At 40.2% G+C, this 72,089-nt stretch overlaps 1 long non-coding RNA gene across 1 annotated transcript; it reads right to left on the bottom strand.

The window, feature by feature from the left end:
* Positions 1-36,143: 36,143 nt before the first annotated feature.
* Positions 36,144-54,338, bottom strand: LOC104650854 (uncharacterized). The gene is made up of 4 exons (XR_012513369.1): positions 54,313-54,338; positions 53,985-54,073; positions 36,489-36,593; positions 36,144-36,367 (listed from the first exon to the last, which is right to left on the bottom strand). It is a non-coding gene; the product is annotated as an uncharacterized LOC104650854 (long non-coding RNA).
* Positions 54,339-72,089: the final 17,751 nt, after the last annotated feature.

The raw sequence follows: 72,089 nt of genomic DNA, 5'->3' as shown, positions 1-72,089 counted from the left end.
CTAGACGAAAACATAGGAAAAAAGCTCCATGACATTTGCCTAGGCGAGGACTTTTTGAATAAAACTTCAAACGCACAGGCAACCAAAGAAAATACAGACAAATGGCATTACATGCAACTGTGAGGCTTCTGCATGACAAGGGAAGTAATTAACGGAGCGAAGAGACAACCTACAGAGAGAGTTATATTTGCAAGTGATACTGCTGATAACAGGGCTAATCCCCAAAATACATAAAGAACTCAAACAACTCACAAACAACAGCAAGCCCAAAGACCTTGATTTACAAATGAGCCAAAGACTTGGATAAACATTTCTTAAAAGAAGGCATACAAATGGCCAACAAATATATGAGAAAATGCTCAATATCACTAATCATCAAAAAAGAAATGCACCAAAACAACACCAAAAGTCAGCTTTACAAAAGAAGACATACAGGAGGCCAACAAACATATGAAAAAATGCTCATCATCACTGGTCATCAGAGAAATGCAAATCAAAACCACATTGAGATACCATCTCACACCAGTTAGAATGGCGATCATTGAAAAATCGGGAAACAACAGATGCTGGAGAGGATGTGGAGAAATAGGAACACTTTTACACTGTTGGTGGGAATGTAAATTAATTCAACCATTGTGGAAGACAGTGTGGCGATTCCTCAAGGATCTAAAAATAGAAATCCCATTTGACCCAGCAATCCCATTACTGGGTATATATCCAAAGGATTATAAATCATTCTACTACAAGGTCACATGCACACGAATGTTCATTGCAGCACTGTTTACAATAGCAAAGACCTGGAACCAACCCAAATGCCCAACGATGATAGACTGGATAGGGAAAATGTGGTACATATACACCATGGAATATTACGCAGCCATCAAAAACGATGAGTTCACGTCATTTGTAGGGACATGGATGAACCTGGAAACCATCATTCTCAGCAAACTGACACAAGAGCAGAAAATCAAACACCGTATATTCTCACTCATAGGCGGGTGTTGAACAATGAGAACACATGGACACAGGGAGGGGAGCACTACACACTGGGGTCCGTTGGGGGGAAATGGGGGAGGGGCGGGGGGGTGGGGAGGTGGGAAGAGATAGCATGGGGAGAAATGACAGATACAGGTGAGGGGACGGAAGGCAGCAAACCACACTGCCCTGTGTGTACCTATGCAACAATCTTGCAAGTTCATCACATGTACCCCCAAACCTAAAATGCAATAAAAAAAAAAGAAATGCACAATAAGTCAGTAAACACATGTAAAAAAGCTCAACATTGCTAATCATAAAAAGAATAAAAATCAAAACCACAATGAGATACCATCTCATACCAGTCAGAATGGTAATTATTAAAAAGTCAAGAAACAACAGATGCTGTTGAGGCTGTGGAGAAATAGGAACACTTTTACACTATTGATGATAATGAAAATTAGTTCAACCACTGTGAAAGACAGGGGGACAATTCCTCAAAGATCTAGAAACAGAAATATTATTTGACCCAACAATTCCATCACTAGGTATATAACTAAGAAATATAAATCATTCTGCTATAAATATACATGCACAAGTATGTTCATTGCAGCACTACTGACAATAGCAAAGACATGTAATCAACCCAAATGCCCAGCAGTGAGAGACCGGCTAAGGAAAGGAAGGGGAAATGTGGTACATAAATACCATGGAATGCTTTGCAGCCATAAAAAGAAATAAGATCATGTCCTTTGCAGGGACATGGATGGAGCTGGAGGCCATTATGTTCAGCAAACTAATGCAGGAACAGAAAACCCAATACTGTGTATTTTCACTTACAAGTGGGAGCTGAATTATGAGAACACATGAAAGGACAGTAACACAAACTTGGGCATGTCAGAGGGTAGGGAGCCTGGAGGAGGGAGGGGACAGGAAAAATAGCTAATGGATGCTGGGCTTAATACATAGGTGATGGGAAGGTCTGTGTAGCAAACCAGCAAGGCACACATTTACCTATGTAGCAAACCTGCACGTCCTGCATATGTACCCTGGAACTTAAAATACAGTAAGATAAAATATCAAAAAAGGTGCATCAAATTGTTAACATTGATTTTTTAAGCAATATGTTTATGGGAGTTTTGAATTGTTTCAATTTAATACTCATCTCTGAATTGTTTAAATTTTGTACCATGGGAATGTATTATTTATCAAATCAGGAAAAATAATAAAAAGATTTCCATTTAAGGAAACAAAATGCACATCAAAACCACAATGAGGCAATGTGTCACTTCAGTCAGAATGTCTCCCCTCAAAAAATAAAAAGGTAACAAGTATTCATAAGAACATGGAGAAAAGGGAGCACCTATACACGGTTATAGAAAACAGTATAAAAGTTCCTCAAACAAATTTAAAAAGAACTGTCATATGATCCAGCAATCCCACTACTGGGTATATTAGCCAATAGAAATAAAATCAGTATGTCCAAGAGATATCCGCACTCCTATGTATATTATGTTATGTGAAATAAGCCAGGCAGAGAAAGAGAAGTACCACTTGATCCCACTCATATATGCAATTGATAAACTTGTTCACATGGAAGTAGAAAGTAGAATAGCGGTTGCCAGAGGATAGGGAGGGGAGGGCGCAGGGGGATGGAGACAGGTTGATTAACAGGTAAAAAAGTACAGCCTTCAGGTGATAGAGCTATGTGAATGTTTAAGCCTTGAAATACAGGGGAAGATGTGGACTCAATCATTTGCTATGAGTCTACATTTCCTGCGTCAAAGTGGAGCCCCAGTTTAGAAGACAACTCAGGTGAGCCTGTCTAGAGCCCGGTCAAAGACAGAATCTTCAATATGCTGTATATGGCATGTGGCGGACACACATACACACTTACGTGGTGGAGGCTGAGCTATGGAGATTCTGCAAAACTCAAGCCCCAGCTTACAGGAACGGATTTGGGTAGCTCACTCTTGAGACTCTGTGGTGTTGTTGATACTGGAAAACCTAAGAAAGGCTCTGCCCAACAATAGGACCATTGAATTTATCCCCTGGAATATACTGGTTGACCTTGAATGTCTTCTCTGCTCTAGTTACCTCACTCCCTCATGACCCATCACATTTATAGCTGCCTCCATGATATTTCCTCTGAATCTTCTATGTTACATTCTTTGGAGTGCTTTGTATTTCTATTCTGATGTCAAAAGTTTTCAGTCTTCTCCCAAACAACTATCATCCAGATGCACTCCTCTGCCATCTCTCTCTGCTGCAGTGAAGGTCACCCTGTAATGCAGGACACACTGTCCTCATCCTGACTCCCCTCTTCTATGCACTCAGAGGCATCAGCAAGCTCCATGGTTTCTGCCTGCATCACAGGTCCTGGGCCCAACCCCATCTCTCCATCTCTACCTCCACTGCTTCCCAGGGTCTAACTATCACCATCTTCAGCTTCAATCACTGTCACAGTCTTCTACCCGGTCTCCTTATTTTACCATATTTCTCACATGGCAGCCTCTGACCTTTTATATTAAAATTACACTCTATCATGGGCAATGGCTCCATGCATCATCAGACCCCTGGTGGCCTTCAGCCAACCCCCCGCCATATCCTCTCTGGCTATTTTTTTCACTGAGTTAGGCCACTCTGACCTCTGCCTAATCCTCACACTCACCATCCTCATGCCCATTAGCATTGAGATGGTATGCTTAATCCTTTTGTAGGTATCTATAAGGCCAATGCATCTGAAAAGACTTTGTCTACCCTGATAATCTCTAAAGATAACTTAACCTCTACATACTCCTTTTGGCAGTACTAAGCTTGTCATTGAATTGACATTTCTTCTGTATCTGTGAATCCAGTGTTTCCAGAAGCTGCTTTTTACGTCTTTCATAAAGTTGACTCCTAATGGACTGACCCACCAATAAGCCAATGAAAGATGGACACACCAGTGTCTTTTCCTGAAGATAGCAGAAGGAGAGTCGTGGACTCAGGTCAGGGGACAGCAGCTCCACCACCATTTTGCCCAGCTTCCCAAGGGTCAGCCCAGGGTGCAGCCCCTCAGAGGATGGCAGCCCCTCCATGGTACTACAGCCACCACAGGGCGCTGCCCAGTTAACAATGGACTCTGAAACCACAACAAACAGCAGAGAATGCCCCAACATTCTGCTTGGAACCCAACCAGGAACTGGCATCTTGGATTGGTCAGTTATATGCTTACTGACCGGGGGACATTTGTAAGTAAAAGATGCATCTGTTACTGTTTAATGATCATTCTTTACCTTTTTTGGGTTATTTCATATCATTATAAAATTATAGTAAGATCTGCATATGTAAAGTGTATGGCTTTACTGATTTTTAGAACACTGTATCGCTTAAAGTATCCAACAAGTTTTATCAATATTTAGATCATGTTCATTAACAAAATACTCCCTTGTAACTTTTCAACTAATATTCACCCACCCCATCTCATGCAGCCCGTTTTGATTTTTACTGACATACATCAGTTTTGCCAGCTCTTCAACTTCCTAGAAATTAGATAAATCATATTATCAAGCAAAAAGGGCTAACTGTCTGATACACTAGAAACCAATACTATGACACCAGATTTTTGAGAAAAGAAAAGCTTTATACTGCAAGTTCACGCCCAGAAGATGGTGTCAAGCTCAAGTTTGCCTCCTCATCCTGGCTTCAAGGCAGTGTTTTTTATTAGAAAAGATACAAAGGGTGTATTCTGAGATGAGTAGGTTACTGGTGGAGGGAAAGGGAGGTCTGGAAGTCCTTGGGCATGGGCAGTTATCTCTCTAGGCTGACTCATTGGTTGCATGTGGAAATTAGGGGAAGTTAATATAAAACATGCCACATAAATTTAGGCTGTAACAACATTAGTTTTCTAAATTATTTGGGCGATAAATTTAGACCCCTTGTTTTATGTACATTCTTCCATCATGAGGAATTAGGGACAATGTCCACTCTAGCTTCTTCCTGCTGAGTAGGGGTGCAGCTCTGAATATGAGGAAAGAAATGGTTTCATATTAAGTTGAAGATATTCTCTAACATCTGGTTCAATATTAGCATTTTGCGTTACTAGCGTATGCTTTTTAAAAACAGTTTTAACATGGCATTGGAAGCAGCATTATCAGATTACCAGATATACAATTAATATTAACAGTTGATAAAGTTTCAATTTTACTATGCCCTGCAACACAGATCAAATTCTGTGTGTGGGTCAAACAAAAACAAAGACAAAAACAAAATCAAAAACAAATGAGAACCAGTTGGTACCTCCTTCTTCTCTAACAATATGTTGTAACCAATAAGGTTGTCTTATTTTTTCTAAATGTCTTTTATCTTCAGAAAATGTATCGGTATAAAAACAACATGATGTGTTACCTATAATAACATACAAACTCCTCTCTGTTCCACCAATATGTGGTCTAAGGATAGTTTGTTATCCAGGACTACCCTGCCTAAAAAGTCTAAAGGTTTTTGGGTAGCTAAAGCTTCAGTTGCTTCATTCGCTAAGTTATCTAGAGTGATTGACAGATTTCTAACCATATGTTCCTAAGGGACTACTCCCCACCATGGTGAGAGAGATCTGCCAAACATAGGCCAAAGTCTGTCTTCTTGGGTTTCAGGTAGGGTTTGTCTAGTCCTGGAAAATAATTTTAAGAAACTAGTTCTGTGCTGAGTAACACTGGAGCTATAAATAGAAACGGGAGTAGCCAGATAACCTAATAGTCAAATATCTCTCATTCCCAAACCCATGGGTGGTTGAAATATTGATAAACAAATATATATGCAAGAGGTTCACATAAGCCCTTGGCACATTCTGAAAGTTACCTATTTGCTTTACTGTTAGCAGAGACAGGTGTATTATAGTTTTTCTTTTGAGATGTAATTTCTCTGTCTCCAATTCCCAATTTTTACCAAAGACAAATCATAGTACTGTAAATTTTTGTACGAAATAAGCTTCACACAAAAAGCTCATTTCTATTTTTCTAGTCCAATGGTATAATCTCCAAAGTTATCAGACTTGTGCTAAATTTAAAAGTACACCTTTTCATGAAAAGTAATTTGAATTATAGATGATTACCATTGTTTTGGGAGAAAAATTCAAAAGAGTAACTCTTATGGCAAAAACTTAGAATTAAAATCTAATGAAAGTTCTCGATTGGCAAGAAATTTAATATTTTCTATTATATGCAGCATTTGAAGGTAATAACAAGAATTTTGACTGACAGCATCACATCAGGATCAGCAGAATTTGTAAATTTTAAAAAATCCTTGGAATACTTAGACTAATAATATAACTATGCAACTGTAACTTTAGAAGAGATTTAACATGGGTAAAAGTATGACTAATATCACATTATGTTTTTATAAATTTTTATAATTTTCAGAAAATTTGTATCAATAATATATGCATAAATGTAACCAAAAGCAGATCAGTGTTATTTATGATTTGATAATGCCTTCCATACAGTTTTCCAAATGTCTTACTCAAAATGTCGAGGTTTCAAAACACTTGATCAAAACAGAATCACAGGTCATTGAAAAATAATAGCTATTTGCTTAGCTAAAGTGATAATCAAAAGACTTCAAAAGCAATATAGAAAGTTACACTGATATAAAAATCTTAACACTTTTAACGCTCACTTTTCCCAAGTAATCAGAAAAACCAATAAAGACAACAAAGTAATTATCTTCCTAAAAGGCAAAATCTTTGTTTTTAGGCCAGTCATCAAAAAGGTAAAGAAAAACCTCATGTAGTGTGATTGGTTCTTTTTATAGAATGTTTATTTAAATAACTTGGAAGTCAAACCTGATAAAAAGGGTACTTGCATTTAATTAGATGCAGGAAGAATGTGTCCAGGGTCATGTGAGAATGTTGTATTACACAGAAAGGTGAATAGGAAGACTAGTATCTTGAGCAGGGAAAAACATGATTTCTTTTTTTAAATTTATTATCTTTTTTGTTGCATTTCAGGTTTTGGGGTACATGTGAAGAACACGCAAGATTGTTGCATAGGTACACACATGGCAGTGTGATGTGCTGCCTTCCTACCTATTACCTATATCTGGCATTATTTCCCATGCTATCCCTCCCCAACTCCCCACCCCCTGCTGTTGGTCCCCTATTTCCCCCCGACTGATGTACTGCTGCAACTGGTTTGCCAGCATTTTGTTGAAGATTTTTGCATCTATGTTCATCACGGGTATTGGCCTGAAGTTTTCTTTTCTTGTTGAGTCTCTGCCAGGTTTTGGTATCAGGATGATGTTGGTCTCGTAAAATGATTTGGGAAGGAGTCCCTCTTTTTGGATTGTTTGGAATAGTTTCAGAAGGAACAATACTAGCTCCTCTTCGTATGTCTGGTGGAATTCGGCTGCGACCCTATTTGGACCTGGACTTCTTTTGGGTGGTAGGTTCTTAATTGCTGCCTCAACTTCTGCCCTTGTTATGGTCTATTCAGGGTTTTGGCTTCCTCCTGGTTTAGGCTTTGGAGGATGCAAGTGTCCAGGAATTTATCCATTTCTTCCAGGTTTTCTAGTTTATGTGCATAGAGTTTTTTGTAATAATCTCTGATGATGGTTTGTATTTCTGTGGAATCAGTGGTGATGTGCCCTTTATTGTTTATTGTATCTATTTGATTATTCTTTTTCTTTTTTATTCATCTGGCTAGTGGTCTATTTTATTGATCTTTTCGAAAAAACAGCTCCTGGATTTATTCATTTTTTGAAGGGCTTTTTGTGTCTCTATCTCCTTCAGTTCTGCTCTGATCTTAGTTATTTCTTGTCTTTTGCTAGGTTTTGAGTTTTTTTGATCTTGCTCCTCTAGTTCTTTCAATTTTGATGATAGGGTGTCAATTTTAGATCTTTCATTGCTTCTCATGTGGGCATTTATTGCTATATATTTTCCTCTAGAGACTCTTTTAAATGTGTCCCAGAGATTCTGGTATATTGTGTCTTTGTACCATTGGTTTCAAAGAGTATCTTTACTTCTGCCTTCGTTTCATTGTTTATCCAGTCAACATTCAAGAGCCAGTTGTTCGGTTTCAATGAAATTGTGTGGTTCTGAGTTAGTTTCTGATTTCTGAGTTCTAACTTGATTGTACTGTGGTCTGAGGGACTGTTTTTTATGATTTCCATTCTTTTGCTTTGCTGAAGAGCAATTTTCTTCCAATTATGTTGTCAATTTTAGAGTAGCTGTCATTTGGTGCTGAGAAGAATGTATACTCTGTGGATTTGGGGTGGAGAATTCTGTAAATGTCTATTAGGTTTGCTTGGTCCAGGTCTGAGTTCAAGTCCTGGATAGCCTTGTTAATTTTCTGTCTGATTGATCTAATATTGACAATGGGGTGTTAAAGTCTCCCACTATTACTGTGTGGGAGTCTAAGTCTCTTTGTAAGTCATTAAGAACTTGTTTTATGTATTTAGGTTCTCCTGTATTGGGTGCGTATTTTTTTTTTTTTTTTTTTTTAGACAGAGTTTCACTCTTGTTACCCAGGCTGGAGTGCAATGGCGCGATCTCGGCTCACCGCAACCTCCGCCTCCTGGGTTCAAGCAATTCTCCTGCCTCAGCCTCCTGAGTAGCTGGGATTACAGGCACGTGCCACCATGCCCAGCTAATTTTTTGTATTTTTAGTAGAGACGGGGTTTCACCATGTTGACCAGGATGGTCTCAATCTCTCGACCTTGTGATCCACCCGCCTCGGCCTCCCAAAGTGCTGGGATTACAGGCTTGAGCCACCGTGCCCGGCAGGGTGCGTATATATTTAGGATCGTTAGGTCTTCTTGTTGCAGTGATCCTTTTACCATTATGTAATGTCCTTCTTTGTCTCTTTTGATCTTTGTTGCTTTAAAGTCTATTTTATCAGAGATGAGAATTACAACTCCTGCTTTCTTTTGCTCTCCATTTGCTTGGTGTATCTTCTTTCATCCCTTTATTCTGAGCCTTTGTATATCCTTGCATGTGAGATGGGTTTCCTGGATACAGCACACTGATGGGTTTTGGCTTTTTATCCAATTTGCCAGTCCGTGTCTTTTGATTGGGGTGTTTACCCCAATTTACATTTAGGGTTCATATTGTTATGTGTGAATTTGATCCTGCCACTTTGATGCTGGTGGGCTGTTTTGCCCATTAGTTGATGCAGTTTCTTCATTGTGTTGATGCTTTTTACCATTTGTTATGTTTTTGGAGTGCTGGTACTCATTGTTCCTTTCTACGTTTAGTGCTTCTTTCAGGAGCTCTTGTAAAGCAGGCCTGGTGGTGATGAAATCTCTGAGTAATTCCTTGTTCATAAAGGATTTTATTTCTCCTTCACTTATGAAGCTTAGTTTGGCTGGATATGAAATTCTGGGTTGAAAGTTCTTTTCTTTAAGGATATTGAATATTGGCCCCACTCTCTTCTTGCTTGCAGGGTTTCTGCTGAGAGATCTGCTGTGAGTCTGATGGGCTTCCCTTTGTGTGTAACCTGACCTATCTCTCTGGTTGCCCTTAGCATTTTCTCTTTCATTTCAACCCTGGTGAATCTGACGATTATGTGCCTTGTGGTTGTTCGGCTTTAGGAATATCTTTGTGGTGTTCTCTGTAATTCCTGGACTTGAATATTGGCCTGCCTTACTAGGTTGTGGAAGTTTCCCTGGATAATATCCTGAAGTTTCCCTGGATAATATCCTGAAGAGTTTTTCCAGCTTGGATTCATTCTCTCCATCACTTTCGGGTACACCTCTCAAACGTAGATTAGGTCTTTTCACATAGTCCCATATTTCTTGGAGACTTGTTCATTCCTTTTCACTTTTTTCTCTAATCTTGCCTTCTCGTTTTATTTCATTGAGTTGATCTTCGACCTCTGTTATCTTTTCTTCTGCTTGGTGAATTCGGCTTTTGATACTTGTACACGCTTCACGAAGTTCTTGTGTTGTGTTTTTCAGCTCCATCAATTCACTTATATTCCTTTCTTAGTTGTCCATTCTCGTTAGCGTTTCATCAAATCTTTTTTCAACATTCTTAGTTTCTTTGCCTTGGGTTAGAACATGTTCTTTAAGGTCAGAGATGTTTCTTACTACCCACCTTCTGAAGCCTGTTTCTGTCAATTCATCACACTCATTCTCCAAGCCTTCTTCCCTTTCTGGTGAGAAGCTGTGATTCCTTGTAGGAGGAAAGGCATTCTGTTTTTGGGTGTTTTCATTCTTCATCGTTTTCCCACTGATTTCTTCCCATCTTGTTGGATTTATCCACCTGTCATCTTTGTATTTGTTGACTTTCTGATTGGGTCTCTGAGTGGACCTCCAGTTTGTTGATAACAAAGTTATTTCTTTCTGTTTCTTAGTTTCCCTTCTAACAGGCTCCTCTGCTGTAGGAATGCTGAGGTACACACCAGGCCATGCTTGCCTGGGGATCACCTGCAGTGGCTGCAGAACAATAAGGGTTGCTGCCAGTTTCTTCTTCTGCTATATTTATCCCAGAAGGATACCTGCCAGATGTCAGTCTGAGCTCTCCTTTATGAGGTGACTCTTTGGATATATGGGGGTCAGGAAGCTGCTTGAGGAGACAGTCTGTCCTTTATAGGAGCTCAGGTGCTGAGCTGTGAGCTCCATTGTTCATTCAGAGGTGCTGGGCAGGTACGTTTAAGTCTACTGCAGCAGAACTCATAAATGCCTTTTTTTTTTCTTCCCAGCTGCTCTTTCCCAGGGAGTCAGGTCTTTATTTGTAAGTTTCTGTCATGCTGCTGCCTTTTTTAGGGCTGCCCTGCCCAGGGAGGAGGCAGCCTAGTCACAGTCTGCCTGCAGAGACTTTGCTGAGATGCTGTGGGCTCCACCCAGCTGCCATGTGAACTTCCCTGCAATCCTGTTTATACAGGTATAGTTAGAATTGTCTTGGCAATGGTGGCCCACCTCTGTAATGGCGGGTTCTCTCTGTAATGGTGGACTGCCTCAGCAATGGTGGACTATCTCCGTAGTGGTGAACTGCCTTGGTAATGGCAGATGCCCCTCCCCCACAGAGCTGGTCTGTCTGGGGTTCAGCTGTGCTTGCTGTGAAACTCTCAGTTCAGAGTGTTTCAGATTGATGATTTTTTGTGGGGGGTCAGATCAGCTGAGCCTGATCACCTGGCTCCCTGCTTCAGACCTTTTTTTTTTTCAGTTCAACAGGTGACTCTGTCTCCCAAGCATTCCAGTCACCTGCTGAATAGGTGCCGGGATCTGTGTGATTTCCCGTGCGGCGACCCACTGTGCTGGCTGAGATAGCTGTGCTGAGATTCATGGCGTTTTTTTTTTTTTTTTTGCCTGTGAATTTCCTGGCCTGGCTCCCTGTTTAAGTCCCCTTTTTTATCAGTTCAATGGGCAACTCTGTCTCCCAGGAGCTCCAATCGCCAGCTAAAATGGCACCTGGTCCTGTATATTTTGTGTGGAGACCCACCCCGCCAGCCAAAACAGCTGCATTGGCAACCTGTGGGGCTCCTTCACCTGGGAATCTCCTGGTCTGTGGGCAATAAAAATCCATCCAAGAATGCAGCATCCACTCACCCTCTGTGCTTTCGCTGGGAGCTGCACTCCTGAGCTGCTCCAAATTGGCCATCTTGGATCCGTCCCTGGAAACACATGATTTCTAATGACAATGTGGAGAGTTCCTGGCTATGTCAAAGAATTCATATCATATCAAAAAACAAAAAGTACAGAATCATGTTACATTTGAGGAAAATATTGCTTTTAAGATAAACATTACAGTGTTATCCCATAACAACAGAATTAGAAATAGGGGGAAAATGTTACAGAAGCTAATGAAAAAGTTAAAGGAAAGAGTTACCATCCCTTTGAGAGGTCAAGGTAAGCAGATCACCTGAGGTCAGGAGTTCAAGACCAGCCTGGCCAACATGGTGAAACCCCGTCTGTACAAAAAATACAAAAATTAGCCAGGTGGGGTGGTGCACACCTGTAATTTTAGCCATTTAGGAGGCTGAGGGAGGCAGTTGTTGCAGTGAGCTGACACTGCACCACTGCACTCCAGCCTGGGTGACAGAGCAAGACTCCATCTTAAAAAAAAATAAAAAAATGTAAAAAGCAGGAGGACAAAGTTAAGTGGAGGGTCTTTGTTAGGCTTCTTTTTGCTTGTTAGTTTATGCAAGCAGTGTTATCACCTTAAAATAAAGTTACAAATTAGTATCTGCAAGCCTCATGGTAACCTTAAATCAAAAAACATACAAAGGATACACAAAAAGTAAAAAGCAAAAAATTATATCATATTAGAGAAAATCACTTTCACTAAAAGGAAGATAGGAGGGAACAGAAAATGAAGAGAAGACCATAAAGCAACCAAAAAACAAATAACAAGCTAGCAAGAGTAAACCCTTACTTATCAGTAATAACAATGAAGGTACTTGGACTGAACTCTCCAATCCAAACACATGTGGCAGAATGGATAAAAAAGTAAGACCCATTTATCTGTTGCCTAGAAGACACACTTTACCTACAAAGACACACATAATCTGAAAATAAGGGGATGGAAAAGATTCCCTTGCAATGGAAACCAAAAAAAACCGAAATAACTATACTTATATCAGACAAACTTTAAAACAACTACAAGGAGAGACAAAGAAGGCCATTATACAATGATAAAGGGACGAATTTAGCAAGAAGATGTAACAATTGTAAATATATATGCACTCAACACTGAAGCATCCAGATATATAAATAAAATATTATTACAGTTAGTGAGCTAGAAACTCAATACAATAGTAGCCGGACACTTCAACGCCCCACTTTTGGCACTGAACAGATCTTCCACACAGAAAATTAAGAAACAATGAACTTTATCTGAATTACATACCAAATGGATCTGATACATATTTACAAAACTTCAGAATACACATTATTTTCCTCAGCACATGGACCATTCTCAAGCATAGACCATATGTTAGGTCACAAAACAAGTTTTAATACATTAAAAAAATAAAGTAATATCAAGCATCTTCTCTGATTACAAAGGAATAAAACTAGATATCAGTAACAAGAGGAATTTTGGAAACTGTACAATCACATGCAAGTTAAACAATGTGCTCCTGAATAAACGACTTAGTGGGTCAATGAAGATATTAAGACGGAAATTGAAAAATTTCTTGAAACAAATGGTAATGAAAACACAATATACCAAACTTATGATACACAGCAGTACAAATGCAGAAATTTATAGCTATAAGTGCCTACCACCAAAAAAGAAGAAAAACTTCAAACAATACATCTTAAAGAACTAGAAAAGTAAGAACAAACTAAACCCAAAATTAGAAAAGAAATAATTAAGATCATAGCAGACATAAAATTGAAATGAAAAAAGTACACAAGATCAATTAAACAAAAAGTTGGTTTTCTGGAAAGTTAAACAAAATTGACAAATGTTTAGCCAGGTTAGCTAAGAAGAAAGAGAAGATTCAAATAAGTAAAATCAGAGCTAAAAAAAAGGAGGCATTACAACTGATACTACAGATATTCAAAGGATCATAACTGGCTATTATATGCCAATAAATTGGAAAGCCTAGCAGAAATTGACACATTCCTAGATGCATACAACCAACCTAGGTTGAACCATGAAAACATCCAAGATCAGAACAGATCAGTAATAAGTATAATGATATTGAAGCCATCAGAAGTCTCCCAGTAAAGAAAAGATGAAGAACTCATGGCTTCATTGCTGATGGATTCATGCCACCATTTAAAGAACTAGTATCAATCCTACTCAAGCTATCTTGAAAAACAGAGGAGGGAGTACTTCTAAACTTATTCTATGAAGCTATTATTATCCTGATACCAAAATCAGACAAAGATATCAAAAAAGGAAACTGCAGGCCAGTATCACTAATACTGATACAAAAGTCCTCAACAAAATACCAGCAAATCAAATTCAACAATTCATTAAAAATACAATTCATTATGATCAAGTGGGATGTATCCCTGGGATGCAAGGGCCATTCAACACACAGTGTGATATATCCTATCAACTGAATAAAGGACAAAAACCATATGATCATGTCAACTGAAACTGAAAAGCATTTGATGAAATTCAACATCCCTTCAAGCTACAAATCCTCAAAAAACTGGGTGCAGAAGAAACATACTTCAACCTAATAAAATAACTGCTAGAGAGACCCACAGCTAGAATCATATGGAATGGGGAAAAATGGAAAGCCTTTCCTCTAAGATCTGGAACATGATAAGGATGCCCACTGTCACCACTGCTATTTAACATCGCACTGGAAATCCTAGCTAGAGCAATCAGTGCAGCCCCTCATACGGCCCCCACCCCACCCCACCCTACCCCCTGCCACTAGCAGTATAGTCCCCCCCAGCATACCTAACACACTTAAACCACCCCACTCCCCACACCAAGACCTTGTAGCACCTAATAGCGCCCCCACTACCCCTGCTTGCAGTGCAGCCCCGGAAAGCACCCCCAACCCACCTCACTGCTGCCAGCAATACAGTCAGGGATAGGGCTCCCAACCCAAGCTTCCTACCAAGGGCAGTGCAGCTCTGGGCCTCCAACCTACTCACCCTGTGCAGGCAGCACAGCCCTGGATAGTACACCCAAGCAGCCACTCAAGGCAAGCAGTGATGCCTGAGACAGTGCCCCCAACCCACCCCAGGCAGTGGGCAGTGCAGCCCTGGAAAGCACACCTACCCTGGAGCATTACATTCTGGCTGGCTGCAGTGTCTGTGGCTGCCACTAACCACAGCCCCACGAGCTGGGCAAGCAAGCCAGCTGGGCAAGCCACAGTCCCACAGACTTCAGTCTCCAGTGTACAGCAGGTGGCACCTCCTTCTCCAAGCTGGGAACAGAGCAACCTCACAGGCAAACACAAAAGAGATTGGAATGGCATGATTGCCCCCACCCTCCCTATTTATAGACCGAGATTATGGACTACATGTTCTGATTGGATGAGAGAAAACCACTAGGCCTACTCTGATTGGACTTTATCTTCATGTTCTGATTGGTTTTCCTGAGACTTGCCCTCATCCAATCAGAGTATGAAAATAAAGTCCAATCAGAGTAGGTCTAGCGGTTTTCTCTCATCCAATCAGAACATGTACTCCAGGAACCTCACTGGCATAAGCCTAGTATATAAAGCATGCTAAGTGGGGATTTGCACCAATGCAGTTTTCAATCTCTGCTTATCTTGAGTTTTATGTCTTGTGTCTGTGTTTGTGTGTGTAAAAGGCAGAGTGGGGGTCTGGGGAATGTGGCATAACATATAGTAGCAAGTGCAGGAAAGAAAACCAAGCAGGCTAAGGAGACAGAGCTGGGAGCTGCTATTTTATATAGGGTGTCTTGGGATCAGGGATAAAGTACGGGAATGGAAACATTTCCAGCTAGAACACTGAATATGCTTTCCTAGAGTGACTGAAAGTTACTCGATTAGATCAAGAAGAGCAGCAGAGGTGACATAGGACTCTCCAAGCTTTGTGACCAGCCCCTGACCCAAGCTCTTACTGAAGTCTAGGGAAGGGGGCAAAGAAACTGTTTCAAAACAAGTGGAGTAGAGAAGGATATGTTTGTGTTAAAGCAGTTTTTTATTGAGAGATCTTATTAGGCAGTCTAAATTTCATAATCCAGCAATGTAAAAAGACCCATCAAAGGGTATCTTGCCTAAGTTGATGCTTATCTACACATCTGAAGACCATTCGGTCAGTCTAAGGTCGGATGCAACTGGGTGCTGTGATGTGTGATAGGACAAGGAGATCCTCTTTCCACTTCCTCTGTTACAAAGCAGAGAGTTGGTACCACACAATAATGCAGGAGGCACCGTGCCTAATGGCCAAACCTGATGACAGCTAACACATGTTCTGACAGAGGCTATGTGGGCAGAAGAAAGCCTAAACCTTACTTGGACTATGTATTCATTCCTGTCTGTGTGAATCACTGTCCCTTCCAGCATAGAAGGGCTCCATGTAATCAACTTGTCACCAAGTAGCTAGTTGGTCTCCATGAATAAGGGCATCATGCTGTGGGTGAAGTGTTCACACTACAAATACTGAATAATACTCATGTTGGATGCACATCCATGTTGACCCTAAGCACACTGTGTCTGACAATGTCCTCCACAGTTTTTTGCAGGCTGGGCCTCCTGACTGCTGTTCCAGTCCTGCTGCTCACTGTGACAATTGTGCCCACTCTGCTTTGGGTAGGTAAGTGCTGACCGCTGGCTGCTGCCATGCTTGGCTCCTGGCATCCCAGTTACTCTCAGTCGTGTGACGGCATCTCCTGCAGTCACCTGGCATCAGCATCTCTGAGCTTCTTAGTGATGCTGGTGTCCCCATCCTCAGCACCTCCCTTATACCTTTGAAAAATGGTGTCTTCTGTGCCCTTCTTGGAGCAGGGTGTTTAGGGGGTGGTTTGAGGCCTTACATAGAATATCTACTCTTGTATGTTCACCTCTCCAAGCCTTTATGAGTTCTTCCATTCTCTACCTTAAGCAGTTCTGATAATTCTATTTCATTTGGTATGGGCTATTGCTTTTCAGCCTTTCAAGAACCATCCTACCATGCTCCTTCCTGGATTGGATATTCAGTTCTTTATTAGAGGAAAGTGCTGTCACTTCAATGAGCTTTTCTAACTTTATGCTCCAGCAATCCTGACCTAGCCCCCTCAGCATATCCAGTCCCCTACAGAGTCTCCTGGCTCTTGCTGGTGCAAGTTGGCTGTGACTGCAGTAACTTCAGCATATAGTCCTCAAATTTAGTGGATCAGCACAATTGTATTATAGCTTACATATTTCAGAGTTAGGAATACAGGCCAGGCTCGGCCAGGTGACTCTTATTCCACAGCATCACTGGAGTTCACTTACTGGTGTGTATCTGGACAGTGGGCTGGCCTGGAGGGTCTAAGATAGCTTTACTCACGTGTCTGGTGTCTCAACAGGGATCTGCAAGGCTTCCTTAGTGTGACAATAGGTGAGTAATCAGACTTTTCACATGGCAGTCCAGAGTTCCCTGAAAGTATATTACAAGCAACTTGGGTAGAAGCTATAAGGCTCCTTATGCCCTAGCCCCCAAAAATACTATTCTTCCATTTTCTGTTGGCCAAACTGGTCACTAAAAGCAGCCCAGATGCAAGCAGAAGAGATTATATTTAGCTCTTAATGAAAAGAGTAGCAAAGAGTTGACTGACATGCACTTACCTGGCTAAATTGTGCTATGGTTTGACCCTCATTACTAATCCTGTTGGCCAGGATGGCATCTGGAGATGGACTTTTATAGTGGTACACATTGTCCCACAAGGCAGAGGCCTCTGCATCAACTTTATGCAAGTGGGAGCATAAGCCATTCATAAGGAGGACGGGCCACTTCTGCAGACCCTGAGGCTCAAGGAATAGACAGATTCAAAATGTTCCCGGGTATTCCTGTCTCAATCTCAGGATTTCACGTATTTTCATTTAGGGCCTTGACTTTGAGATATTAGACTTGCACAGTTGAGCCTCTTTTTTGCTTCCTTCAAAATTAAGTCCTGGTGTGATCTTTTGTTGTCCTGGCTCTTCTGCTGGAGGAGATGAAAGTCTCTGCATTGCCTTGGTGGCCCAGTAGTGTTCACATTTTACATCAAAGATGAGGTTCATTTAATGAAGCCTTAATTGTCTTTCTGCAATGCATTGATGGCTTCCAGAAGAGAGCCTCATTCCATAAACCTTATGATTACTATTCCACTAGAACCTCTTGACTGCCTGGGATGTCACCCCCAGCATGGGACTCCTTCATCATGACCTGCCCAAATGCACCACAATGAAATCTGCAGTAGTTTCTTGGCTGCCACCTGCCAGGGGGATGGGTCCCCCAGGGAGCTCAGTGCTGGCTAGAGGCAGGTGAGTGGGCTCCCAATGACCTTCCCTTGACTGTCCCCAGTACTAAATATCTTAGTATGAGTTCTTATGGGAAGGAACTGGGAGTCCGATTTTCATATGCAGGATTTTTGGGGGTTAGTGCCCTCCAGAACAGCACCCATAAGAAGAGGGGGAAGCAGGATTGGGTAAAGGGAGAAGATGAGCTGTCCTCAGCTCCTTCAGCCCTGACTTAACCCGGGGTGCCCGGTTTCTGTGTGAGCTCCCAGAGCCCAGACTTAATCCGGGGCGCCCGGTTTCTATGCTCCTGGGTTGAGAAGAACCTGCTTCCTGTGTTCATAGGTCCCTGTCCTCAGCAAGGGGCACAACCATGGGCAAGAAAGCTTCCTTCAGCCAGGACACTCCTGGGGAGGGCATAGCTGGGATCCATTAACAGCCAACACTCTGGGAGGAGGAGAAAGCCTGCCTCAACTCTGAAGAGAAAGCTCATTGATGTCTAGTAGCATTTACTACATACCTACCACCACCCCCCCCCCCTTTTTTTTTTTTTGAGATGGAGTCTTGCTCTGTCACCCAGGCTGGAGTGCAGTGGTGTGATCTCGGCTCACTGCAACTTCCACCTCCTGGGTTCAAGCGATTAGCTGGGACTACAGGCATGTGCTACCATGTCTGGCTAATTTTTTCTATTTTTAGTAGAGACTGGGTTTCATTGTGTTAGCCAGGGTGGTTTTGATCTCCTGATCTTGTGATCTGCCTGCCTTGGCCTCCCAAAGTGCTGGGATTACAGGTGTGAGCCATTGTGCCCAGCCCCACCCTTTTTTTTTTTTTTTTTTTTTGAGACAAGGTGTTGCTCTGTTGCCCAGGCTAGAATGCAGTGGCTCAATCATAGCTCACTGCAGCCTCCAACTCCTGACCTCAAGTGATCCTCCTGTCTTGGCCTCCCAAAGCACTGGGACTGCAGGTGTGAGCCACCATGCCTGGCCTATACACACATTGATTGGGTCAGTGGGACGATATCCTGGAGACAGGAATGAGCAGTCAGCTGGGACCATGCAGAAACCATGGAGTGGCAGGTCTGAGAGCACAGCTCTCAACAGGCTCATGACCAACAATGGCAAGCAGAGAAAGAGGAACAGCAGCACCAGGGCATGTGGTAATTCCTGCGTGTTTATTGAATGGAAAGTTTTGGATGAATCTAGGTCAGAATAACAGAAAATCAGGACTCAGGGAGTGTTCTGCATTGGTTGACTGTGATGAAATTCCTCTTTCGTGCTTGAGCTGTGCTCCCCCCTTTCAGAGTTTCTAAATTAGGTGTAGATTGAGTATTATACCAAGTCCTTTCTTTTGGGTGGGCACAGTGGCTCACACTTGTAATCCCAGTGCTTAAAGCCAGGTGTCAGGGGCCAGTCTGTGCAACATATCAAGACTGTCTATACAAAAAATACAAAAATTAGTTGGGCATGGCATGCCTGTAGTCCCAGCTATTCAGGAGGCTGAGGCGTGGGCATCGCTTGAGCCCAAGACTTCAAGGCTGCAGTGAGCTATGATCACACCGTTGCACTCCAGCCTGGGCAACAGAATGAGGCCTTGTCTTTAAAAGAAAAAGAACAAAACAGAGTATTTTATTTGAGGAGAACCTGACATGGATAGCTCATGTGATAGGATTTATTCAAATATGTCATCTGAATAAATTATGTTTAGTAGATTTCTTATGAGTAAAATGATCTTTTATGAGCTAGTTAAAAGTAACAATATCTAATAGTGTTTTCATTGCATAGTGTAGTTGAAGTTCTAAATAATTCATAAAAATGAATTTTTGGAATATGTAGCACTTAGCATAATGCATATAATGAATGACATTTAGTGAAGAATCAAGATAATTGTTTTGAAAATTTAAAAAAGAATTTTTTTCTTTGGCCTGTATATTGGATGGCAGGGCACATTCATACAAAAGGAGAAGTCAATATAACCATCTCCTTATTCTGGACTCCTTAGCAGTTACTTTTTAAAAAATGACCTCTATGTTTTGCTCACTCAAAAATATTTTTTCAACAAATATTGGTAAAGCAACAGTTACGTGCCACAGTCTGTTTTAGATGCTAGGCATATGGGGATGAGCAAATTGGACTTGGCCCCTTCTCAGAGGACTTACAGTCTCATAGAAGGGAAGGCACTGACCACATAGGCAGATCTGATTCTCAGTTCATGTTTACCAACTGTGCTCAGTTTCATGGGAGAGACGTTGCAGGGTGTTGCGAGAGCCTGTGCTGAGGGAAGGATATTTATTATAAGAGGTGAATCTTCAGCTGTGATATGACAGATGAATAGCAGCCAACAAGTGAAACCGAGTGGGAAAAAGCTAGGGCATGGAGAAAAGGAAAGGAGGGTGAGTTTGAGGCAGGAAGGGAGTGAATCGCACCAAGTCACTGCAGGGCTTTGAGGTCCCACTTGGAGAGCAGCGGAGAGCAGCTCGGGGGCTTTGGACAGTTGCAGCACAGAGACTAGGCTGTATCAACAGCAGATTTTGGAAGGCTGGGTAGATTTGGGCAGACCTAGGTTCTTTCAGAGAAGCAAGTGTATAATACTTGTAGCTCAGACTAGAGAGGTGACAGCAGAGAGAGAGAAGGTGAATGGATTTTGTATTTATTTGGGAATGTAAATTTACAGGATCTGGTGACAAATTGACTATGCCAGGTGGGTAACAGGGAGTTTTGAGGGATTGCCTCCACTTTCTGGATTGTCCATCTGGAAGGATAACTGTGCCATTCCCTGGTGGAGACACACATGAGCCTGTAAAGATCTGTGCTGCCTTTGAACATGTGGTTGAAGGTACTTCTGAGACACCACGTGGTGAACACAGGGATCTGGAATGCAGGTGAAAGACTAGCCATGGGGATTTGGTAGCTGTGGTCCCATATGAGCAAGTGAGAAGCGAGGAGGGAAGAGGATCTCCACTGTGAGGTTCTACATGGGCACAGACCAGGAACATGGCAGGAATGCAGTGGACAATTTCTCTATTAATAAGATAAACATGCTAAGTTCCTCAATGACTTGGAGCCACTGACAAACTGGTTTCCTGCTTGTCTTGAATCAGGAAGGGACTGAGTCGGGAGTGTGGAAGGTACGCATATGTGTGTGTTTGGCATGACTCATGCCTTTTAGATGGAAGGCTAGACTCAGAAGAGAATACAAATATAAGTGTGTTTCTTATACGCTTTGTCTTTGATGCTGGAACTGGAGCTCCACACATAGGGAAACCCTTGACTTGGTGTATAGAACTAGAGGAAAGGAAAAGGGTTGATGGCAGCTGACCATCAGTTTCTTTTTTTAGAAGGCTTCACAATCAAAACTGCAAATACACACGGGTAATTGCACAGACTCACACAAAACTAGAAGGACCCCATATTAGTTGATATATTCTGACAGCTCAAGGAGATGAAGGCAAATGGCAAGTAGTAGGAACTGTATGGCGGGTACCCATGCAGCCACTCTTTTTCACTTTCAGCACATTATTCAGTAAGTTACATGAGATATTTGACATTACATTATAAAATAGGCTTTCATCCTAAGATGCTTTATGTCAGAAGCTTTTGCCCAGCTGTAGGCTGATGGGAGTGCTCTGAGCATGTTAAAAGTAGGCTAGGCTAAGCTTGATGCATTTTTGGCTTATGATTTTTTTCAGCTTATGATGGGTGTCTCAGGACACAACTTCATCATAAGTTGAGGGGCATCTGCATACATAAAGTATATATAAAATATAAATCTTAAAAGAAAGAGTTTTAAGTGTAATCCCAGCACTTTGGGAGGCCAAGGCGGGTGGATCACGAGGTCAAGAGATCGAGACCATCCTGGTCAGCATGGTGAAACCCTGTCTCTACTAAAAATACAAAAAATTAGCTGGGCATGGTGGCGCATGTCTGTAGTCCCAGCTACTCAGGAGGCTGAGGCAGGGGAATTGCCTGAACCCAGGAGGCGGAGGTTGCAGTGAGTCGAGATCACGCCATTGCATTCCAGCCTGGGTAACAAGAGTGAAACTCCGTCTCAAAAAAAAAAAAAAAAAAAAAAAAAAAAAAAGACAAAAGAAAAGCTGCCCAGATACTCTGAAGCAGAGTATCCTTATAAGTGTCTATCAAAGCGTGACCCTACCCTTGTCTCCAAACTTAGCCCAGAAATTCTACTAAATGTGAACTGTCCTGGATACTCTGTTTGAGACTTCCTCCAAAAAATGAGTACTCTAGACTAGTCATGGGGAAGTCTTCAGGGAGGGGGTCAGTGGTAGACACTAATGGCTGTGAAGGTGAAGGTCACTGGTCACTGATGGGTATGAAGGTGAAGGTCACCAGCACACACTAATGGCTATAAAGGTACACACTGATTGTGGTACACACTGATGGCTGTGAAAGTGAGGGTCACCGGCATACACTGATGGGTATGAAGGTCCTTGATGTGCACTGGTGGGTTTGAAGGTCACTGGTATGCAAGGATAGCCTGTAAAGATGAAGTTTACTGATACACATTGATTGACTAATGAGGACAACTTTCAGGGTCTCAGTCAATATGAATAGCACCACTGGAAAGAATTGAACCTGGACCAGTAATAAATGAAAGAAATAAAAGGAGCAATATGTTTCGTTTCTAGGGCCCATCATCACAGAGAGTTTTTCTTTGTTTATCATGTAGACTTTTTCCCTAATAGGAGAAGCCATTTTCACTTAGGAGCATGAAAGCACCAAGCAGGACAGTACCCACCCCAAGAATCAGGACTCCAGCCTGGTGATTCATCGAGTCTGAGCCAGGAGTTTCCCTCAGATAACGCTGTGGGTCGGAATCAGAACTGGGTTAAAGGAGAAATCTTGTCAACACTAAATACACATGCCGAGAGATCAGTATGCAAACTCTCTTTTTCTTATTTCAGCTTTGCATAAGGTGGGAGCAGTGACATAAATTCATTTTAAAAATGTAAACGTACAGTTGTGTTTTGTGTTGTCTACACACATTCACGTCTTACTGCATATTTTGCACATATGAACACTGGTTCTAAAGAGGTAAGACATGGTTTTGGACCTCAAATTCTGTTGGAAATGGTATATAGTTAAAGGTTAGAAAATAAAGGCAGTTTCTCCTTTTTCTAATGTATAATCTTACTATTTCCTGAAAATTGTACAGTTTAATTAAAATTCCATTTCTCATTTTATCTCCTCTTTCTCTCTTATCTGGTGGAATTTTAGGGTGCACATTGCATACATTTAAAAATTTTTTTAGAATGGTTGAAAACAATTTTCTTTTTGAAGAGAAAGAATTGCATTGCTGGCTAGCGTTTTAAAAAGTTGCATATAGGCCGTGTGCAGTGGCTCATGTCTGCAATCCCAGCACTTTGGGAGGCCAAGTCAGGCGGATCACGAGGTCAGGAGACGGAGACCATCCTGGCCAACGTGGTGAAATGCCGTCTCTTCTAAAATACAAAAAATTAGCTGGGCATGGTGGCACACTCCTGTAGTCCCAGCTACTTAGGCAGGAGAATCGCTGGAATCTGGCAGGTGGAGGTTGCAGAGAGCTGAGATCGTGCCACTGCCCTCCAGCCTGACGATAGAGCAAGACTCCGTCTCAAAAAAAAAAAAAAAAAAAAAAAAAAAAAAAAAGTCGTATATATTAAATAATAATAATAATAAAATACATCAAAGCTTAAAAGCTTAAACAGCCTTAAACTTTAAATAAAGAAATTACAGCATCCTGTGACAGGAATCTAAGTGAGAGGTCTATAGTTATTTTACATTAAAAACTGAATTTGCCTTCTTGGAAGAAAAACAACATTTCAAGGAAATAAGGTATTTTGAGCCCCTTTTAAATTTGGTTTTATTTTAACAGTGACACTTTTATGTATCTGCAAATTAAGTGCCATTTAAAAATATTCTCTTGGCCAATGGGTAGATTACCTGCCCTGCCCCATGGGGACCCGGAAAGGGTCTGTAGTTATGTGGTGTTTTTTTTCAAGGTCTCGTCGGTGGAGTTGTCTTTTCACTGATCTTCTTCTTTACATATTTTCAGCAAAACTGTCAGTATATTTTCAGAAGTGTGGATTTGGGGAGAGAAACGCATAGCTTTCATATTGTAATGGGATGTACAACTTTCCCAAAGGTAAGGACTGAATTGGCTGCCATAACATGCCACTAGAGGGCGCGCATCAGCCAACAGAGGCTCAAGAACCTGCCCCAAGGCCCCAGCAACGCACGGACGCCCAAAGCCGGCCTCGCAGAGAAGAGCACAGGCCCACCACCTTCACTCTCACCTTGCAGCTCCGCAGAAGCTGTTCCTTCTTGAATGCCCTGCCATCTCCTGCCACCCAAAGGCCCTCACTTATCCTGACGCCGTCCTATGCCCCTGGAGCTCCCGTCAGCTCCATGCCTCCTGTGTGACAGCTGTGACCTGTGTGTCCTCAGCATGTGCTCCCACTCGTGTTTTCTCCAGCGCCCTCGGCACTAGGACAGAGACGCCCGGTGGAGATCCCCACACGCGGAAGGCGTGGACTCCTGCTCAGTGAATGATAGTTGGGCTCAATGTAGTCTGTCACGCTCCATGAATACAATGACTGAGTTCTCCTTCTGAAGTTTTATAATTTTCTGCTCATCAATAACCAAGAAGCTCTTATCCAGCTTTCTATTTCCAATGAAATTAAATGTAAGACAGAAGCAGAATGTATTTTACAATATAGGATGTTTATGGCTTTGATTTAAGGCTAATAATTGAAAAGAGTTTTTAACATCTAATGGTACAAACTATGAGGGCCTGTCCAGTGGAATAGCTTAAGATCAGCTTCATCAGTTCAAGAAAAACACTGTATTACCTGAGCCAATTTTAAACATTAAACACACTACTACTAACAACAACAAACTCCGTCTTTGTAAATCTCATGTTACTTTTTGTTCCAATGAAAGTTGTGTTTTGGTAGAAAGTTAACTATTCACCCTTCACTATTAAACACAGCAGAAAGATGCTGCCAGGCTCTGAAAATTCGCATGAAAGCCTTTGAAAAAACGGAGCTCCTTCTATGAGAGTGAAACTTGCCTCTGTTTTAGGCATTGATGGTTTGATCCATGATTAATTAGGGGGACTTGCATCTTGCTCCAGAAAAAACGTAAGTGGTCAGATCTCAGTGTGCCCTTCCCGAAAAGCTAGCATACGTGCAGGTGCTCCATTTAACACAGAAAAATTGGGAGTTACAGTGTCAGTGCTAGGCAGAGAGCAGAACAGCATGCAGAGAAACCTCTGCTTGGCCTCTCCGTCCCTTCTCTGAGGTAGCCAAGTTCTTTAGTTTTGGAGACAGTTCTTCCATGGGGTGGACAAATCCAGTGTTCCAGGCCAAGCCCAAGCAGATACCAAAGGTCAACTCACAGCCACTAAAAGTTTCTTCGTGCTGGCTACTGACATGCTTTCCCTGGGACAGACGGAACAGAGGCTTCTTCCTCTCCAAACTTTGAATTTAGAATTGTTGGCTTCCTGTGGACCTCTACCCAAGGTATGGCTGCAGTTGCCCGTCGATGACTTGGACCCTGTTATTATTGGGTGGATGAGATAAAAAGAAGCTCATTTCTTTTGCCTTTCCCATTGAAGCTAGGCACCCTGTGACCCTACTGTGTCTGCACTTGTGAAGGTGGCCACGTGAGTCATGAGAATGGGAGAGCTGGGGAGGGCTGCTGTGATGGGGTGGAAGCCTACAAGTCCTGCTCTTAGCCTCTAGTCTAGAGTTGGCAGCCCTCTGTAAAGGGCCAGATAGTAAATGTCTTAAGCTTAGCAGGTCACACAGTCTCTGCCACAATAATTCATCTCTGTCAATGTAGCATGGAAGTGGCCATGGGTGATGTGCAAATGTAAGAATGCTGTCTATGTTCTAATAAATCTTTATTTATAAAAATAGATGAGAGACTCCTTGGGCCATAGCTTTAAACCACTCTAAAGGAAGATTAACTCCACAGAAAAATGGCCAATGAAGCAACCTTCTCACAATAAAGACACAGAGCCAGGAATAAAAGAGACAGACATCTGTTTTTAACTCCTAAATCCTTATTTGGGCTCTTGTCACCTCTAAAAGCCTCTGAAGTCCTAATAGATTGCCAAATGAGATGTCTTATGCAGACAGCCTTCTCCCAGGGCAGGAAAACAAAGCCACCATCTGGCACAGACCAGAACCCATGCCTCATGTACATCTGTAGATGCTCAGGTTTTGTGTATTGGGGTGAGCCTGTGGGGAGGGGGCTTCTTCATACAAAGGCTGTTTTCCCCATAGAATATTTGCAAGAGAGACACTTTTTTTCCCTCCTTCCTTAACTGCATTGCAAAATGTACGTTCCGTGGAAAATTCTCCAACTAACACTTAATCAAACGGCTCAACTGGCCACTTTTTCTGTCAGCTGGCCTCCAGCTTTGAAGACAATCACTGGCACCCAGCCTGGGAGTCTGGGGCTCAGGCATGGGCTGGGAAGTTCTCCCGTCATGGCCCTGCTGCAGCCTGGAAGTCCTAGGATGTCTGTTGTCTCAACTTCCAGTGTCACCAATTAGACACCTAACGATTTTATTTGGATGTCTCAGTGATTAAAATGGTGGGCCAAGTATTGCAGATGAATTAGGTCTTGCCTCCTCCAGTGTTGCTGTGTAGTCACATGACAGGATCCTTGCTGCTGTCTTGGCTGGGCGCAGCATGCTTCAGTGAAGTCAGCCTGGGCTGGAACCTGAGCGCCGGGCTGCAGCTGAGGCACTTCAGCATTTGTTGAGGAATGGACAAGACAGACCTGCTGTTGGTGGTCTGCTGAACTGCTTCATGTCTTGCTATTCCATGAATCCTTCCAGGATCATGCAGATGGATGGAGGATTGTGTCTAAAAATGATAACGGCTGTGTAAACTATGGCAATAACTTTTACATGCATATATTTCCTTCCAAGAAGTAAAATCTGCTTTATAGATGGTATTTCAATAATCTTCCTCCTTTTTCTTTGGATTTTAAATTATGTGGCCTAAAAAACTGGAAAGACAGCAAAACAATAATTTATTTTGTTAAGAATGTCAATATTACTATTTCCCTTTTCTTGAAAAATTCTTTTTTTGGAAAGATTACAGTTTCTATGGACACCAATAGTGTAAGACCGTCATCATTTCTCCTGTATGAAAATAATAGACTTTGTCTATTTTTACCTCCTCTATTCAGTCAACCCAAATTTTCTTTCTTTTCCCTGTTTTTTATCCCATTTCTTTACCCATTTCTAGCGCTTTCTGATCAACCTTCCAGTTGACTGACCAATCTCCAGCATTTCCCATGAAATGGAAGAAAGTCAGTAGCCTCTTGTTTCAAATCTACACTCCTTTGCCCAGTTCTCTTCTCCCTTCTCCTCCTCCTTCCCCCCTCCTCCTTTCTCTTCTTCTTCCTCCTCCTCTTCTTGCTCTTCTCTTCTTCCTTCTCCTCCTCCTCCTTTCCTTCTTCCTTCTTTCTTCTTCTTGGTCTCGCACTCCTGCCCTCGAGTCATCCACCCACCTCAGCCTTCCAAAGTGCTGGGAATACAGGCGAGCCACCACACCCAGCCCCCCCCCCCACCCTTTTTTTTTTCTTTCTCTCTCCTTCTTGTCCTTCAAATCGTTAAATAAAAATGCAGTCATTAAAACATTAATCTCTGCCTCCCACCTGATTCCCATGACCCCACTTCTAGGACAATCATGACAAGGAATTTGCTGTGTGTCTTTCAGATATTTTCCTGCACATGCACACTTAGTCCTGTGCACCCTCTGAAGAAGTGGTAAATGGTATGCCATTTTCAGTGTTCTGCGCTCTGACTTCCCTTTCGGTGCTCTGCCTTGAAGATGGTTCCCAGGCAGCACAGGGGGGCTTACCTCACCCTCTCTCATAGCTTCCAGCTGGTTTTCAGAGCACCCATAATCAGCTCCGTCTTTTCCTCCTGAACATTAATCCCCTCGTTCCTCAGAGTCCTTGAGTGTATTGGGCTGGTTTTCTCCTGTTCTTCAAGGGTTTGTGTTCATTCCTACTCTGATGTCTCAGCCACATTTCCTCTTCCCCGGTTTGGCGCCTTTAGTCCAGCACATGAGTTGCCCAGCAACTTCCCTGTCCCTTCATAAGGCCTTCAGGGCTGTGCTAGGTGGATGACACTTCCCAGGAACTCAATCAGGGCTTACAGCAGCCACTTTAAACCAACATTCAATAATTGTTTCCTTCACTTCCTCTTGTTTTCCCTGGGCAGAGCTTAACATCCTTATGGCCAGGGATGTCAACAATCTTGTTTCTTTAAATGCTGAGGACAGTGCCAGGAACCAATTTCGTTTCATGAATCCTCCAAGGGATGGCCATGTCTACCGGTCTTCCCCTGTAGATTGTGAGTGTTTTAGGAAAGAGGCTCTGTCCTGCTTTTGCCCAGATCACCTGGATCCCATCGGATGCTCCAGATGCTCTCCCCAAATAAGCCAAGTCTCACTTTTATTGATCTATTTGTTAATTAAGCTTTTATTTATTGTCATTTAAAAAAGTGTGAAGGCATGGTTTTATTTTACTCTGTGTTAGGATTTTCCCAGGTTGCTCATAAAATTCTAACATTTTTGTAATTGTTGATTCAGACATTACATCAGATACAGGCATTTTTTTCATGTTCATTAAAAGATATACCAAGATCAGAATCTAGAACAATTCAAGATGCACAATTTTAGAGAAGGAAGAAACTTCAGCATCATTTCATGCAGTCTGATTTTATAGATGGGGCCTTTTAAGTCACTCAGAGAGCCCCAGCTTGATGAAGGTGAGAATTCGGGTTTTGCCGTCCAGGCTGTGTGCTGTCTCTGCTCTGCTCAGCCTTGACTCCCCGTCCACTGTGTACTAAGACTCTCTAATTTCCATCTGGTAGTGGGACTTCCTCCAGCTCTTCCTTCTTAGGAGGCAGAAGCATTTACAAGCATGTGGGCAGATGGTAGTCATTAGCTAGGTACTGGTGGCTTCCTTGGTTAGGAGGGAGCGATGTTGCTTGGTAGGACTGCTACAGATCAAAGTCCAAAGCATCGCTTGGAAAGCCTCGCATTGCTGTTTGAAAGTTCTGCCTCTTGAGATAATTTTCTTGATGCTATTTTTCTTTAGAGAGTTCTTTAGTCCCAGGGAAACAAGTCTTGAGAGGCTGTAGTTTAGCCAAATGATAAAGGGTTGGCACATTCTAAATTAATTTTCTGTCTCCACTTAAGGTGAGTCCTGTTGAGTTTCCTTCATCCTGTCGGTGGGTGCTGAGGGTTTATAATCATTCTCATGTGAAGGAAGAATTTTTTCTTATACAAGTTTATATTCCAGCTTTCAAAGACAAAGAAAACATATCTGAATAAATACAGTGATAGAATGTTTTTTGGCAGACAAGCCTCCATTGAAGTGGAAATTTGAGAGTTAGGATTAAGGAATGATTAAAGATGTATATGAGATGATTGCAATTGGTAGATGAAATGTGGGGGAAAAAGACAAAAATATATTTGGAAAGTCAGAGATAATAAACATGTCTCTTTATTTACCAATCAATGCTTGCATTCATAAAATGTGTTAGAGAAAACGAAGTATAATACAACAAATATTATTAAATGGTGCCAGAACTCTTTCTTAAGGACACAAGCAAGTAATATATACTAAGTACGTAGTAGTTCAATAACTTTTTCTGGTCCCATTTCAGAAGTGGTAAAATGAACTTTGTTTATTAAACTCCCTGTGCTTTTACTCATCTTTCAGAGACATCTCTTTTTTCTTCAGTATGATCTCTTAGGTACCATAAGATGTAACTGTAAGCATAAACTCGTTGACACAAGTAATAACTATTACAATACTGGTTCCTTTTTACAGCTTGAAAGGTTATTCTGATTTTTTGTTGAAGGACTGAATGAATTAGAAAAAGGAGGTAATTTGAGATATCCAGATAACTGATATCTAGAGAGGACTAGAGAAAGAGTGCTAATTTATTTTTTTTGTTTAGACATATCGATTGCAAACAATTTGTATCCAAATTGTATGTCTATATTTAAGATGACTCAAATCAACATTAGTGGTATTTAGTTTTGGGGATGCTATGTGACTAACGATGTTGATTCCATAAATGAAGGCATTTGCTTTCACCTCTTGATGAAGTGTGACTTCTTAACAAGTCATATGCATGTAACAAAGGTCTAGTGTTCTAAACATCCCTCCCCTTGTTGCTGTTAGATTGGACTGGAATTAATGCTGTATCTCGGGACTGCCACTGGAAATACAATCTTGAAAAGTTGGATTATTTTGTTATGGCAACACACTTGCTATCCGGTTCCTGGGAGAGCTAGGAAGGACATTGACAGTTACCACTAAATCATAAAAAATGGTAAATCTTTGCTATTGAGATCACAGATCAGGACCCTTCCCATTCTTCTCTTCTCCAGTGGCTCTCTTTTTATCTGTCTTGTCCATTTTAGCACAGAAATTATATCTTTTCTGCAGGATGAGGAAACTTTACTGTAAATTAAGGGCATTTTAGGGAATGTGCTAAATGCAGCTCAGCAGTGAGCTTGACACAGATTTGGAATATTAAACAAACCTTTTGGATCAGTGCCTGTCATACTTGGACACTCCGTTTCCAGTTGGTGCAGCTGCAGCCCTGGAAACCGGGGAAAGCAAGTGCCACTCAGTAGGACAGGAGGGAGGCGGCCTCCTTAGAAATTAGAAGCTTGTGTGATAGTCATGAACTTCCTTCAAGAACAATCCCATCGTGAGGAAAGTTGGTATTGTGCCAAATTTTCATGGTGGAACTGTCTGGGATTTTAGGAGTGTACTGTATTATTTTCTCATTTCCTTTAAAAAAAAAATAAAGGCCAGTTAGAAAGGGAGGATGCACCATGCTAAAAATTATCCAAGTGAAACCAAATGCGCCTGAGAAAAACACGTGGACTTGGTTGTTTCCACAACCTGTTCTTCCTTTGTGAAATAAAATCAGCCCCACTGCTGTGTAATAAAGATGGAGAGAGTGTTCTGTTTTTAACAATGTGCTGGGAGAATGTGTTTCTGTGCCAGCCCCTAAAGGTTATGTGATATGCTAAGTTTTGCAAGCCTCGTTCCTTTCCTGGCAAGGGAAAACTGATACGATAAGGGAAAACCATTTTGCCAAGGACTTGCCCCAAGATGCAATCGTAATGTTGCAGCTCCCTTAGTCAAGCTGGGCCTGGCTGGGGCTGCCTCAAGCTGTTGGCCATTCCGTTACCTGGTTGGCTCCGCTATTTTGTTTTGGCAACACAATTGCTATTAAGTCCCTGGTAGATGTAGGATGGACATTGATAGTTACCACAGAATCATAAAAAATGGGAAATCTTTGCTCTCAAGATCACAGATCAGGACCCTTTCCATTCTTTTCTTCTTCATTGACTCTCTTTTGCTCTCTGTCTTCTCCACTTTAGTGCAGAAATTATATCTTTTCTTCAGGATGAGGAAACTTACCTTTACTATAGAGTAAGGGCACTTTAGGGAATGTGCTAAATGCAGCTCAGCAGTGAGCTTGGCACAGATTTGGAACACTATTAGTTTCAGTGTGATTTGCAGGCCCAGGAAAATAATAACAGCCTTTCATTCTGCAGTCTAAGTTAGAGAGGTTTTCCAAGTAGAAGTGGATATTTGAGGTCAGGAGTAAGAGTTTTAATTAAATATGCTTTAAAAAAATAGTTTTATTTATATAGACAATTTGGAAAAAAGCATAAATACAAAAAATATCTCTTTTATAATGGCTTTCCTGCTCTTGTTTTGAAGCATGCGAAGTAAAAAGTGAAACTCCCTTTTCCTTCCCTCTGATCCTGAAAGTAACCACAGCTGGCAGTTGAGCAGCCATCACCCCACCTGTTCCCTGGGCCTCTGTGTCCCACTGGACATACATGCATAGATCTAGTTTTACAATAGTTTAGTATGTTGGGTCATACTATACATATCGTTTGACAGCATCTCTTTTTACTTATTTTTTGATGTGTATTTTTCCAAGTCAGTTCATATAAATCTACTGTATACATGTATATACTAAGTTACTAAATCTCCCACTTTTAATGGATCTGTAGGTTAATTTTGAGAAGAGCGCATCCCACAATAACAAACATTTAGAACATAGAGATCATCTATTTTTCTTTCTATAAATGAGGAAATTGAAACCCAAAAGGCTCAATGACTCCCATAATTAATAAGGAATCATGAATAGAATACATGCATATTTCCTGCTTTCTTTCTATTACCTTATGTATTTAGGAATGAGAACTCAGTCTGACTGTGTTATAAAAAAGAAGATCTGAGAGAGCTCATGGGAGGCTAGAGAGGCAAAGAAGCCTTCATCATTCATTCCTTCACTGAGGTTCTCTTCTAGTTGCTAGGACATATTGTGCAAGAAAACAGAAAACAGCCCTACCCTCAGGAAGCTCACAGTTCAGTGGCATGGGCAGGAGGAGACAGACATAAACAAAATTAGTGAGTAACATACGTTATACTGGAAAGTGATAGAATCTATGGAGAAAAATTAAGGAAGAGACAGGTGGGGAAGGTGGACAATGTTGTGATTTTAAGTGAGGGAGTTATTCAGAGAAGCCCTCATTGATAAGGTGACTTAAAATAACTTTATTGAGGTGTACTGACAGACAAACTAACTACACATGTTTGAAGTTAGTTTGATAAATGTATACTCTTTTGATAAATGTATACACTCAAGAAGCGATCACCACAATCAAGGTAATGAACATTTCCACCACGCTCAGAAGTTTCCTCATGCCCCTTGGCCACCCATCTCCCTTACCTCCCTGTCTCCCCACACAGCAGCTGCTGATGTGCTTCTTGTCACTATATAGTAGCTGGAATGTTCTAGACATTAATATAAATGAAATCATACAAGATGCACTTTTTTTGGGAGAGATATGGCTTCTTTCACTCAGCATAATTATTCTGAGATTCAAACCTCTCATTGAGTGTTTCAATAATAGTTCATTCTTTTTTATTGCCCAGTGGAATTCCATTATCCATTAACTTTTTGATGGACATGCGGATGGTTCTTAGTTTTTGGCTGTTCTAAATAAAGCTGCTATGTCTATTCACGTATATGTCTTTGTGTGGGCATATGCTTTGTTTATCTTGGATGAAACCTAGGAATGAAATAATTGTGTGATATAGCAGGTATGAGTTTAACACTTTTTAAGAAATTATCAAGCTCTTCTTTTTCTTTTATGAGGCAGAGTCCCACTCTGTTGCCAAGGCTGGAGTGCAGTTGTGCAATCTTGGTTCACTGTAGCCTCAACCTCCCAGGTTCCATCAATCCTCACACCTCAGCCTCCTGGGTAGCTTGGCCTACAGGCATGTGCCATCATGCCTGGCTAATGAATTTTTTTTTTTTTTTTTTTTTTTTTTTTTTTTTTTTTTTAGAGATGGGGTCTCCCCATGTTGTCCAGATTGGTCTCAAACTCCTGGGCTCAAGCAATCCTCTCACCTCGGCCTCCAAAGTGCTGGGATTACAGGTGTGAGCCACCATGCCCAACCTCCAAACTCTTTTCTGAGATGACTGTAACATTGCCAGGTTCCCACCAGCAGTCCATGAGGTCTCAGTTGTTGTAAATCCTCATTAATGCTTGAGGTGATCAGTCTTTTTGATTTTAGATATTGTCAAATGTGTATAGTGGGATCTCATTGAGGTTTTAATTTGCATTTTCCTAATAAATATCGATGTTGAATATCTTTTCATGTGCTTCTTTGCCTTCTGTATATATATATATTTTTGATGACCTCTGTGTTAAGATCTTTTGCCATTTTTAAAAACTAGGGTTGCTTTTCCTTACAGAATTTTGAGAGTTCTTCAAATGTTCTGAATACATTTAGTAGATCTTTTATCAGAAAAGTTACTTGCAAATAATTTCTCTTAGTCTATGGCTTATCTTTTCATTCCCTTAGAAATGTCTTTTGAGAGGTCTTAATTTTGTGAAAATCCAGTTGACTATATTTCTCTTAGGCTTTTGTTGTTGTTGGTAAGAAATTGTCTTGCTCCCAGATTACAGATTTCCCGTTGTTTTCTTCCGAAGGTTTTATAGTTTAATGTTTGCATTTAAGTTTACAATCTTTTTTGACTCATTTTTGTGTATGGTGTGAATTATGAATTACAACTCTTTAAAATTCATAATAGAGTCCAGTTGTTTCAGCATCATTTGTTGAAGACACCATTCTTTCTCCACTGACTTGACTGCAACTTTGTGGAAAATAAATTGACCAGCACAAATGGGTTTATTCTGAGACTCTGTTCTGTTCCATTTGTCTTTATGTCAATCAGTACTCAAATTCAAGACTCTCTTGGTTATTGTAGCTTTGTAATAAGTCTTGATATCAGGTAATGTAAGTCCTCTCAATAAATTCTTTTTCAAAGTTACTGGAATTAGCTCCTCTAGGTTGTTTGCATTCCACATTAATTTTTGAATCAGTTTGTTAATTTCTATGAAAATGCCTGCTGGACTTTTGATTCAGATTGTTTGGAATCTATAGGTCAGTGTAGAGAGGACTGACACCTTAGATAGATACTGATCCATGAAGATGGTATACGTCCCCATTTATGTAGGTCTTCTTTAATTTTCTCTCAGCAATATTTTCTGGTTTTCAGTGTATAGGTATTGTACCTTTTTTTCACAGATTTATTTCAAAGTAATTTTTGTTTTCTGATTCTGTTGTAAATGCGATTTCTTAAAAAGTTTAAATTTCTCATTGTTAGTTAACATGTAGAAATACAACTGATTTTATATAACTTACATTCAGCAACATTAGTAAGTTCCCCTCTTTGTTCTCATGACTTTTTTTTTTTGAGATTCCATAGGATTTTTACATAGACAATCATGTTTTCTGTGAATAAAGAATGTTTTCCCTTTTCAGTCTAGACAAGTTTTATTTCTTTGTCTTGCTTTATTGTACAGGTTAGAAATTCTAGTACAAAGTTGGATATGAGTGGTGAAAATGGGTATCTTTGCCTTGTTCCTGATCTTATTGGGAAGCCATATAGTCTTTAACCGTAAACTGACATTCTTATTACATTTAAGAATTTGGCCTTGCACGGTGGTTCATGCCTGTAATCCCAGTACTTTGGGAGGCTGAGGAGGGCAGATCACAAGGACAGGAGGTCAAGACCAGCCTGGCCATTATGGTGAAACCTCATCTTTACTAAAAACACAGTAAAGTAGCCAGGTGTGGTGGCAGGTGCCTGTAATCCCAGCTACTCTGGAGGCTGAGGTAGTAGAATTGCTTGAACCCAGGAGGCAGAGGTTGCAGTGAGCTAAGACTGCACCACAGTTCTCCAGCCTGGTGACAGAGCAAAACTCCATCTCAAAAAAAAAAAAAAAAAAGAAAAGAAAAAAGAATTATGTTAGATATAGGTTTTTAAAATAAATATCCTTTATCAGGTTAAGAAAGTTTTATTTCTAATTTACAGCAAGACTTCATCCGAAAAAAAAACTATTATGTTGGATATACTTCTTAAAAATAAATACCCTTTATCAGGTTAAGAAAGTTTTTTTTTTAATTTCTAATTTAATGAGAGTTTTATCAATAACTTTGGATTTTTTCAAATTCTTTTTCTTAATCTATAGACATAACAATGTTTTTTCTGTAAATTATTTTATTATTTTATTATAATGAATTATATTGATAGATTTTGAATGTTAAAGTAGCCTTGTACTCTTGAAAGAAACCATACTTGGTCATGATATATTTATGTACTTTTGGACTTGATTTGCTGAAATTTTGTTCATAATTTGAAATATATACTCATCTGAAACATTGGTCTGCATTTTCTTTAAGTGTAAGATCTTTGTCTAGTTTTGAGATCAAATTAATGCTGGCCTCATAGAATGAGTTAGGAAGCCTCCCTCCCTCTTTAATTTTATTGAAAAATTTGTGTGTAGTTGGTATTAATTCTTTCTTAAATATTTGGTAGCCTTTGTATGAAGGTTTTGAACTGTAATTCCTGCTTTCAAATAGATATAGGACTATACAAGGATACGTATTTTTTCTTTAGTGAATTTTGATAGTTCTCATTTCTTAACAGATTTGGCCATTTCATCCAAGTTATCACATTCATTATTATTATTATTTTTTTTTAGAGCCAAACCTGACTCTAACTAATACAAAATTGGATTTCTGGCATTGTAAATGGCTTGTCACTACTTTTAGCCACAAATTGATTACAAGATATGAACAATACTTTGGACAAGATAAGGAATGGATGACTCAACCCTACAATAGCATTTTAAAGTAAAAGCAGACTCGAGGGAACTTGATATAGTCATTCAAGTGGTGCATAACTAGTTAGGCCGAGGTGAGAGCCAGTTTGAGAAGCTTGGTTTTATTTGTCGGTGCTGCTTTGTTTTGCCATTTTGCCTCTAAGCTGCTTCTAGGTATCTCAGAAGCTCCGCCTCCTGGACTGTGTACTGTGTCCTGTACCATGGGAAACCAGTTAACCTAGAGGCAGAAGTTCCTCATGTTTACAGGTTTGAGGTCTGTATCGTAACATTGTATGCAGATGACCTTTATCACAGCACAGACATTCTGTGAAAATAGGACATTGTCATTTTAAAAACTTGTCTTCCCCAGGAAAGGGAAGGACCATGTTTTCCCCGGGTCTCCCCTTGTGCAAGCCTGGGTCGTTCACTCGAGCCAATGGGGTCACCTAACAGTTCCTGGTTCACACAGAGTCAGGTGGTGGTTGGATGCAGGGGTCTGCCCCTCATGCTCAAGGCTTTATTCTAAAGGCTCCTCTGCATTTCAAAAGTTCCTGTAACAGTATTTAATGTCACTGAAATTACTGTTAGTTACAGCTGGAAAATTCTGGGGAAAAATATACATGGGAAAAGAAGGGTTTTAAGTCAGTGAGCACGTGCACAAGCTGAATTGGAGCCCCTAAAGATTCTGGAAACACTCATTTAAGAATTGCCTTGATGTGATTCATTGCAGGTCAACAGATACATCATGGTTTATTTTAATATAGAAATACTATTAACGAGCCCGAAGCCCCTGATGCAGCTGGGGCCAGAGTGTGCCCTGTTTCTGACAAGACATGGTGGTTGCATGGGTACAGGGTCGCCGGCACCCCTCCTCAGGTGCGCTTTTTGTGGTTCTGAAGTCAGCGATGTGGGAGGGATCTCTTACCAGTCTATACAATCTGATCTTCCTGATATCACCTCCTCCCCAGGGAGCATCTACATTTTGGCCAAACACTAGGAACTTAATATTTAATGTTAAAAGAGAAACCGTTTAGAAAGTCTAGGAACATCTCATGTGCCTCGTGGCAATTATGAGATCCCTGGGCTCCCTTTAAACAAAGAGCTTTGTTCTTTTAAAGCAATTACCAGAAGTAAAAAAGCAATAATGCCAGTAAAACTTTTAAAGGCACATGTGCAGGAAGACAATTGGAGTTCAGGCTGTCTGTGGGTAGCTGGTGATCTCGCCATGACACAGGAAGATACTGTCTTCTGGAGGGTGAAATCTTAGTGTCCCTATAGCCATTGCTCCTGCAAACCCTGTCTGTGGTTGGCGGAGACATTAGCATTTAGTTGACACTTTTACCTTGGTTGGATGGAAGGTATTACATTACTACGAAGCATCATTGCATCTTGATGTATTGTCTACTAAGTTGCCAGCATCTTCAACAGCAAGCTATAGTTAGGTTAGTCAAGTGACTCAGTCAGCAAAAATGGTGAGGTGGCCAGGTGCCATGGCTCATGCCTGTAATCCTAGCACTTTGGGAGGCCAAGGTGAGAGAATGACTTGAGGCCAGGAGTTCAAGACCAGCCTGGGCAACATAGGGAGACCCCGTTTTTGCAAAAAAATAAAAAAATTAGCTGGGTATGATGGTGCACACCTGTAGTTCTAGCTACTCAGGAGGCTGAGGTGCCAGGATCCTGTCAGCCTAGGAGTTTGAGGCTGCAGTGAGCTGTGACTGCCCTACTGCATTCCAGCCTGGGCAACAGAGTGAGATCTTATCTCAAAAAAGAAAAAACATGGTGAAGCATCATGAAAGAATTTTGCTTGTGAGCTGCCCTTTGGTGGTTTGGCGGCTGTACCCCGAGGAGCATCAGACAACCTAAATCCCTGATAATACAAGGCAAGGGAAGTAGTAGTACTGTTTTCTAAAATGGGAACAGCTGGTTTTGACTTGGGACCAGACATGAGGAGACCAGCCTAGGTCTGGGGAACAGGCTGTGGGAAGGGTGTTCCTGGGAGCTGGGGAATCAGCCTCAGATCCGCAATAAGCAGTGTTTCTTTATCCTCAGGCAGTGGGTGTCTTCAAATGAGAGGACCCGGAGCGGCAGGTTTTTGTACCACTGAAGGCTGTGACAAAGGTTAATTAACACTCTATGTCCCCAATCCCACCTCGAGGTAACAGCCGTGTGTGTGTTCTTTGGCACTTTCTTTATGAAAAACGGGAATCTAATGTATAGGCTGGGCGCGGTGGCTCATGCCTGTAATCCCAGCACTTTGGGATGCCAAGGATCACGAGCTCAAAAGATGGAGACCATCCTGGCCAACATGGTGAAACCCTGTCTCTACTAAAACTACAAAAATTAGTGAGTGTGGTGGTGTGTGCCTGTAATCCCAGCTACTTGGGAGGCTGAGGCAGGAGAATTGCTTGAACCCGGTGGGGTGGAGGTTGCAGTGAGCCACGCCATTGCACTCCATCCTGGGTGAAACAGTGCAATGGTGTGGCACTGTCTCAAAAAACAAGAAATATAATATATAATATGTATATGTATATTTGGTATGTGTGTTTATTTATCATTATATCTCTATATACTGATACTCTTGCTTTTACTGGACAGATTCCTAAGAATGAACTAAAGGTTCATATGTATATATATATATATATATATATACACGTGTGTGTGTGTGTGTGTATAAATTTTTTTTTTTTTTGCTGCATATCATATTCTAACCAACAGCTTAACAACACAAATCATGGCCTCTTGACAGTAATTGTGCAGGCCGTATGGCTTTTAATATAGTTTTAATTAGTAAGTATTCATTTTCTTATTCTGCTTTTCCTCATTTCACACTATCTTATGTATCCTTGTTTACATATCTTCCTAACCTTCATATTTACCACTTTTTAATAACTTTCTATTCTTTCTTTGATAGAATGGCTCAGCGCAGGATGATGATCCCTCAGCTGGTTTTTTTTTTTTTTTTTTTTTTTTTTTTGAGATGGAATCTAGCTCTGTCACCCAGGCTGGAATGCTGGAATGCAGTGGCACAATCTTAGCTCACTGCCACCTCCACCTCTTGGGTCCAGGTGATTCTCCTGCCTCAGTCTCCTGAGTGGCTGGGACTACAGGCACATGCCAACATGATCGGCTAATTTGTTGTATTTTTTAGCAGAGATGGGGTTTCACTGTGTTAGCCAGGATGGTCTTGATCTCCTGACCTCATGATTTGCCTGCCTTGGCCTCCCAAAGTGCTGGGATTACAGGTGTGAGCCACCGCGCCCAGCACAGCTGTATTGGGTTTAGCGGGTGAGGAGGGGAAGGGCCCCTGGGAAACAAGCCTCACGTATTGATTTCTCGCTTCAACCTGTGAGCAGGTGCAATGGCTGGATTTACTGAAATGATAGAGAAAAAACTTCACCATGCAACTATTTAACACAAAGTACTTGAGCATACTCTAGGTTATTTGAGCAGGAGATCATGAAACATTTGGAGTATTTTTACTAATAGAAAAAAGTACAAGTCTTCCAATATATAAATGCAATTGAATTTATTAGAAATTCAAGAAAAGATTAATGAATTCTTATTTTCCAGTTATCCCATCTACAGCACATTTGAGTGTGTTTGCTGTTCCGACATCTTCCATAGTGTTTCTTTGTTTTTAAATTTTATAGGAATTTAGAAAAAGACTAGTTATTGAGCTACTGAGTGCTTCAAAGAGCTTCATTCAAAGTAAGTATCTGGCTTGAAATATGGAATCACTCTATTGTTTTTCCTTCTATTGTCAGATCACCCAGTCATTTTGGAAAAGCTGCAGTGATACCAGAAAAAAATATTTGCTTGGTAGCTTTTGTTTGCTTCTTAGAACATCTGTTATCAAGCTGAGTTCATCATTCCTGGAGAGCAACTAAAACCCCAATCAAATGTGACTTCACTTGCCCTATCATGAAAGATGATGGAGCTGGATTGGAATGTTGAGTGTTTGCTTTTGGTTTCGGAGGTCTACTTTCCAAACCAACATGGTGAAATAGAGTTGTACACTTTACTTTTCCAGAAAGCACTGGGTATATATGATACCCAATTGGTTTAAGAACCTCATGTTTCAGGAGGCAGCTCAGTTATCTCCCTGTAATAACAGCCAATTCCACAAACGAGTTGTTTGCTATGTGGGGCTTGCAGGCCTCCTGGTTTGGGGGTGGAAGCAAGAAAACCAAATTAGGGTTGGCCTGGAAACACAGCTACCCTGAACACTCAGCTGTTTCTGATCACACGGGCTTGGCTTTGGAGACTGGGTTATAGCCTAGAGAGGACATGAGTTAACTCCTTGATGCTACGCAATGGAAGGACATGAAGGCCTGGTCGTGGCCTTCTAAAAATGAAGACTCATTAGTCATGGGACTCTAAAAATGAAGAACAACATCATGGAAAATATTGTGACTTAAGAGAGCATCTAAGAGGCAAAAAAAAAAAAAGTGATTATTTTCAAAGCAATGTAGACGAGATGTTAATTAGGAAGGTGTTAGATTGAAGTAACACTCGGCCCCTTTGGAAAATCATATTAATAGCAATACAAAATGGAAAGGGACTGAAGAATTTGCTTCCTGTTGAGTCAACATTAACTTTGGAATTAGGTACATCTGGCTGCACTAATAATGGTTTTCCAACTCACTGTCAGTGTTTATTAAAATGCAGATTCCTAAGTTCTTGCCCAGATCTAGTGAATCAGGATCTCTGGAGGAGATTCCCAGGTATCTTAATCTTTAGTGAGCTTTCCAGGTGATTTTTATACACAACTAAAGCTTTTAAGAGCTTACTATGCACCAGACACTGTTTTGAGTGCTCTCTATGCATTATCTTACTTAGAATGTAATGTGATGATATGGACTCAGTATACTCATTTGCGTTTTATAGCTAAGGAAGCCAAGGCATAGAGTGGCCATTGGACTTGCCCACAGTCACTCGGGGGTGATGAAACCAGGATATGAACACATGCAACGTGTCTTTAGAGTCCACACTCCCAAGTACCATGTGCCTACTCTGCTTTTCATACTCTTTGTACTCTGGGAACTGCTAAACAAATTAACTTCTCTGGATGTCTATTTCCTCATTGGCAAAATGGATACAAACAAATTTAAAAGTGTAAAACCCGTAATATTAAATCTTGATGAGACATCCCCAACCCTGCTTTCTTAGGCTATGAAGAACATCTATTTAATGCAATGTTCTATATTTGTTGTTTGCATTTATGGACAAACTTCAAATACGGGAAAGATAATAATAATGAATTTAAAAAAATTTATATAGCATGCTTTTTTAGCTGTCCACTGTGTTGAGCGATTTCACTGTGGTTAGATCTGGATCCCTTCCAATCCTTGAAAATTTCTGTTTTCTTCATTTGATTTTTCTATATTTTAAAACTTTTAGCCTGATAAAGAAAAGATGCCCTCTTCTTGGGGTCAAATATTTAAAGGTCAACCAGTTTAAATGCAAGTATTTGTATAAGCAATAGTAAATATACCATCCCTTTGTCTATAGTGAAGAACTTTTGACCCGTGACCTGCTCACCTTTGGAAAATACATGAATGCCACCAGACCTCTCGTTGTGGTCCTGGCAAAGATAGTTTGCCAGGAATCTTTTCAGAGGATAAAGAGAATCACTGTTTTAAAATTAAAATCTTTTTTTAAGGTGATAAATCTATCCTTTTAAATTTAAGAGCAGGAACTTAATTCAACAATACACTTACAAATTTATTGCCTGTTGCTAAGGCTAACATATGACGAGGTGACCTTTTATTAGTCATTTGTCCAAAAAAAAAAAATGGAATCTCTGTCAAGACTTTGCTTTTTCCAGCCACACAGGGTGACTCATGTGAGGTTGAAAGCAAGTAGCATTGGGAAGGACTGCCCTGGGACACAGCTGTGACCTCTGTTTTTGGTGAGTCACAAAAATAGCTGTAGCTTACTTCTACTTGTCCATTCTCATGAGGCATTTGAACGATGTGAATTGATGAAATCCATAAACAGATTTTTGTTTGGGGTTTCAGTACCTTCCCTAGAAAAATGTTTCTTGCATGACTCATAAGTAGGCAGAGTAAGCCGCCCTCTTGTCTATCTCTAGGAGGCAAGTTGTCTCTTCTAGAAGATAAGTAATGAATGAAATTGGTGAAGTCAGGCTAGTTGAGGACCAGGCAGGGGAAAAGAGGGAATCTACTTAACTGATAACTCAAGAACATGCTACCCCTCACCCTGCACAAAAAGGGTGAAATCATTGACTGATATTTAGTCAGTGAATATGTATCAAGTGCCTGCTATATGTCAGGCCCTGGCTACATACTGTGATTTGTACAGAAAACAATAAAACCTGAAGTGGTTTCTAAGTCCCAGGAAGTGGAGCCCAGGGACATACAGTCACATACTCACAGAGCAAATGCGGAAGCCCAGCAGTAGCCAGCGCTGCCGGGAGAGGCTGAGAGCTGGGAAGCACAGTGAGGGCTTGAGCTGGACAGGACACTCAGGAAAGCCTTTCTGGAGGGGGTCATGTTTCAGCTGAGTAGAAGGAAAATGTCTTCGGGACCTGGTGGAGGTGGTGGAGGTGGGGAGAGGAATGGGGTGTCTGACGAATTGAAAGCACTGGGTGTCGCTGGTGCTTGGACATTCTGGGATGGGGGAAGTCGGGTACAGATGGAGTGAATGACTTAAGCACGAGAAGACCATGAAGAACCTGTAGGCTTTATACCCAGAGTTGGGGTAAGCTGCAGAAGGGTTTTAGGCAGAGGGTGATATAATCAGATTTGCATTTCTAAAGAACTTTCTGTCCACTATGTGAAGAACAAACCCAGATGGACAGGTCTGGTGTATGAAGACAAGTTGAGAGGTTACAGCATGGGCAGACATGGTTTCTAGGATGAGGGTAGTGGTGAGGATGGAGACAGGAACACCTAGGAAGGGAAATCTCCCTTGATTGAGAGAGGGACCATTTACACACAGTGAAACAGAGACAAAGACTGGATTTACTGCCAGCATTTAAGCATCTCCAAATGGTTGGATGGTGGTTTTACTCACTCAGAGAAAGACCACTGGAAGCAGACTAAGGTTGTTATTGTTGGAAATGTTATGAATTTTGAAGCATATAACATTGAAGCGTGTCTTTCGGATAGCCCGATAGAGACAGCTAGAAAGACATCCATCTAGCTATATAGCTCTGGATCACAGAAGAGCAATCAAGTTTGGACAAAGGAATTTGGGAGTCTCTGTATGGCCATGGGTATTGATAGAGTGTGGAAGGAATGAACTATAAATGAACTTTGAGAAATCGCAACATCTAATGACTGGGTGGAGGAGAATGAGCCAGCAAAGAAGATGCAGGAAGAAAACCAAGAGAATACAGTTTCCTGGAAACCAAAGGAAGATGGTATTTCAAGGAGAGAGAATAATAGTCAATGGTGCCAAAAGCTACCGATGGTCCAGTAAGATGAGGAGGGAACAGATTCCATTGGATTTAGCAACACGGAGATTCTCAGCAACTTCAGAAAGATTAACTTCAGAAATTAATGTGAAATCCAAGGGTAGGGGCACATTTTACCCAAGGCAGAATACAACAGTAGTTTTCAGGCACTAATCATAAGATCAAAGCACAGTTACATACTGACCTCTGGCTGGCTGATTTCAGAGATATGCCATATGGATATTTCTGGAAAGGTTTGTAGCTTTCTGGACAAACAGTGAGGTGGGGAAGAAAGTAGCAAGTTTACAAGTGGGGGAAAAGAAAAGTAGTCAGAAGCCCTGAGTGTTAGTCTTTGCAGCCAAAACTCAATAGCAGACTAGCTGATCTGAGGTGCAGCTCTTGCATTTCTAAAGCTATGGGGCTAGGATATAATTGCGAGAATCTATAGAAGTGCTAGTGCTGTGTGTTCTGCCTCGTGAAGGCAGAAAGGTGCAAGTGGGAGCCTTGTCCATTCTATTGCCAGCTGTATTAATCTGTTCTCACGCTGCTATATACCCAAGATTGGGTAATTTGTAAAGGAAAGAGGTTTCATGGATTCACAGTTCCATATGACTGGAGAGGCCTCACAGTCATGGTGGAAGATAAGGGGAAAAGCAAAGGCACATCTTATATGGCTGCAGGCAAGAGAGCTTGTGCAGGGGACACAATTTATAAAACCATCAGATCTTGTGAGACTTATTCACTACCACAAGAACAGTATCAGGGAAACCACCCCCATGATTTAATTGTCTCCCCCAGTCCCCCTTGACTCATGGGGATTTGTAGTAACAATTCAATGTGAGATTTGGCTGGGGACACAGCCAAACCATATCACCAGCTCTGTGTTATACTGGGGGTAACTCTGCTTTTTTTTTTTTTTTAATTTTGTTTTGTTTTTTGTTTTTTCAATTGGGAATGAGGCTGTTCTAGTTTTTTTTTTTTTTCCTGAGGTCATTTGCAGTTTTCAAATTGTAATAATTATGTTCATCAAGGTGAACATTTAATTTTGTCTGATCAATTAAGCTAATTTGGCATTTGCTGTCCTGTCTTCATCATTTGATGAACTAATTTTTGTACGTTTTTTTAAAAATCACAGCATTTTGTCTCCTCACTTGCCTTTTAATCCTCGGTGCATGTTGCAGTGAGCTGGGCTCTCCCTCACAGGGTGAGGTCATGTTTGCGCCCCTGTGGCCTTCTCTGTGTAATCGTGGTCTCTGTGTAACACCAAGGCCGCAATTTTCAGGAATAAACACAGATGGGAATGGATGATTCCCTGGTTTCATAAAACCTCTAAGGAACATTAGATAATGCTCATTGATAGAAGTAAAACTCAATTATCCTCGGTGCCAGTAGTTTTTATGTCTCTTAGGAGATTCTCCTGGAGGGATCACTGGGTATTTTAAAGATGTTTGGAAACAACATGTTGATGGAATTGTCTTCAATGGAAAGTCACTAAATGTTTGCTGATGACTTTTGTTGGGTCTATCAAAATCAATTAACTCTACCATTGTTGCATTTTGTGCTCACTTACAAAAAAAATTGAAGGGGACAAATTTTACATTAAAAGGGCAAATACTCCTGAATATTGAAAACTGAATTCTAGAAGAATAGAAACTTTGAAAACTGTTCCTCAATGGGAGAAATAATTAGAAAGGCAATTTTCATTACTTTGTATTTTTCCATGGGAGTGGGATAATGAGAAATATAGAGATTTAAGCTGACTCAGAGTATGATGAAAGAAACATTAAATTTCTTCTGAGTCTCACTCAGAAGGGAGTATTTAATTAAAATTATATTGAAATCTGAGGACTCTATGGAAGCTGTTAAAAGTTTTTGTACTGGAATATGTATAACATATTTTGCACAGGAAAATGTAATATTATATTTTTTGATATGATATTTATGATATAAAATGTAATAGGACACAACCACAACTTGAATGCTTAAGAGAAATTAAATGAGATCATGGCTGTAAAGTTTTCAGCACAGTGCCTGGTGCACTGTGCATGTAGATGGCAGCTGGTGTTACAAGCCTCTCTCATCACTCAAACACTTCACTAGAGCAATACTGGTGACACGTCTGCATGTCATGGGAACATTTGGGAATCATATTATGCAAGCCAAGTGTCTTTTCTCAAGACAAGCTGTATACTCACAAAGGCCAGGTACATTTACCCAAACTGACTGACTCAGCTTGGGACATTAACCAATAGTGGCTGAGCATGAGACGCAGTTTGTTCACAAGGTGCTTCAGCCATTCTGTGGTGAGGTTGCATATTGAGTAGTTATCAGTTGACACATCTTGACATTTTTTTCAATGTCATAAAAGATTCTTGATAACTTCAGGAAGATTGACTTCAGAAATTAATGTTAAATCCAAGGGCAGGGACACATTTTACTCAATTTTTTCAATGTTTTACTTTGAAAAAATGTCCGATGTGTCAACTGGTAAAAACAAAGGGGATGTGTCATAAGACTCAATCAGTAAAACAAAGGGGTTGTATCATAAGAGGGAGAAGGGAAAGATGTGGATGGAGAAGAGGGCAGAGACAGAGAAGCTGCATTGTGGGAATAATGGCATCAGTGGAGAGGCAATCGTGGGCATCTGCTGATGAAGGGTGCTCATGTTCCAGTAAGATGAGGAGAGGCCATGAGCTGTGTGGTGCTCAGACAGTACAGAGCTATTTCATTTCTCCACTAGGCCTGGCTGTGCAGCTTTAGAGATGTCCACTGAGTTTTCTTTCTTCATAACCATAAACCTCCAACACCCAAGGCTATGCTTCTCAAAATTTCCAATTTAAGTGCTCCACAGTCTGATAGCTCAGATGGGAAGCCTTGGAGCTCTGGAGATCCAGGCCGGAACTTCAGGCAGCAAGTATGAGATTTCCTTCGCTTTTACTTAGGATCTATAAAGTGTACCTTATTTTCACACTTCAGTCTATAATAAGTTTATTTAATGGGGGAAGATTATCATCCAGAAGACAGATCCAGTAAGAAAATGTGCTGCTATTTGAGTACCACATTCGGAGAATTGATTTGAGTAACCTGGCATGTCTCTGTTCTTTACAAACTAAATGGCCAGAGAACAAGATGACCTTATTTTTTCCCAGAAAGTGGTGAGGGTCATTTGCAGTCCCTTGTAAAGATTGAAAGGGGGTCTGTAAGCCAAGCTACAAGCTCCCCTCATGCAGCTGGTCCTGGGATCCTAATTAGTATTTATCATTTTCTTTCTTACTGCCCATTTACGATTCTTCACCACTAACCAACATTTCAGCTGGTGGGTGATTTGACCGATGGCATAATCCAGGCCTTTAGCCATGAGGGGTCTGAACTCTTAGTCGCCTTGCTTTTTTAGGTGTGTGATTGAAGACATTGCAATTTATAGTTGGCACCAAGCGTGAAGCATCTTGTGGGGCTGCAGGCAACACTGCAGCTGTGCAGATGCATAAACTGCACTTGGCATGGCAACTCTCTGTGGACAGTAGTGGTTCAGAGTCCTTGATATTTTGCTCTTTTCATGTAATGTTTCTTAGGTGCATTTCTAAGTAGCAATAGAATTCACACATGAAGCAGTTATTTTTAACTTCTCTACTTCTCTATAGTGTTTTAAGTATGCTAATATGCTACAATTTCTTTAGTGAGTATTCAACTACAAGATATTTATCTCCACATTATTTTTTGGCTCACAGCTTTTGGGATTCATTACTTGGGCAATACTTCTCTGTGGTCTTTCCAGTTGAATATTTGAAAATACGGTGAAAATAATTACATCTCAGACAAAAAAAAATCTACTTGATGTTATATCGGTTTACAAAAAAGAGGATGTAGACATAAAATTTCAAAATTAGAAGTTTTAGTAATCATCTAAAGTTATTTCACAAATTAAAAAATAATTCCAAGGATTTAATGATGTGCTTTACCATAATCATAAGTTGCGCAAATGTATTGATAAAAACCATTAATATATGTTAAATACTATGCTAAGCATTTTATGGTATTACCTCATATAATAATTATCTGTAGTTATTTCAATTTATAGATGAAAAAATATATCCAATCAGTAGTAGAGCTGGGACTCAAAACTGAGACTGTGGAGATAGCAAAGCCAATCTCACAAGGCCAGCAAGAAATCAGGTCAGCTTCAAAGTGAAGGCATTAAAAGATGTGCAAGAACACCGTTGGGTGTAAGATGGGCCCCAACCATCTGCACTTATGCTGAACTTACCAAAATGTCAAACATTAAATCCCTTTAAAAACTGTCCTTAGCTAAGTCCAAGAACAAGAACTGGATTTCACCACATAGTCCGTATGTTTTTAGCCCTCCAATTCTTATAGAAGCATTTTGAAAGCACTTTCACTCCAAAACAAGTTAAAAAGATTGCTCTAATCAGCAACTCAACAGTTTAAACTACATGCTGGCTTAATAAAATATTTACATCACAGTTGGATATTATTTATCTATTGAAATATTTTCTACAAGGATATCATTTTTGTGAGATAGATTAGGAAATAGATTAAGGTAAAACATCTGAGAGATGGGCTCATTCATGGACAGAATTTATTGGATTCCCTTTGGAGCTGTTGTGGGATAATGAGGAGGAATGGAAACATGCATTCACATAACAATCATTTACTCATTTATCAAGAAAGAATTCAGCTGGTGTTATGTGGCAGACATGCTGTTAGTTGCTGTGCCTGCAGGTATTGCAAAGTATTGTCTTCTTAGTAAAGTGCAGATGGTTTTAAAATGTTACTGAGGAGGTATTTCCATAGTTCATCTGTAGAAGCAGGGTTTTTATGTTTCCTATTCTGCACGATTATTCTTTAATAGTTATAACAATTATGTAAAAGGACTAGGGATGTCATCTTACAGTTTTAGAATGTTAGATTTGGAAATACATCAAGGGCACCTTCTTCATTCCACAGATAGGGGACTGAGGCCAGGAGGCACAGTGACCCAGAAAAGTTTGCAGAACAACTTAGAGGCACAGACAGGAGTGAAACCAAACCTCCTTATTTCTACCTTGTCCTTATTTTATTACACTCCTGAAAATAAAGTCATAAGTGTTTATCTTCAAAGGTAAAATCCATTGTAACCCATTCTAGATATATAATAAGTCATGAATATCTCCCGCAAAGCTCATAACTCTCCAAATAATCTCAGTAGGTTTAGCATGCAATGCCAAGAAGGTCTTCATTATAAACTAAATAGTTCATTAAGATATTAAATCCAATACCTGCTTTGTATTTTTTTAAATGAAAAAGTATAACAATTGATGATTCAGTTAATTTGATAAATGTTCACTATAAACAATAAATTCCTACAAATTTTATAAGTTTTGGGGGTGCATTTTGAGGCTATCTGGAGCAAGAAATAATTATTCTGTTTTAGATTATATATTGTTTATGTAACATATATGTGTCAAATTATGTATAGCATCTGGTCAGCCCTCCATACTTGTGAGTTTTACATTCACAGATTCAACCAACTGTGGATCAAAACTATTTGGAAAAAAAGGGATGATTGTATCTGTACTGAACATGTACAGACTTGTTTCCTTCTCATTATTCTCTAAACAATACAGTATAACAACTCTTTGCTAATATTTACATGGCATTAGATATTTTAGGTAATCTAAAAATGATAGGGTACAAGTCCTAAAGAAAGACTACCAGATAAGCCAATAAAGTAATAGTAAAGGTAATTAAGAACTGATAATTTTAAGTTCGCTGCCACCAATAATCCCTCAATTACTGAAACTTGAACATAATCTTGTAATATGAATGGTTCTTCCAAAGAATCTCATAGACTCTAATTTGACAGTGATGAGTAACCCTGTAGGATTTTGAGGCAAAGGCTTTCAAATGGAGAATAAAGTGAATGTTAAAGAGAACACAGGCTCTTTGTGGTCTTCTGAATTAGTACATGGGAGGATGTGCATAGGTTATATGCAAATACTACACCACTTTATATCAGAGACTTGAGCATCCATAGCTTTTGGTATTTGAAGGGGATCTTGGAACAGATCTCCCACCACCAACAAGAGGCAGCTATATGTGTCAAATCTTGGTCACCTACAAATTTGGATGTTTTTCTTTCTTCTATTTTATATATATATATATATGTATATATATATATATATATATATATATATATGCAGTTGTAGTTGGTTTCAACAGGAAACAGACTCTGATATTTACATGCAGATAGCTGGTCTAATGGGAAATAACACTATTTCCCACTGAGGCTGAGGAACAACACCTGTCAGAGGTGAGAAGATTGGGTTGGGCCAGGAAGTATTAATATTTGAATCTTGATGGATTGCAACAGTGGCTTCAGCCAATTCTGTGAGGTGCTCGGGGGCTGGGTTGGCTCTTCAGAGTTGTCCAACCTTGAGACAAGTAGCCCAGGCCTCTAAATGTCCCCAGCCCCTGTCTAGTCATTGGAAAGGAGATGCCTCTGGACATGGAACACAAGTTTGGGTGAGATGGCCCTAGTTAGCTGAGAGCAGTTCTTGGAGGAGGATTCAGCTGTTGACAGTTCAACAGCTGGAAGGGTGAAAGGCGCAGCCCTAAAATAGCATATGGACAACGATGGAGGGAATTGGAGTTGGTCTAGGACCTGTCTGCTGCTCTATAAAATAATCTTTAAAAAATGAGTGACCGAAATAGCATTGAGAAAATGAGACGAGGCAATTGGTGAGTAGTTGTTATTATACTTAAAATAGTTAATAAGGCTTAAGGTAGAGAGATGAGTTATAATTTGGACATGTCTCCTTTTTACATTTTCTGACAAAGCAATCCAGATTCTTTTGCTGGAAGGGAGATGTTTAAATGGCATAAGGCCTTTCCATGATTTCTGGAGCTGTGGTTGGGAAGCCCAAACAGGCAACGACTGCAGATCAATTGCTGCATTGAAAAAAAGTTTATTCAATATTAACTTCTTAGGCAGGACTTTGGAAACTGGCCCAGTTCTCTACTGGCTTACCAAATACCTGGAAAATGAGACTTAAAAACAATAATGTAAATCAAAGGGTTAGGGCTGGGAGGACAGCTGCAGGTTCTTGAAGATAAAGCTTTTCCTGTGCAGTTTGGTATCACAGCCTGATGAGCAATGTGTTTGGGGGGTCGTTTCTGCTTGAGAGTAGGATAGAAAAATTAGGAAAGAAATTAAGCATTCTAAAGGGAATATTTTTAGATTTAGGAAGGTAAATAATTCAAAATGTCAACTCTGAAAATTAAAAAAAATCTCAAAAGTTTTATGTTCATCATTATGGAAATAGAGTTTATTTTCTATCCAAGTCACAATCACAAGATATTATTAGAGATATTTGTGACATATTAGAATGGTCTTGGGCTCCAGGATGTTGAAGATCAGAAAACTGTATTATAGCTTTGATCATTGAAAGAAAAGAGGGTATTTAACCTGGACTCCTTCTACCTAGAGAGCTGATGATGGCCTTTGAATATGAAATTCTGACATGCACAAAAGAAAATAAACTGATTTATATTGTGTTGCTCCAGAGAAAAGAACAAGAAGCAATGAGAAGACACAGGGAGAGAGATTTTGATTCAACCTAAGCAAGCACCTTCTGACATTAGGAGCAGGGAGTCCTGGGGAGATGGCTCCCTTCCCACTGAAAATCCTCACGCAGAGACAGGTGACTCTCTGCAGGGATGCTGAGGAGGTGTTTTCCAGACTGAATGGGACAGCAGGCCATATATCTGCAAAAGGCTTTCCGTATCCTGGGATTTTATTACTCTGGGTCCTCAGAGATGAATTTTTCCGCCTGGTTCCTTTTTGTTTTCAGTCATCCCCACCATGACCATGACTAGGTTGGTGTGTAAAGGGGGCTCTTGTTCTACATGGCCTCCTCCCTTGCATCTCTGATGTCGGTGCAGCCCAGAGAAGAGGGCAGGGCCTTGTAGTAGAAGAGTATGAATCTGGAATCAGGCAGTCTTACGTTTAAATTTTAGCGGTTACGTTGCCTATGTAAGTCATGCCACTTTTCTAACCAATTTATCTGCATAATACTTAAGTAATACTTAAGTAATAATACTTAAGTTAGGTGACAGGAATTATTTGAAAGTGCCTAGCTTCCAGTAGGTGTCCACAAATACAAATTTCTCTTTTTCCAGGACTCGGCATGTTTCTCTTGATTGTAGTTATTACGTGATCACATATAACGTTCAACAACTCAACTCCCTCTGGTACTTCCTTCTGCCAAAACTGAGGCTCAGAGATTCACTGTGGTTCAAAAAAGTCAGGAAGGAAATCAGAGAGGCCAAGAGGCAAAGCACAGCCTGGCCTGGTATTTCTTACTTTCTTTAGAACCCAGCACATCATCTTTCCCACTAAGTCGCCTGCCTTAGTCCTTACTTCTCTTTATAACATCATCATTGTCCACATCATCTGGCCCCTGGTCTCATCCATCTTGGGCAGGTGACTGAAAAGTCGAGCCAGTGTCCCTGGGAGATATTACCAGGCTTCCTGCAGGGAAGACAGGAGCATGGATGACTGGAGGAGCCAAGAACAGGATGGAGCATGGTGCAAGGAACGGGGGCAGGTTGAACATCCCCATCACACTGTGAAGTCACCTGAGATGGGACCTCCATCCCTGTTGCCTCTCCCAGTACCCTTCACGTGCCTAATGTTGGGGGGATAGATAGATATGGAAATCTGTCATTTTAGTAGAGTTCGGGAAATGCTCTTCTAAAAATTTAAAAGAGATCACAAAACCCTGATAGGATATTTTAAATGAGAGAGAAAAATGTAAATACTTACAAGAAAATCAATACACTTCCTCTGTGATTATATTGTTGAAAATAACAGAGACTCTTTTCATGATTTGCTCAGCTTTTGTTTGTGTAAATCTGAATCTATGACATGTGTCACTCTGAGGGAAGACCCTTTTACTGGTTCTATGTGCTGATGCCCTTGATATCCCAGGGTGTGCTAGTGATAGCTGAGACCTGCAAGCCTCTCTGGATGGTTGCTGTGGGGAAGGGAGCTGCTTCCATGATTTCTCACTTCTCATTGTGACATCACCATTGTCTACCTCATCTGCCTCTGGTCTCTTCTGCAGGCCCAGACATCTTAGGCAGGTGGCTGAAAAGTGGAGTCAGTGTCCCCAGGACATAGGGAAGTCCCTCCGCATTGAATGGAACTGGCTTCTTTGTATCCTCTCCTATAGTCCTGGGGCAATGACTGACTGCCTCATGTGCAAAAAAGAAAAAAGCAAAAACCCCTGCATTCATGCCTCAAGACTGAGCAGACTCTGTGATACAGTTTATTCCCCAGAGGCTCCATGGGATTAGGCTGAAGCCCAAGTGCATTGGAGACCACGTCCTTTTTCACTTTTCTTCCCACTTTCCCAGTATGGCCCCCACCAACCCCTACAGGTTTCTTGTGAGCTCACTCCATTAATACATATCTTGCACAAACATCCCCTTCTCAGGTTCTGCTCCAGGGAACTGTACCCAAGACACTGTCACCATCTATCTCTCAATGCCACATACCTGTCATCCCACACAGCAAAAGGAATCCCACCTAACAGGATAAAAGCACAACTGCAGACACGCTCACTGCCCCCACAACGAGGAGACAAATTAAAAGTCTCATCTGGAGAGGGCTTTTTGAAGCCACTGTTCTTGGAGACTGTTATCTCTGGGTGAGACCATTTCCCCTATTTCTGTTTTAATTTTTTACATTTTCAAAATGAGAAAAACAGTGGGTGCAATGGCTCATATCTGTAGTCCTAGCACTTTGAGAAGCTGAGGTGGGAGGATCACTTTAGGCCAGGAGTTTGAGACCAGCCTGGGCAATATAGTGAGACCCCATTTTCACTAAAAAAGAAAAAAATAACTGAGGGTGGTGGCATGCACCTGTTGTCACAGTTACTCTGGAGGCTGAGGTGAGAGGGTCTTTTAAACTTAGGAATTTAAGGCTGCAGTGAGCTATGATTGTGCCACTGCACCCCAGCCTGGGTGATGGAATGAGATCCTGTCCCAAAAAAATAAAATAAAATTGATAGGCCTGGCTAAGTGGCTCACATCTGTATTCCCAGCAGTTTGGGAGGCCAAGGGAGGTGGATCACACAAGGTCAGGGGTTCGAGACCAGCCTGGCCAACATGGTGAAACCCAGTCTCTACTAAAAATGGAAAAATTAGCTGGGCATGGTGACAGGTGCCTGCAGTCCCAGCTACTCAGTAGGCTGAGGCAGGAGAATCGCTTGAATCCAGGAGGTGGAGGTTGCAGTGAGCTGAGATAGTTCCATTGCACTCTGGCCTGGGCAACAAGAGTGAAACTCCATCTCAAAAAAAAAAATTAATAAAGGAGGAAGGTTGAACAAATCACCAAGATCATGTCACATGTTGCTTGAGACTGGAGGCTTCTACAGGGACAATGAAGTACAGGAAAGGACTCACGACTCTCATAAATGTTAATTTGCTGATTAATCTATTTGGTAACAAAGTAAATTACCTGGCCAGCCAGAAGGACTGTTGCAGACTCTGCCCTCCAGGAGAATTTTGCTTGGTCACTGTTCTTCCAGAGCATCTGGGAGGTTTTCTCTGTGGAGGTGGGACAGGGAGGTGTTATTCGCTCTCAGCTATTACCAACATTGTATACTTAAGCATTTCAGGGGGCCGTTAGTTTGAGGGATTTTTCTTGCACGACCATTCATGTAAAACCATGGTCAGCTGTCTGCCAGTTTCATTTTTGAGAACTGTATCGGTCAGGAATATTGTTGACACATTGACACATCTTTGTGACTCTCCTGGCTGGCTATACTCCCAGGGCTAAGCCATACCTGTGAGTATTCTGATTTTTAGAGGAACTTCTGGGGCTCCACCTATTTTCGTGATTTTTTTCCTCAATGACCTCAGAGCATGAGCAGGATATTATGGATTGGAGTATTGGCATGGATTTCAGGGTATATTTCTTCTCAAATCTGCTTTGGAGTCTTGCCAAAATATTGCATCACAGCCAATTGAGTATTTCAAGGGGAGGCAGGCATCATTTTGACTTGGTGATGGAGAAGGTGCATTCTGAAGGGCTTGCTAACAGTTCTGGCTCCTCCTATGTATCCTCATTCCAATTGCTGGTAATCTTCAGTTTTTGAATCAGTTCATAATCTCAGTCTCTCTCTCTCTCTCTCTCTCTCTCTCTCGCACACACACACACACACACACACACACACACACACAGCCCTGTGGCCACCACACAGTTTGGCCAAACTAATAGCGGATGCTGTGCTCTGGCCTTCTGTGTCCATGGGCTGTCCTCTATTCTGCTTCTGTTGACTTCTGCTGGGCAGCGTGGACTGAGGCTTGCCATGTCTCTTACCTTTACTGAAAGCCACAAAAAATCAATAACTCAATCCGATATTCTGGCATTTAAAATGATAAATTCCTCTAAAATCTCACTATCTGATGAAGTAAGATGTCAGATTCCCAAGAAACAAGACATACTGCCATTGTCAAATGTGCCCTGTGGCTCTCTATTCCAGGACAATAACTTCTTGCTGGTCCCAATCCACTTTTTCTCTGCAACCCATTTTGAATACCAATTTTCATATTAGTTTCAGTGATTTGACAGCAAGTGATAGAAATCCTCACAATGTGGTAGAAATCTTCCACATCTAGAGAAGACTAAAATAGGATACAGTAGAATCTCCTGGAATTTTAGGGTAAGAGTGAACTTTAGCCTCTGTTCCATTTTGTGTTGCTGGGAAACCAACTCCAAAAAGTAGTGGCATAGAACCACCATTTTATGTGCTTCTGAATACTGTGGTTGAGGAATTCAGACAGGACATGACAGGGATGGCATGGTTTGCACGTGCTCCACAATGTCTGGGCCTCCGCTGGAGGACTCAGAGCCTGGGGATATGCAAGGCACCTGGGAACTAGAGTCCTGGAGATGTTATCATCTCTGTGTGTGTTGTGGTTGATGCTGGTTGTCAGCAGACCCTCATTTGGGGTTGTCACTGGAACATCTACATGACCTCTTCATGTGGCTTGGGCCTCCTCACAACATGGTGGCCTAAGATGGTCAGACTCTTCATAGAGTGGCGCAGAACTCCAAAGGCAAATGCCTCAGCCCAGAAGGCAGAAGCTGACTTGCCTTTTGTGACCTAGCTTTAGAAGTCACACAGCATTAATTTTGCTGCATTCTCTTGGTTACAAGTGAGTCACAAGCTTGACCAGACTCAAAAGGAGGTGAACTGCACTCTACCTCTTAATGGGAAAATGAATGGCAAGGTCTTAGAAGAGCATAGGGAATGGGAGATGATACTGGTTTAGCCATCTTTGGAAAACACAATCTAGAGCTTCTGCATGATATAAAAATCAGTATTTGGAAAACCATCAGGTACATGAACGGTTTCTTTACACCTATTGCGTACTTCTTTCCATTTCTATTATGAGTTGCTTTTCAGGTTACCTGTGTGATAGAGGAGAAAATGATTTTATGATCTTCAACATTATGTTTTTAAAATTGGGACAGCAATCCCTCATAAGGTTTTTTTGGGGAAATTGGTGAGATATTCCAGATAAACAAGCCTATTATACAATAAATAAAGGTTGTACAGCTCTAATTACAAACTACCAAGAATTACGATCTAATTTTCTCATATAGGATCTGGTGCCCTCCCTGTTTCGGACAGGTGTGCTGGGAACAGGGTCATGGGCCCAAGCACGAGCTCAGGGGCTCTCTTTAAACCCGGCGGACACTCCATAAGGGCCTGCCACATTTCTTTTGCTTTGCTTTGCTTCCCCAGCTTATTTTAATGCTGTGTTATCAGACACAGAATTTCTATTCTCCCATTAAAAGTATGTACCCTCTTAGAATTCCCCAAGTGCCCTTTGCAATTAGCAAAACCTGTGTAAATAGTTAATGAAACTCATCAGACTCACAGTAGAGATTGCAATGCTGCTTTGGCATAGTACTTTGTGGGTATCAATTGATTCTTCTTTCTTATACCATTTTTGTTTGAGGCAGGCCTAGGATAAATCTTGAGGTTGGCAAACTTGCCTCAGTTTTCTTTGCATGATTACCTTCATTATCTATACCAGACATGGTGTGTGAGTATGCGTGCATGTATACACACACACACACACACACACACACACACACACACACCCCTAGGGATTCAGTGCCCAGAGTCTTAGACTTCATTCTTTCCTGAAAGTCATAATGGCCATGTTTTGGCCTGCTCTACCTGGGCAGTGTTCATCATTTCTTGAACTTGCTTTGATAAATAAATTTTAACCTGGTTCCAAGTAGGTTATAATATCAAAAAGAACATCAGAGACATTCTATTGTTGATAGCCATATGGTAGAGTATAAATTCTTAAGGGGGCAGAGACTTTAGTTTGTTTTATTAATTGCTGTATCAATAGCATTTGGAACAGTGCCCAGCATTATAGTGCCTGCTCAATGAGTACTTGTTCCATGTGAAATACACAGGTTCATGTGCTATCCCTCAAAGGGATATTTGCAGTTTTGTGCTCAGGGTTAGAAACTTAAAAGAATAAAAGACTGCCAGTCATAAGCTTTAAGATAAGAGATATTTCTGGGGGAGACGTAGCTCACAGTGTCCCTTAAGTAACAATTATGCAGCTATCTTCACCCATTAATGCTTTTGCACATGCTAAACCCACTTTCTCCATTCATGTTCTTGGTACTATCTGCTCAAATTTAGCAAGAGAAGGTGGGTTTTGGGATTTGGTGATTAGTGCAATTTGTGGACCAGTGACTCACCTAGTACTTGTTTGCATGACTTGAGAGTCTTGGATTTTGCCTGAACTATGACAGGGAATAGTTTTCCTATCAAGGGTGGCCTAGAGTTTGTTTCCCATTTGGTCCCCTTGACTTTCCTTTTCTTCTTTATTGGAGGCAGAATTAGAAGCAGAAACTAAGGGATGTGTTTTTATATGACTTCTTAAGGCTTTGCATATAGAAAATGTACATTTTGGGCTTAGGTAACAAAGTTTTGTACAGAATTGAGCAGAAGGGAATTGAGTTCATTTCTACTGAAACCTTGCATTGCTCTGGCCCACCTTGCATGGTCCCTTTGGAGATCAGATTTCTGCTTTTGTGGCTCAGTACTGAACTAATGGCATCACCGAGCCTCAAAGCTGTGGCTGGCAACAGTTTCTGAGACAAGGACTAGCATAACCCACGGCTCCTTCAGGACAACGGATGTTTGAATTTTTAGGTGTATACTTAGACTATACAAACAAAAAGAAAGAGGTTTGCAGAGTTGCTAATTATCAATACAATTATCAAAGAAGAATTCTGAGTTTCATGCTAACATTTATTATTTTATTCCCACTTACATTGTCAAATTAATATTTTGTGACCACTTGCATCTTTATAGCATCAATTTCCAGTATATTTTTTTTTCCATAAAACACTGGTCGCTTACCATACTCCCTAAAAACAATTCTGCTATTGAATAGATTTTTTGGGCGTACTTCATACTCTATTACTCTCTTGGACATTTTCAATTCTCATTAGCACATGAAATCTTAAAGAAATATCTAGTAAGGAAATACTGGTCTTTGTTAACCTACAATGTCTAAAACTTAGGTGACCATATGAAGTCTTCAATTGCATTTTTCCCTCCAAGAAATCTTTAATATGGAAAACTAACAGACTCAGACCACTATTAGAAAAATTCTGTGCTAGAGTCATTAGTTCATCTACTTTAAACACAAGTTTTCTTTCTAGGCTTAGAAAAATTTCTAAGGAAATGCTTTTCTTATGGACAGTCACTGTTCTGTTATGATCTATTGAGTCACTGCTGTGGATTGATTAGGCACCGTGCCAGATTTTTACATATGTCTTCTTGAATGCTCATAATATTCTAACTAGGAGAGTATGAAAATAGCTTTTTCACCAATGAGGAAATTGAGCATGGTGGAGGTTAATTAATTTGCCAAAAGTCCAAGTAAATCCATGTCTGTCTGTCTATATGATTTTGACAATGCAAAATTGCCTTTCAAGTAATGCACTTTTTTGCAACCTGGGTCACCCCCAGATGGTCAACCAATGGATACACATAGGTCCTTTTTTACTGCTTAAGATGAATAACTTTTTCTTGTCATCTTTCCTTATATAGTTCCTTGTTTAGTGCTGCTTGCATATGCAGTAGTACTGTGAGCAAGGAGGCAATGGTAGTGATGGATTATGCATAAGATCCTTAAATAATGGATTACAAACAGGACATTAAGAGGTTATGTGTTTAGTTGCTGATGTAAGCATGAGAAAGGTGGATAATGTTGGATCAGGAAAGGAGAGGAACTAACAAATGCTGCTTTCTGAGAAAGTGCTGAGCAGTGAATCTGAAAAAATTACCTCTTCAGTTTTCTTGACTGCTTCCTTCTCACTTCTCCCCACTGTGGCCTGAAATTCACATTTCCAGCTATCCGAGAGCACCTGAAAGTCATTCTTAGAGTTCCCATTGTAATTCTTTTAATGCTGCACTAAAACCCACGTTTGGGCTGCTGGAGTTGAAATGGTCACATATCAATTTTCTAGGTGACAGCATATTTGAAAATGCGATTCAAACTATTGTACTTTATAAACCTGAGTGTGAAATGCTCTATTCATTTATTTTAAAACAATTTGCTTTGTATTTTCAGAAGAAAAATTATTACACTCTTTTAAGAACAATTGTATATAATGCTGCTCAATTTTCTTTTCATCTGAGATAATTGGGCCTCGATCTTTTTGGGACTCAGCTAGATGACATTTAGCATCAATTATTGGCTTAAAATTCATAATTTTATGCTTTTGGCGATACTTTATGATTGGTGAGGGGATACTCATGTGTGTTCAGAGACTTCCTTCTCTTCTGGAACATGATGCTATAAATTGCAATTGTAATTACTATGCAGTTCTATAGGTAAAGTTCAAAGAGCAGGCTATCTCCAATTAGTCAATCTACAGAATGTGTTCTTCACAGTCACCAGAATTAGGACACCAACAAATATGCAGAGGTTAAAAAACAATTCCAAAATGTATTATTTGAGAAATGTAAGGTGCTATCTCCAGTGTGTGTGAAGTTGCAAAATGCCAAATAATGTTCCACATTTCTCAGATGTCTGAAAGATATTCAGCTTTAATTAAAAAAAAAAAAAAAGAAACAGAAATGAGAACTAAACTAAAAATTACCTACAAAAATCACAATTTAATTTTAAATGAATTTACTTGGTCATTGCCTTTCACCTTCAGTTTGCCTAAATCCTGAATTAAATATATGGCTAACTTTAATCTTGGAAAGAGTACAAAATCAAGAGGTAAAGCATTGCATTCATGAAAGACTTCAATATGTCTAAGGCGTTTCTCAACTCAACTAACAAGAAAGAAAGTCTGTGAGCTAATCTTGTTTTGATTAACTTCTGAACCTGTTCACTGAAGTTTTCATATTACTGTCTATGCATAAGATTTCCTTTAGAATAACAGTCTCGGAAAGGGGTATTTATTTTTTAGGAATTTGTGTTGGAAGTAGCTTGGACAATAGGAGCTTCTCCAGTCAGCTTGCTTACTTAGAAGGGGGAGAATCTTCTAAAGGAGAAGCCGACCACAATGCAGCCATGCTGTTCTTTTTGAAAAACCTGGACATTCTGCCTCTGTCTTTCTTGGAACAGTGCTATCATTTCAGGAAGTGGGGAGGTTATGTGACTGAGGGGATTGAGGTAATTTTGTTTTGTGATATGAGAATAAAATGTGCTAACCCATTTGAGTCACCCACTTAGAATTTTTTTTAAATTAGCTATTATTTTACTTGAAGCACATTATCTTTTTTTCATCCCTGAACCACAGACTTATGGAAATCTTTTAGGTATTTGGTTGAGAACAAGAGAAGACAGATAGCAGATCACCATTTTAAAATACAAAGAATGATTTCTTACTGTTTAAAAAAAGCAGAGCCGCATAGAAATTTACTTTTCAAGGAACTAGACTTATTTGACTGTTCGGTCTCTACTTTTATAAGACTGGTTGCCTCTTGAGTAACTAGATGAATGTTTTACAATTCAGCTTAGAACCCTGGGTTAAATCAGCATCTCCAGTCAATTCTGGAGTGCACCTGGGTTAGTCAAAGTTAAAGTGAAAAACTAAGATGCATGCATAAAAGAGATTACATAAAATTTTAGAATAGCCAAAACTACAGGTTTCCCAATCTGTAAACATGGTCAATTTCCCTTATTATAATAAACTCTTAAAAATTCTTACAAATTTTATGCTTTATTTTGTGCATTTTAAGTCAACCATAGCAATTCCTCCCAAAGAATGTATGCTTACATTGCATTTATTTCCAAATGTATGTCTGCTTGTTGAAATTTAGTGTAAAATATTTTGCATATCCTGTAACTCCTCAAAATGTCTGTGTGTAGAGAGTTGCTACTTTTATAAAGTTAAGTTGGATGTTTGGAAAAGAGAGTGTAAGTGATGAGTTAAAAATTGTATGTCGAACTGGCTATGAGTGAGATTACAGTTTTAAAATTGGAACAAATAGTGTAAAATAATTTGAAAACCCAGAAAAGGCCTTTATTTGGGTTGATTTCCACCGTGTTTTAAACATCTTTCTTCACTAAAAAAATTAGGAATCTTAGATATTGCTTTATGGATATAGTTTAGGCAAGAAAGACCCTGCAAAACTCCAAAAGGCAGGCACACACTTAAATTGTTTTATCCTTAGATCAAAAGAGTGGCAGAAATCTATGTTTGTATACTTTTCTTTAAAGGAAAGCGATTAAAGTATGAACATATGATCAATTTATGATTCCCTAACTTGCTCAACTTTCTCCAACCCACATTTCTACTACCAGCATGGATTTTGACAGACAAATGGGATTTCATTGTAGGACTTATCTAGCAGTTCTTAACATTTTTGGTTGCAGGACCTGTTGACTCCTTTAAATATTATTGAGGATCCCAAAAAGTCCATATTAAATTACCGTATTAGAAAGTAAAAAAAAAGAAGCTCTAAAATATGTCTCATATGTTTATTTAAAACAAACAATATATTTTTTAATGAAAAGTGACTATATTTTCTGAAACAAAGAATACTTCAGTGAGAACCATGGCATTGTTTTACATTTCTCAAATGGCTTTCTTACATTAATGTCTTTTTAGTATTAGAAAATATCTTCTGGATTTGTATCTGCCTCTGCATTTAATCTTGTGCTTTGTCATTTTGGCTAAAGTACATCATGAAAATCTGGCCTCACACAGATATATAGTTGGAAAAGAGAGAAGTATTTTAATAGCTTTCAAGCAGCTTGTGGGTATTCTACTTTGATACTACACCAAAATTCCACAAGTTGTAGTTTCCCAAAGGCTAGTCACAATGTATAATTTGAAACCATACCAGGGAGCTTTTCATATTTGATTACATCGAATCCATTAGTCTAGCTTGCACTTTGAATGGATCTTTCACCTTGAATGAGTCTGTAGCATCTTCCATGGATTCCCTGAGCTACGTGAATCTTCTAAATGTTTATATATTTTATTCCATGATAACCTAAATCCCTACATTTGTTACCACTTTCACTGACCTCATCAAAAACCCTTTAAGATTGGAAAGATGGGCTGGGTGTGGAGGCTCACACCTGTAATCTCAGCACTTTGGGAGGTTGAGGCAAGTGGATCACCAGAGTCTGGGAGCTCGAGACCAGCCTGACCAACATGGAGAAACCCCAACTCTACTGAAAATACAAAATTAGCCAGGCGTGGTAGTGCATGCCTGTAATCCCAGCTACTTGGGAGGCTGAGGCAGGGGAATTGCTTGAACTTGGAATGCAGAGGTTGCAGTGAACTGAGATCACCACTGCACTCCAGCCTGGGCAACAAGAGCAAAACTCCATCTCAAAAACAAACAAACAAGCAAACAAAAAACGATCAAAAAAGATTGGAAAGATGTTAAGCTCACCTGATAGATACAGTTTTCTTTTTAAATTTTTTCTTACTTTAAAGGTCTATTTTTTAATTGGAAACAAATACTCAGTTGTTTTTCTTAAAGCCACATGCTTACTTTGTTTATTTTCAAGAAAATGGCTTCCAGATGCCAATCTGAATAATCGTAATTGACATGTTAGTCATTCTCACAAGTACTATAAAAATGGCATACCATGGAAGTACAAATTGGGTCAGCTCACAACTCAGATAACTGTACAAATGCTTTTTCTTAAGATAATGGTTTTCTTCCACATGCAGCAGAAGTGTTTCTTGCAAACTTCCCATTTGTCTCAAAGAAAAATAAAAAGATGGGTACTCAAGGGTGGAGATTTAATAAAATTAAAAATTGTTACACTTCATCAAAAACTTTCTTAAATAAAACTGACTTCTTTTTAAACTTTGGTAGTGAAGAATCCATTGACCACTCATATAACTTCATACCTCTGCACTGATTTGTGCTAAGTCATCAACAATTTACTTCAGCATTGTTTGTGCACCATTGGTACAAATGTCAGTGCAGCGAACAGGTTCCAGGCAAGATGGCTGAATAGGGAGAGCTCCAGCCTACAGCTCTTAGAGAGAACAACAGAGAAGATAGGTGATTTCTGCATTTCCAACTGAGGTACAAGTTCATCTCATTGGGACTAGTTAGACAGTGGATGCAGCCCACAGAGGGCGAGCCAAAGTGGGATGGGGTTGTCGCCTCAGCTGGGAAGTGCAAGAGGTCAGGGAACTTCCTCCTCTAGCCAAAGGAAGCTGTGAGTGACTGTGTTGTGAGGGAAGGTGCTATCTGGTCCAGATGCTGTGCTTTTCTCGCAGTTTTTGCAGCTCTCAGATTAGGAGATTCCCCTGAACCCTTCTACCACCAGAGCCCTGGGTTTCAAGCTCAAAACTGGGTGGCTGTTTGAGCAGATGCTGAACTAGTGGCAGTTTTTATTCATACCAGAGTGACACCTGGAACCCCAGCAGGAAAGAACTACTCACTCCCTTGGAAAGGGGTGGAAGCCAGGGAGCCGAGTGGTCTTGCTCAGTGGGTCCCACCCCCACAGAGCCCAGCAAGCTAAGATCCACTGGCTGGAAATTCTCGCTGCCAGAACAGCAGTCTGAAGTTGACCTAGGACACTTCAACCTGGTTGGAGGAGGGGTGTCCACCATTACTGAGGCTTAAGTAGGCGGTTTTCCCCTCACAGTGTAAACAAAGCCTTTGGGAAGTTTGAGCTGGGCAGAACCCACTGCAGCACAGCAAAGCCACTGTAACCAGACTGTGTGTCTAGGTTCTTCCTCTCTGGGCAGGGCATCTCTGAAAGAAAGGCAGCAGCCACAGTCAGGGGCTTATAGATAAAACTCCCATCTCCCTGGGACAGAGCACCTGGGGGAAGGGGTGGCTGTGGGTGCAGCTTCAGCAGACCTAAATGTTCCTGCCTGCTGGCTCTGAAGAGAGAGCAGATCTCCCAGCATAGCACTGAGATCTGCTAAGGGACAGACTGCGTCCTCAAGTGGGTAGCTGACCCCTGTGCCTCTTGACCAGGAGACACCTCCAGCAGTGGTTGACAGACACCTCATACAGGAGAGCTCTGGCTGGCATCTGGCAGGAGCCCCTCAGTGATAAAGCTTCCAGAGGAAGGAGCAGATGGCAAAATTTGCTGTTCTGCAGCCTCTGCTGTTGATAGCCAGGCAAAAGGGTCTGGAGTGGATCTCCAGCAAACTCCAGCAGACCTGCACAAGAGAGGCCTTACTGTTAGAAGAAAAACTAACACACAGAAACCAATGACATCAACATCAACAGAAAGGATGCCCACCCAAAAACCCCATTCAAAGATCATCAGCATCAAAGATCAAAGGTAGATAAATTTATGAAGATGAGGAAAAAAACAGTGCAAAAATGCTGAATATTCCAGAAACCAGAATGTCTCTTCTCCTCCAAAGGATCACAACTCCTTACCAGCAAGAGAACGAAATTGGACAGAGAATTAGTTTGACAAAGTGACAGAAGTTAGTTTCAGAAGGTGGCTAATAACAAAATCCTCTGTGCTAAAGGAGCATGTTCTAACCCAATGCAAGGAGACTGAAAACCTTGATAAAGGTTACAGGAACTGCTAACTAGAATAACCAGTTTGGAGAAGAACATAAATGACCTCATGAAGCTGAAAAACAGCATAAGAACTTTGTGAAGCATACACAATTATCAGTAGCCAAATCAATCAAGCAGAAGAAAGCATATCAGAGATTGAGATCAACTTAATGAAATAAAGCATGAAGACAAGATTAGAGAAAAAGGAATAAACAAAGCCTCCAAGAAATATGGGACTATGTGAAAAGACCAAACCTATGATTGATTGGTGTACCTGAAAGTGATGGGGAGAATGAAAGCAACTTGGGAAACACTTTAGGATATTATCCAGGAGAACTTCCCCAACCTAGCAAGACAGGCCAACATTCAAACTAGGGGAATACAGAGAACATCATCAAGATATTCATTAAGAAGAGCAACCCCAAGACACATAATTGCCAGATTCACCAAGACTGAAAAAAAGGAAAAAATGTTAAGGGCAGCCAGAGAGAAAGGTCAGGTTACCCACAAAGGGAAGCCCATGAGACTAACAGTGGATCTCTCTGCAGAAACCCTACAGGCCAGAAGAGAATGGGGGCCAATATTCAACATTCTTGAAGAAAAGAATTTTCAACCCAGAATTTCATATCCAGCCAAAATAAGCTTCATAAATGAAGGAGAAATAAAATCCTTTCCAGAGAAGCAAATGCTGAGGAATTTTGTCATTACAAGAGCTGCTGAAGGAAGCACTAAATATGGAAAGGAAAAACTGGTACCAGCCACTGCAAAAACACCAGAATATAAAGACCATTGACACTATGAAGAAACTGCATTAACTAATGTGCAAAACAACCACCTAGCATCATGATAACAGGATCAAATTCATACATAACAATATTAACCTTAAATGTAAGTGAGCTAAATGCCCCAATTAAAAGACATAGACTGGCAAATTGGATAAAGAATCAAGGTTTTGGTGTGCTGTATTGAGGAAGCCTGTCTCACGTGCAAAGACACACAAAGGCTCAAAATTAAATGCATAGAGGGATATTTACCAAGCCAATGGAAAGCTTAAAAAAAAAAAAGCATGTGTTGCAATCCTAGTCTCTGATAAAACAGACTTTAAGCTAACAAAGATCAAAAAAGACAAAGAAGGGCATTACACAATGTTAAAGGGATCAATGCAACAAGAACTAACTATACTAAATATATGCACCCAATATAGGAGAACCCAGATTCATAAAGCAAGTTCTTAGAGGTCTACAAAGAGACCTAGACTCCCACACAATAATAGTGGAAAACTTTAACACCCCACTGTCAATATTAGACAGATTAATGAGACAGAAAATTAAAAAGCACCTCTGGACCGGGTGGACCTAATAGATATCTACAGAACTCTTTACCCCAAATCAACAGAATATACATTCTTCTCAGCACCACATAGCAATTATTCTAAAATTGAACACTTAATTGAAAGTAAAACACTCCTCGGCAAATATAAAAGAACAAAAATCATAACAAACAGTCTCTCAGACCACAGTGCCATCAAATTAGAAGTCAGGATTAAGAAACTCACTCAAAACTGCAACTACATGAAAACTGAACAGCCTGCTCCCACATGACTACTGGGTAAATAACAAAATTAAGGCAGATATAAAGATGCTCTTTGAAACTAATGAGAACAAAAACACAACTTAACAGAATCTCTGGGACACAGCTAAAGCAGTGTGTAGAAGAAAATTTATAGCACTAAATGCCCACAAGAGACAGTGGGAAAGAACTAAAACTGACACCCTAACATCACAATGAAAAGAACTAGAGAACCAAGAGCAAACATTCAAAAGCTAGCAGAAGACAAGAAATAACTAAGATCAGAGCAGAACTGAAGGAGATAGAGACACAAAAAAACCCTTCAAAAAATCAATGAATCCAGGAGGTGTTTTTTTGAAAGGATTAACAAAATAGATAGATTGCTAGCCAGACTAATAAAAAATAAAAGAGAGAAGAATCAAATAGACACAATAACAAATGATAAAGGGGAGATCACCACTGATCTCACAGAAATACAAACTACCATCACAGAATACTATAAACACCTCTATGCAAATAAACTAGAAAATCTAGAAGAAATGGATAAATTCCTTGGCACATACACCTTTTCAAGACTCAGCCAGGAAGAAGTCGAATCTCTGAATAGACCAATAGCAAGTTGAGATTGAGGCAGTAATTAATAGCCTACCAACCAAAAAAAGCATAGGTCCAGATAGATTCACAACCAAATTCTACCAGAGGTACAAAGAGGAGCTGATACCATTCCTTCTGAAACGATTTCAAATGATAGAAAAAGAGGGACTCCTCCCTAACTGATTTTATGAGGACAGCATTATCCTGATTCTGAAACCTGGCAGAAACCACAGACACAAAAAGAAAATTTTAGGCCAATATACCTGATGAACATCTATGCCGAAATCCTCAATAAGATACTGGCAAACTGAATCCAGCAGCACATCAAAAAGCTTGTGCACCACAATCAAGTTGGCTTCATCCCTGGGATGCAAGGCTGGTCAACATGTGCAAATCAATGAAAATAATCCATCAAATAAACAGAACCAATGACAAAAACCACATAATTATGTCAATGGATGCAGAAAAAGCCTTTGATAAAATTCAACACCCTTCATGTTAAAAACACTCAATAAACTAGCTATTGATGGAACATATCTCTAATCAGAGCTATTTATGACAAAATCACAGCTAATATCATACTGAATGGGCATAAGCTGGAAGCATTCCCTTTGAAAACTGGCACAAGACAAGGATTCCCTCTCTCATGATTCTTATTCAACATAATACTGGAAGTTCTGGCCAGGTCAATCAGTCAAGAGAAAGAAATAAAGGGTATTCAAATAGGAAGAGAGGAAGTCAAATTATCTCTGTTAGCAGATGACATAATTGTATATTTAGAAAACCCTATCACCTCAGTCCAAAAACTCCTTAAGCTGATAAGCAACTGCAGCAGTCTCAGGATACAAAATTAATGTGCAAAAATCACAAGCATTCCTATACATCAACCATAGACAAATAGAGAGCCAAATCATGAGTGAACTCCCATTCACAGTTGCTATAAAGAGAATAAAATACGTAGGAATATAACTTACAAGGGATGTAAAAGACCTCTTCAAGGAGAACTATGAACCACTGCTCAAGGAAGTAAGAGAGGACACAAACAAATGGAAAAACATTCCATGCTCATGGATAGGAAGAATTAATAACGTGAAAATGGCCATACTGCCCAAAGTATTATATAGATTCAGTGCTGTTACCATCCAGCTACCATTGACTTTCTTCACAGAATTAGAAAAGCTACTTAAATTTCATATGAAACCATAAAAGAGCTCACATAGCCAAGACAATTCTAAACAAAAAGAACAAAGCTAGAGGCATCATGCTACCTGGTTTCAAACTATAAAACAAGGTTACAGTAACCAAACAGCATGATACTGGTACCAAAACAGATATATAGACCAATGGAACAGAACAGAAATAACACCACACATCTAAAACCATGTGATCTTTGACAAACATAACAAAAACAAGCAATTGGAAGAGTATTCCCTATTTAATGAATGGTGTTAGGAAAACTGGTTAGCCATATGCAGAACACTGAAACTGTACCTTTTCCTTATAACTTATTCAAAAATTAACTCAAGATGGATGAAAGACATAAATGTAAGACCTAAAATCATAAAAACCCTAGAAGAAAACGTAGGCAGTACCATTTAGTACACAGGCATAGGCAAAGACTTCATGACTAAAACACCAAATGCAATTGCAACAAAAGCCAAAATTGACAAATGGGATCTAATTAAACTTAAGAGCTTCTGCACAGCAAAAGAAACTATCATCAGAGTGAACAGGCAACCTACAGAATGGGAGACAAATTTTGCAATCTGTCCATCTGACAAAGGGCTAATATCTAGAATCTACAAGGAACTTAAACAAATATATAAGAAAATAAACAAACAACCCCATCGAAAAGTGGGCAAAAGATATGAACAGACAGTTCTAAAAAAAAAAGACATTTATGCCACCAATGAACATATGAAAAAGAGCTCATTATTACTGGTCACTAGAGAAATGCAAATCGAATCTACAAAGAGATACAATTTTATGCCAGTTAGAATGGCAATCATTAAAAAGTCAGGAAACAACAGATGCTGGAGAGGATGTGGAGGAATAGGAACAGTTTTACACTGCTGGTGGGAGTGTAAATTAGTTCAACCATTGTGGTAGACAGTGTGGTAATTCTTCAAGGATCTAGAACCAGAAATACCATTTGACCCAGCAATCTCAATCCTAGGTATATACCCAAAGGATTATAAATAGTTCTGCTGTAAAGACACATGCATGCATATTTTTACTGCAGCACTGCTCACAGTAGCAAAGACTTGGAACCAACACAAATGCCTATCAATGATAGATTGGATAAAGAAAATGTGGCACATATACACCATGGAATACTATGCAGCTATAAAAATGATGAGTTCATGTCCTTTGCAGGGATATAGACGAAGCTGGAAACTGTCATTCTCAACAAACTAACACAGGAACAGAAAATCAAACACCACATGTTCTCACTCATAAGTGGGATTTGGGCAATGAGAACGCATAGACACAGGGAGGGGAACATCATACTCTGGGGCCCATCAGGGAGTAGGGGGCAAGGGGAGGGATAGCATTAGGGGAAATACCTAATGTAGATGATGGGTTGATGGGTGCTGCAAACCACCATGGCATATGTATAACTATGTAACAAACCTGTGCATCCTGCCCATGTATCCCAGAACTTAAAATATAATAAAAAATTAAATAATTAAAATAAATTAATTAATTAAAAAAGAATTCATAGAACTTAAAAAAAAACTCAGTGCAGTGAGAAAGGCCAATAATATAGTGTTATAAGTTTATAAAAATTATAAGTGATTAAAAACTAAAAAATTAAAAAATGATTAAAAACAGCATTATTTAAATACATATAAAATGTTATTAAAATATTATAGAAGTTATACAATATTAAAATAAAATAATAAAAAATATTAATGTGCCTTGGGGAACCCCAGGGATCCATGGACATACTCTTCGAACTTCTGCTCTTAGGGTCACTGTAGGGGTTAAATTAGCCAACATGCACAACGTACATGGCATGACATATATACAGGACACAAGGGAGCCATTGATCACCATGACTGATTTTCCCAGTGCTCATGCAACACCCAAAATGCCTCAAGCTCACCAATGTGCCTAGATCCTGTCTCAGTACTTGGGAGTTAGTTTAGATTTCCCTGAGAGAACACAGATAAGAATTAAGATTGAAAGGAAAGAATATAATCAGTTAGATTTTCTGTTAGTGTCCTTGAGTATCTGATTCATTTTATTCTAGTATTTATAACAAGGGAAGCCTGTCAGGCTAGAGCACATCTTAAAAGTGTGTGGTTGCCCGTTAGGAATATAGAGGTCTTAATGCTGACCAGACTCTGACTATTGGTTTGTTAGCACTAGGGGTGCTTAGAACCTGAGAAATCAGCTGCACATGCCCCAAAAACTGATTATTGTGGCACAAAGGTAATTTGTACCTCAGAATGGGTAGTCATTTCATTTTCTTCTGGAAAGACCAAGAATGATCATGAGTCTTCTAAGAGCACTGGCATTTTGCTTTCCTTGAGATGCTTTGGAGAGAAGAGTGCATATGTAGATCACTGTTATACCCAGGATGACAACTTCTTAAAGGGGATGTATTTTAAAGATCCCTTTAGATTTGGGCAGCTTAGAGGAAACCTGGGGTTTGTGCACGTGCTTGCGTGTGTATGTAGTTTGCCATGAGTTCCGCTATTTCTTTTGCTAAGTTTTGGGGAGATGAAGACTAATTTGTCGTCTGCTTCCTTTCATTTGTTAAAATAATGGAAAATGTGGCACATATACAACATGGAATATTATGCAGCCATAAAAAGCGATGAGTTCGTGTTCTTTGTAGGGACAGGGATGAACCTGGAAACCATCATTCTCAGCAAACTGACACAAGAGCAGAAAATCAAACACTGCATGTCCTCACTGATAGGTGGGTGTTGAACAATGAGAACACATGGACACAGGGAGGGGAGCACTACACACTGGGGTCTGTTGGGGGGAAACAGGGGAGGGACAAAGGGGTGTGGGGAGTTGAGGAGAGATAGCATGGGGAGAAATGCCAGATATAGGTGAAGGGGAGGAAGTCAGCAAATCACGCTGCCATGTGTGTACCTATGCGACAATCTTGCATGTTCTTCACATGTACCCCCAAACCTAAAATGCAATAAAAAATACAAATAACATAAAAAAAAAGAAAAAACAAAAAAGAATGTACCTGCAAAGGAGAGCAGGACAGCCCGAGCTTCACCTGTTTCATCTCCAGGATGTAAGCAGTTTCTTTTCCTGAGGGTCTGAGGAGCACTCACAAATAATTAGATCCCAAGGAGATTTATGCTTTTAAAGTAACATTCTTTTATGTTGCTAGTCATCTGTCTGATTTCAGATACAAGAGCAATATCAGGTCATCTCTCAAAAAGTAAAGGCTTTGAGCAAACCCTGAAATATTGCAAAATCTTAAATTCATTGACACAATACGTATCTTAGAAATATAAACAGCATTGAAAGTTAGAAATATATCTTAATAAAAGGTTATTCTAAAATAAAACATACACACAAAAAATACAATTTAAATCATACCTCCTAATATGCCATTTGCAAACATGGTTAAATGTTTCACGAAAAAATGTAAATGCACTCATTTATTTGAGAATATCTAAGGTTCCTTATAGCTCCAATATTCTGCAGCTTTTTTGTTTCAATCACAGTTGGATGATTTAGGGCAGTGGTTTAACTTGCAGCTTCTTCTCAATCCATCGCTCTGTGTGCAGTGTTCATCTGATTTTGAACACTGCACACACAGCCCACCATTCCTGATGGGTTCTTGAAATGTTTGATGCGGCCCCTCTGTGGCTTCTCTTAGTGTTCATGTCCCACCAGCTCTCATGCCACGTGGCCTTCCTGGAGACGGGTGGGATGGATAAGTCTGAATGTACTCTGTTTAGCTGCTTCCTGTATTCAGTTCTGCTCCTGCATTTATAGGTGGGTTGGAGCAATTGGCACCATTTACCCAACACATCCTATTCATTCCTTTAAATGCTTCCAAAATAATGTGCTTGGTTTTTCAATTCCACGCTTTCTGCAAAGCATAAAAGACTTATGTTTTAAACAAAAATTAGCTATTTTGCTAATTCTCAGCATTCTCCCGTGACTCTTATTTTGGACTAGGCAGCATAAATGAGAAGCTAAGATTTAAAAAAATATATATATTTAAATGAGTGGTTTTAATTGCCATTTAGAAATGCCTGTTATACTATGTTACAGTACACGTGGGTTTTAAGTTGCATGAAAACTTGCGCTCTTAAGTCAGAGTCTTATTTTTCTTTGAGAATAGAACATCTTCAAGGGTTTCTGACACAAATATCCATGACATTCATTTTAAAACAAAA

This window comes from Saimiri boliviensis, chromosome 13 (genome assembly GCF_048565385.1).
Source record: "Saimiri boliviensis isolate mSaiBol1 chromosome 13, mSaiBol1.pri, whole genome shotgun sequence".
In the NCBI taxonomy this organism is placed as follows: domain Eukaryota; kingdom Metazoa; phylum Chordata; class Mammalia; order Primates; family Cebidae; genus Saimiri; species Saimiri boliviensis.
The sequence above is the reverse complement of the archived record's forward strand: the minus strand, read 5'-3'. Positions and strand labels throughout refer to the sequence as shown.